The 60,948-nt window shown below is 38.7% G+C and overlaps 1 protein-coding gene across 1 annotated transcript; it reads left to right on the forward strand.

The window, feature by feature from the left end:
* Positions 1-34,075: 34,075 nt before the first annotated feature.
* On the forward strand, positions 34,076-59,864 carry LOC124119161. Its single transcript, XM_046481581.2, has 8 exons — positions 34,076-34,225; positions 36,605-36,701; positions 38,467-38,582; positions 38,791-38,875; positions 39,559-39,683; positions 39,885-39,957; positions 58,863-58,984; positions 59,279-59,864. Exons 1-8 carry the CDS (start codon positions 34,192-34,194, stop codon positions 59,353-59,355), a joined length of 729 nt encoding a protein of 242 aa, XP_046337537.2. The 5' UTR covers positions 34,076-34,191; the 3' UTR covers positions 59,356-59,864.
* The last annotated feature ends 1,084 nt before the right edge of the window (positions 59,865-60,948 follow it).

The following is a 60,948-nucleotide window of genomic DNA, read 5'->3' on the forward strand; positions in this document are numbered from 1 at the left end:
TCTACATGTACAGCATGTCTACATCAAGGTCTCAGATCCCCCATTAACGAGGTGACATATGCAACTGCAGACGTCAGTGCGTTTTGTATGTACATATACATGGATGATGAAAACCTCTCCATCATATGTGTGTTCAGTGCTTAAACAAAGGTCCGAACATATCATGTATTGTACTGACTTCGATATAAGGTGGTGCGTCATGATCATAAAGTGTTTGATAAAATGGATCATACATAATTATTAATTAGTTTTAATGAATTTAATAAATACCATACTATTATTACTACAAAATCTTGATAAAATAAATGTATTCCGTCAAAATGAACAGTCACGGTCTTTCTGCCAGATGAGAATCTCCAAATTATATGCTCCAGTCAAACAGGGGGATTTTGCAAGAATATATTTCATTTATCTCAGGATTTAGTCATATTTATCAAGAATAATATAAAATATCAGCATGTTTTGCTATTGTCGATAAAATGTCAAGTAAATAAATACTACTACTATCGAAGAAGCTATATGTAGTGCGCTGACGTGGTTATAATCAGAGGAATGGTGGAATTGCGTGATCCTGGGGGCCATTAAGTTAATGTACGTCCTCGTCACCTCATCGCTGGTGGGTCAATCAATAAGGAAAGGCTTCTACAACACAAACAATGCCTTTTGTAATGAAAATCGATTATGCGACAGTTTTCGAATAATAGATAAACGAATGCATGCACACACGGGATTTAGGTTGTGTACCAGCAAAGACAAGAACAGTTATGCTCAGCTATTTAATTCTAAACGTCAACGGTCTTGAATATGCGCAGAAACAGATTCCGTTCAAGGAGCGTAAATGGAAAAGTAGTCAGAAAAAAATGAATGGACCACTGAAAATAATTTATTATGGTTATTATTATGCAGTTATAAGAACGTAGAACAAAATAATATTCATCATGACCTCATGACAAGGAAATATTTGTTTTTTTCAAGGAATATTGTAACAAAATGGAGATTTCAATCCATTTCCTCGTAACTGCTTCTTTTGCAGGAAAACAATTTCTATCGTGCCTCGATTGGATGGTGCCCGTATGGTTTAGAGCGTTGTTTATGATTTTGTAGATCAGTGATATGATTTCAATCACCGGTTAGTCTGCTCCTGATCTGAGTAATACAGGCTTCAGCTGCAGGTATATACACGTAGCTGAGATGCTGAGAGGTTGCTGACAGCGGAGTTAAATAATATTGACCCTGACCCACTCAATCTTCGCCACTTTGGTGTTGCTATGCATCGATCACTCACAATGTTTGTTTTGTCCTGATCGATATTCTACTTTGAAGATCATGACAACCCGACCGTAAAACTGTAAGTATAAAGACTGTGCACACAGGATACCTGTGCTGCATTCAATATGACATGGATTGCGAATTACACGAGGACTCCTCACGAGCAAGAACTTATGGATAAAGGAATATTCTTTGATTTTTTAAAATTTTATTTTTAGAAACTTACAACACACTAACCTCAATACCTCAACTTACTCTTCTTATCAGTGGGGTTCATCTACCACAATATAATAATACAATAACGATTGAATAATGAAATGAGACGGTACAGCTATATTATCGAATAATGTGTTTATCGCATCGCATCGAAAGTGCCCTTTCGGCATTCCAGGTGAGAATAGGTCCACATCACACTATGTTGGTAGTAAGAGGCGACTAAATGGATCGGCGTTCATGCTCTGTGTGTGTGAGAGAGAGAGAGAGAGAAAGAGAGAGAGGGTGAGAGAGAGAGAGGAGACAAGGAGGTGGAAAGAGAGAGAGGGAGATAGAGGTAGAGATGGAGAGTGAAGGGGATTGAGAGAGATACAGACAAGGAGGTGGAAAGAGAGAGAGGAGATTGAGGGAGAGAGGGAAACAGAGGGGGGGGGGGGGGGGGAGAGAAAGAGTGGAGATGGAGAAAGCAAGAGATTGAGAAAGAAAATTGAGAGACATAGAGCGAGGGAGAGAGAGGGTAGGTCGAAAGGGCGAGAGGGAAATGGAGAGAGAGAGAGAGAATGGGAAGAGCTAGAGAGACAGAGAGAGAGGAAGAAGGAGATAGATTGAGGGAGAGAGAGGTAGATTGAGAGAGAGATAGAGGCAGGGAGGTGGAAAGAGATAGAGGGAAATGGGGACAGAGAGTGGAAAGAGCTGAAGAGACAGAGAGTAGGAAGAGAGACTAAGGGAGAGAGGGGGAGATTGAGAGAAAGATAGAGACAGGGGGAGGTGGAAAGAGAGGGAAGTGGAAAGAGAGAGAGAGAGTGGATAGAGCTAGAGAGACAGAGATTGGGAGATGGAGAGAAACTGAGGGAGAGAAAGGGAGATTGAGAGCGAGATAGAGACAGGGAGGTGGAAAGAAAGAGAGAGCGAGAGAGAGAGAGAGAGGTGGAAAGAGAGAGTGTGGAAAGCGCTAGAGAAACAGAGCGAGGGAGATTTGAAGAGATTGAGGTAGAGAGAGGGAGATCGAGAAAGAGAGAGAAACAGAGGGAGGTGGAAAAGAGAGAGAGAATGGAGATGGAGAAAGAAAATTGAGAGACATAGAGCGAGGGAGAGAGAGGGTAGGTCGAAAGAGAGAGAGGGAAATGGAGAGAGAGAGAATGGAAAGAGCTAGAGAGATAGAGAGAGGGAGATGGAGAGAGATGGGGGAGAGAGAGGTAGATTGACATAGGGAGATAGAGGCAGGGAGGTGGAAAGAGAGAGAGAGAGGGAAATGGCCATGGAGAGAGAGTGAAAACAGCTAGAGAGACAAAGAGAGGGAGTAGAGAGAGAATGGTGGAGAGAAAGGAAGATTGAGAGAGAGATAGAGACCGGGGGGTGGAAAGAGAGAGGGAAATGGAGAGAGAGTGGAAAGAGCTAGAGAGGCAGAGAGAATGGGATGTAGAGAGATTGACAGAGAGAGGGGGGGGGGGGGGGGGGGGGTTGAGCTAGAGATAGAGACAGGGAGGTGGAAACAGAGTGGGAAAAGGAGAGAGCCCAGTCGACAGAGGCTTATGGACTACTACATGAAATTCATGTACATGTCATCAAACCATACATATACACATACATATACATTCATGTACACATACCTACAATGGTACCTACCTACATACAATGGTACATGTATATACAATGACACACACACGCACATACAGTAAACTACGGTTATAACGAACCCAAAGGGACCACTAATTTTAGTTCGCTATAACCGTAGTTGGTTATAAGCAGATATACAGCATATATACAACAAATGGCCGGGACTAAAAAATAAGTTCGTTATATCGGTCAGTTCATTATAAGCGTGTTCGTTATAACCGTAGTTTACTGTACATAATTAATTTAGCATTGATTAGATAATTTCGAACTTATTCCTTTGCACATTTACTCACATTTTCGTTTATGTATTGTTTTAATACCAGTTAGTAACATACACCCCTCTCCGCACACCGCCACTATACGTATCCCACCGGTGTTGATCTTTGCTAATAATACCAACAAGAAGATTATATTGTTCAGACTAACTACATTACAGCTCGTCGTCATATTGATGGAATATTGCCGGGAGCGGCATCAAACAGTCAAACAACAGATAAAAATAGTTATTATTGGTTTGTCAAATACAAATCATAACGCATTAACTGTTACATAAGCGAGGTGAAATTACACATCTCGTTCAGCCATTTATTTCCTCGAAATACGTGTTAGCTAGTGGTCCAGCTAGTGGTACCCAACAACATGCTACTGAACACACTGCGGTATTGATTCCAAACACCATTATCTCAATAATTCAGTACGTCAACACCCCGTTCTTCACATCGAATCGGAAATAGGCAAATGTAATGGCTTTTATTTAATAAAGTGGACAATTCTCACAAAGCCGATAATTTCCGTAAATGATGCATCTGAAACATTAGAAACATATTTCTAAAGATTGCACAATTATTTCATTGATGATAACCTTTTAAATCTGCACAACTTGGAATTTATGTCCGGTCATTCAGAACGTTTAAGTAAAATGTATAACAAAATATGCAAGTCGTTTCATGGAAATGGAATATATTCTCCATATGAAAATGCATATTGTTATTTCGGTGAATTTTAAAAATTAAATACGCCATGCAAACTTAAGAGAAATACCATTTCATAAATAATTACAAAATCACATGATACACAGAAAGCTAACATATTCCATTTTATGCGGTTTTTAATCATTGGTATTTTCCCTCATTTCCTGTTGATAATGTAAGTACCCTAAACTCCAGCAGATATTCAAAACACTTATTGATAAATAAACCTTGTTACTATGTCATAAATGTTTTACTGAGAACACAGTTAGGTTTAATTATAAAATCTGTAACATATCAATTACATTTCACATCACATATATTTTAAATCGATGGTTTAAAGCCGTGTACGAATTCATTTTTGTTTGCCCAGATATAACAATTCTAATACGGAGAAGATCCCGCAATAACCTCTTGTTTTTTATCTGTAACGTGAACTTAAACTAAACAGTAGGGGTCGTATTTGCAACGAACGTTTAAACAGATTTAAATTGGTTCGTGTCTTCATCAGGGACGCTGTCCACCATAATGTGTTGTGTTCGAATTCCTGAATCAATACCGGTTGTCATGGTGCCAAATATTGACATCGCATATACCCGCAGCAACACTCTAAACACCAAACACTAGCAAATCAATGATCAAATTATTGACAATAACAGTGAAACCAATTTATACCTTGAAGCTTATTGTGCCAAGACGCATATTTCTGTTGAAATATAGCTAACTGTGTCTTCAAAGAGCAACTGAACAATTATTAAGAAGAAAACGATTATAGTTCGTGTCATGATTTTTCAGTAGTTTTATAATGAGTAACGTTTATTTTGGCATTGAATTGAGTTTTGTTTTAAGTGCTAAAATGATTCAGATAGTTCAGTGTGAGTTCGATTTTACGCCGCTTTTAGCAATATTCCAGCAATATCACGGCGGGGGACACCAGAAATGGGCTTCACACATTGTACCCATGTCGGGAATCGAACCCGGGTCTTCGATGTGTTGAGATAGTTGAACTCCAAATTCAAGGCTGTAAGCAACCTAGAATAAGATATGAAGTAACTGCAATACTACTGCCTGATATATATATATATATTGTTTCTTGCAAATAATAAATATAATATCGAGTTTAGGTTGTGACTTTTCACGCCCAGTTAACGCTCTTTCCTTTCTGCACCTCGGGGGACGCACCAGGAAATGCCTGACAATATCCACCTGAAGACCAAGTCGCTTAAATCGACATCAGTTTAAAGGCTCTCAATGAAGCTTTCACAAAGAATATGCTAATGATCAGAGCGGATCACCGCGTTGTCGTAAAATAGAAGCACTAACCTATTATCAATGAAGCGTGATTATTCAATGGCATGGCGTCGGCTATGCGAATCGCAATAAATATCTTCCATAGAACATTTTGATGCATTATTCAGGATCGAAAATTGCAGGCACATTTGTACATGTGATGTTGTAGCAACGGCCCAATCCGGGGTAAACATTGGTTGGTTTATTTGCACCTGTTATAAGGATGCAATAAAAAAAAGCTCAATAGTGCACGCTGTTGTACTGGTTGCTCAGTGCCTCGTGACCGCTGTACAATGGGGACTTACCGCGGTGTGGTGTTCTGTCGCTTAACTCTAGACATTGTAATTGATACCATGCGAGAAACCGAGGCATTGCCTTAAGGTAATCATTAAATGTTAGCCCCGATTATGTTTCTTCTTAAGTCAGCGTCATACCCCTGCTCGTGGGTTTCACAAAAAAGTGAATGCCTTAAATATAATGAAAATCAGAAGATATGTTATTAGCAACACTCTGTTATACAGTCTAAGTATATTGACGAGGGGCATACAGCCCTAGTCAATTTAATGAAATATACAATTTGTTAGGTCTTTGTTGTTTCTGAAAAAAATCGAAGGTAAAAATACAATGTCAAAACACTTTAACGTATTACAATATGTAACCCATTGTTTTAGCAATTCTACCACCTTTTCCAAATATTATTATTTTGGTCTTATCTACATTAACTATTAATCCCCATCTTTAGCGATATAGCAGATCAAGTTCTTTCTATTATCCTCACTGGTGTGTGTGTGTGTGTGTGTGTGTGTGTGTGTGTGTGTGTGTGTGTGTGTGTGTGTGTATGTGTGTGTGTGTGTGTGTGTGTGTGTGTGCGCGTATATACATATACGTGTAAAATATACATAAAATATACACATGATATACAGTGCATTCAGCCATTATTAGGCTTATGAGACACTTCGATTTGTACACGTATAGGAATCATTAAAATACAATAACTTTATTAGTACATTAAAACAACTTTTATAAGAAATACGTCAAGATATTGCTTTCCGTCTTTTTAACGTTAGCATCTAATAAAGTGTTAAAGCTGAAAGATTTTGAAGTTTAATACCATTCATAAGAAATATAAACTTATCTTAATTTATAAAATTATGAAAAAGAGGGTTCTGTACACATGATGCATTAAACATTTTACAACATAAATTATCGTAAACTTTACATTAGGTTAGGAAAGGGCATTCATTTTATGTCGTGTTTAATTAAGATGTATATTGTTGGATAAAATACAGTATTTACAATGGCCCCCGGCAAGTGGTATTGAGGTCATAGTTTTATATCTGCCGGTTTTCGATGTATAAAGTTACATTTCCACATCTGAATTTAGCTAAAATACGGCGATGGTCTCTGTACATAATATATTTAACATAATTGTTAACAGTGGGAGTTACCTTATATTTTCTGTATGTGCGAGGCTTATTTCTATTTATTTTACCCTTATCGTCAGAAAGTGATGGAATCTGTTTTCATTAGGAAGTTTTTTTTCCTTTAATTCTTTTATGTCCACAGAAAGTATACTTATTTTATATAGTATACGTATATTCCGTCATGTGTATATATGCACAGAAACAACTGTAAATTAACACTTTTGCCTATTATTACATTTGTATTACTTACATTTTTCTATTCACAAATAATTATTTACACACTTAGTAATTATTTGTGCTTTAATAGCAAATAGCAGAAACACATGTCAGTTTGGCTGATTACTGTTCAGGAATGGAAGTGTGTCAATTGGATAGCTGTTCGGACCGATAAACAGACGGACCCCGTTATAACACACCTGCCTTATAGGGAGAGATAATCGATAAGAGCGAATAAGAAAAGAGACAATTGTATCCAAGCGATCAGACGTTTTCATCCCGGTGTAACCCGGTGCTCAAAGCACAAGATGGAGCCATTATAATCCATACATCTTTGCCAGCTTTGCCAGTACTCCAATCGGTACGAACTGATATTAAAAAAATAAATTCCTCTCAAATATCACAAACTTAATTTACTGTGCAGACTCATATTTATGGAATTTTGTTTCTGTTCTTATTTCAACTTCAGACCCGTGATTTCGAGAAGATATATCCGCAAACAAATGACACCGTGATTAATCGCATATATCGTATTTAATAGTTTATGCATTTATTTTTCTTCTTTTCATACTACTGACGTTTCGTTTAAGATATTTAATATTATCCGAGTTTTGCCTATTTAGCTTTCCTACCTACTCCGAGACAGATTCTAATCAACGGTAACATTGAGAACACCCATGTTACAAACACGATTAATAAATATTTCAAACAACTGCTAGAGTGAGTATCATCTAAAGCGTCCGCTTGCCTCGTTTGGGTTCCATTCAGCGAAGAAGCCGTATTATTCAAAGCGGCATTCACGCATGTTCGCACGCCTTCGTTTTGACATTTATCCAAGTGTGTCAACCTCGCACTCTTTCTAAGAAGGCACGGTAATACTGCATACAGCTCTTTCGGAGAACACACAATGCAGTGGGCGGCCATAACGTACCCTCAAAACAGCTCGAGGTTATTGCAATCATGACATTACCCCACGAGTGGCCCAGTAATTCGCTGAGCGGAGTTACGTCCCTTATGCATGTCAGAATCCTATTTGAGTTCAAATCAACCACGATCATGATGCTTTGGTTGTGAGTACCATACCCGTGCCTATTGGTTTCACCAAAGTTTAAACGACCATCCGACATTAAGCTGACACGCAGTGTTAATACGGTTTAACGTGGTTTTAACATGACTCTCGTACTTTCTTGCTCAGTGTAGAATCAAGCACTTCCATCGCAAAGAAGATTAATGTGTTTCGCTGGATTTTCTTGTCCAGACTCGATTACCCACTGAACCAGTATAAACACGTATGTTTTGACGATAAACAAGAGTCACGCTTTCTCTTCCTAATGGTGCCACTCCTGACATCAATGAGGCTGTACATGTTTAAATTTGCTTATACAATGACCGCCTTTGTTGGAGTTTGTTATTTATCCATTCTTGTTTAGATAATACTGAAACTATATAAGTAATTTTCCTTTAAATAGATGGTATAAACACTACACTAGGATGCCTCCTTACTGCTCGGTTCCGTTCACATAATAAATCAATAATGCCCACAAACACAGGTTGTCTAAATAACCAAATATCCATTTAGCGTGGAATGGTATGTAAACGGTATCACTGATACAACTGTGCCTTCGAAAATTGACAGAATATGTTTGGTAAGTACTAAATTCCGTCACGTGTTTTGTGAAGATACCATGTCGGTAGCTGTCACCTTTCCTTTCATTGTGGTATGATACTCAACAGGTATTTGTACCCTACAGTGGATCTTTGGAATCAAATTAGGATGCAATATGTTTAGTTGTGGCCCTAAGCTACCCACGAGGTTAATTACGATCAGTTCCCAAAACCAATTGTCTTCAACAACAACAACAACAACAACAACAACAACAACAACAACCAATCAACCTTGTACCTGAAGCTCAACTGAAAGTGAACAAGGGAACAAGGACAGTCCATCTTTAGATGGCAATTAATCAACTCGTTATTGGGTTTGGCCTTAATTGATTACGTGTATGTTTGTAGGGACATGCAAAGACAAGTAACAGGAGTGTAGAAATCCTTAAATGAATTGGCAGTAATTGATAACTATGATTTGTTTATTTTGTTTTGTTTAACGCCCCACTCAGCAGTATCCCGGCCATATAACGCCTGCCTGTAAATAAATGAGTCTGGTGAGGATAAGGTTCATATAATAAGCATGAGGCCATGCCCTTTGGGTCCGATGACATGCATTAATCCAAGTCACAGAGCATGATCACCCGATCCATTAAGCCGCCTCTTTCGATCGGCATAGGTTGCTATTCTCGCACGGATATGGTGTTAACTGTCAACAAGTCAAAAACAGTGAACAAACTACCAGATGTAAGTCAGAACACATTTTGTATACTAGAAGCTTGGTATCAAATATAGATACGTTCCATCGCAGAGGACAGATTTGACATATGCTTCACACATATATATTTCACCAATTTACAACAAAAATGAATCCTTAACAAATAAAACATGATCAAAACATCACACGATCACTGATTCTATGTAGATTTAATGACAATCATTGATCGCTTAAGTACCATGGTTGATAAATCAACAACATGAAACAACAATTGTAAATTTGTAGTTTTGTTGACATGTTCATGCTTTGCTTTCACGACGTGGCATATGGAAATAGAATTATATATCCCTTTTTATCGTTTTTAAATGTTTTAATGTGATGTTTTTCTCAGTTATTCAGTAGCCACTGAGACAGAGGATCCAGGACAAGGATGGTCACACACAAATGCTACATCTCGTTTTCGGATCGGCGGGATAAGCGAGTTTTGGAACCAAGCTGATGTGCATCCATGCTGAAATTATCGATCACTTGTTTGTCAGCTTCATGCGGCGCTCACACACTTGCTGGCCATCCTCCTTTACCTGGCAGGTCGATTCACCTGTGTAGAAAGTCTTTCACCAGCCAAATTTCTGCACCCGAATCAATATTCATACCTTATTGATTGCCAGTATCATACAGTGGTCTTTGCGTCATAACTTATTTATACTCAATCGATGAACGTGGGGTTAAATAGATTGTGGATACAATTGGCCCTCGTTGTCCTGGAGACAGGGTGGCTTCAAAACGTGCATTCATAATGCGATGACTTGGATCTTTTTGAATACATGGTTTCTGCATAGGGAAACAAGGGCGTGGGATTAGGTTTAAAGAGAAACACTGCTTCTGTTACATGATGGTTAAGATGCAGTTCAGGGAGAGATTTCTACATCACAATGCCACTTTTTGTAATGGTAATTATGTAGAGAAACGCTGCTCTTCCTCTCCGAGGTTTACCTCCCATCCAGCATGTATCCTAAAATCATTGAAAACAGGATATCATTAAAACATTTTTTATCATCATGGCATTCTGACGCAGAGGATATCACATGGAGCTCTGATTGTCTGTGTTAATGTATTGTTAGTGACAGAGAATCACTTTGTGAATAGCAATTGTCTGGTTGAAAGTCATATTCACAACGATGTTGAATAACCGAAACTGCTAAATTGTTAGCACCACGATATATACTGAAGGTACAAAATAAGGGAACTCGCTTTGAAATAACAGAAAGATGTGTACGTATGTGCTGTATTGGATATACAATGCTTATTTACCTGGTGTGTCAGTCAAACGCAGGTATTCAAGTCAAACATCCCTTGACCTTTACATATATTTCCTTATTTGCCTCCATCAGTATATAACCCATTTAACAACATTAATGAGATTGTGATTCATACTTATATCATATTGTCAGAGTGTGTAATATTAACGTAAATACCAGTATCAAGGAATGTGTATACTTTTCCTGTTTAAATTATGCCCTATAACTATAGAGTAATATAGCTCTTAGGCTGAAATTTCATCAGTGGGGATTCACTGACAACTAGATCCCTATAAGTGAACTTTGTTCATGACGAATTTAAGTAAATACTATGAACGGTTATGATGGGACTCATTAGGGATGTCGCTACATAAATATGATACGAATACCAGGTGTTTTTAATGGATCTGTAACCAAACAATAATGAATCTTCACATTGGCTTTATTCCCTGCTCTACATGTGTAATTTGGAAACGCAGAGCAAATGTGAATTCAGCACAATGCGTCTTTTTTGGTGTAGGTTGGCAGGTACGTGTTCATGTGGCAGGATCGTGTACACGTTGGTGATGGAACGTTTACGTCCGCTTCCGATGATGCTAGGCTATATGTGTGTGTGTGCGTGCGTGCGTGTATATCTGGAGAGACGAGAACTGCCAACAATTAGCACTGTGTGCGCGTTAATCAAGGCACAAGTGGTTCACCCTAGTGGCAGTTGTCAAACTGGTGCCAAAAGTGTGGAGTGTATACTTAGTTACAGGAACTTCTGCACGAATAAAACCAAATTGATGGGAAAAAATGTTTCAAATCTCAGCCATCTAGCCGGCGCCGTTCTAATTAGACCGCGTAATCACCAGATGCCAATTAGCGTCAGCTATCCACCAAACTGGGCTTCTGATTGGATTATGCTTACTATAACATTTCACCTTGGAATTTCCGTCTGCGTGTGTAACTGGGTATGTAGAGTTATGTAGTGTAGTATACAGAAAATACGTGTACAATGAAGCTTTGTTCATACACCCAAAACAGCCACGACCGTTATTTTTCAGGCTAATTGCATATAATACAAAAATAATTATCACTTCTCCTTTGTCGTCCCTTATCCATGTCGTTATGTGATATGTACGTGGCAGCGCAGCAAGAGAGGAATTGCACACACACACACACACACACACACACACACACACACACACACACACACACACACACACACACACACACACACACACAGACAGACAGACAGACAGACACACACACACACACACACACACACACACACACACACACACACACACACACACACATGATGTGACGATGTAAATAGTTCGTCTCTAAAGTTCCATCTGTTCTAACTATTATTAACTTCTTTCCGTAATTAATTTAATGGCTGGATATTAAGAATCAAGGATATGGTGTAATGTTGCATCTTAACCATCATGTAACGCTCACTTCCATTAAATGGCATTAAGCAAAGCAATCTTTTCCATAACTGTTCAACATGTTTCTGCATATTTTTCCAAGTTCCTGTCCGAAGTACTGTCGGAAATGCTAGAAAACTGCTTTTTGCCTGTTAAAAAGGGATATAATTTTTCACAGACTTTTGATATTGAAATATCGAATAACTACCGATCGCCCTACCTGTGGTTTGAAGTATTTCAGTCACAAGGAGTCCTATCGACAAGTTTACAGGAGACAAATTCGAAGGAAAACATGAAGTTCACATTTATTCTAAGTCCAATGATGGCGGTCGGAAACGGACTATAGAAATATGCGCACGTGACTCCGTTACAATGATAATAATGTAGTCTTCATAAAACATCTACTCAACACACAAAAATCATTTTGAGGAAATTCTAGATGTGCATCTTCTAAAATTACAAAATGACGCTGCGTTTTGTTTGTTAACATTGCTCCCATGATGCATGTTACATTACACTTGCATAGCCATAACCAAGGTACACAATATGGAATCCGTATTTGGAAATGCATACAAGTTCTTTACACTTTAGAGAGATAGAGGGAAACGATTTATTTATTTAGATAGGGTGAATTACCGAACTGCCCAAGCTATGGTGTTTTCAATTCATACTATCAAGTCTACGGTATGATAAGAAAACAAAACAGGTATAGGGGTGGTCTCAAAAACAAAACTGGGGCGTAAAAGGATTTAGACAGCTTTGATACAGGGTGATTAGGCGTAAAGTGTACAAGCTTTATGAGCGGAAGGTAACCCTGACTTGTTGTAGAATTTGGGAGGAATTAAAGATACAAATTAATGTTTCCCGGACTGCACTATTGCTCTCCAAGGGATTGCGATACACTGCGCGTGGCGATGACCGAGCACTTTTCAGGGGAAAATATTCCATCCTGTCTATGAGGTCACATTATCTCCGTAACATTCATACCTATAACAGTCAGGACGTCCAGATAATTTACCTTGGTGAATCATTCCACTGACTATATGGTGCTATTGGCAGATGGACAAAAAACACCCATGGTACCATCAGGTAAAGGTAATCGTGTCATTGTTTTGCACGCTGCAATTCATGATATGGGGCTTATTGGTGGATGTTTTCGAGGCGGAAAAGAAAACTGGTGATTTTCATAAGGAAATTATAGGAGGTGATGTGTTTATAGACTGTTTGGCTATTGCCCATTTTAAACAACGTCAGTGTGATTGTCATGGATAACGCCAGTTAATATAACGTCCGGATACTGTCGCCCAAACCATGAGTAGTCTGAAGGCGACCATACAGGAATATATGACATTGGCCGACTTCAAACCATATGAAACGAAAGTTCAACTCATGGAGAAAATTCGGCTGAATAAGAAATCAGTAAAGTACTAGACATATGTGCTGGCGGCAAAACACGGTTACGTTGTCTTACGTACGACAGTCAGACATTGTGAGCTCAACCCTGTTGTGTCTATCTTGGCTAAATGTACAGGGTTCGTGGCAAGACATAACACAACATTCAAAAGTACAGATTCATATACGTCATCAGCGGAGATAAAAGCTACCTCAAGAAACCATCTGTAGAACAACAAATACTTCTGGATACCAAAACCGCAACCTTCCATGGCCAATACTCATCCCGTTTCATAGCTCTTAACTAGTCCATCATGTTTCCAAGCAAATATTATGCAGTAAATATCCTAAATTGCTACCTCATCAACGCATATCAATTAAGTACAATAACAGCAATATTTTGAGACAACCCCAAACTCGGTGACATTTGCACCTGGGAGAATGCACGGGACTGTATGAGGACATCACCTCGGGACAGGTGTTAGGTAATTACCTCAGGTTATAGGCCATTTCATACATGCATGACAACACACGCATTTTTTCTAAGTTCATCATCATTTTACCTGTAAAAGTATATTTTAAGGGTAATCACAGTGTCAGGTAGGACAGGCTAGATTAGGGCAATTTGCGTTATTTTGATATATGCTCTTTTTTAAGTCCTGTGACTCGTATTTATTAAATGAAGCCAGAAAAGCAGTTTTCTAGCATTTCCGACAGTACTTTAGGTATCCCATAGCATTCACATAATTTTGTGTACATATAAAAGCGATAAAATCCATAATCATAAGAAATCTCTATTAAAAGCCATTGTACAATTCCGACCTTATCACTATCACCAGGTGTTCTCTTAAAGGTTAGCACCTGTCCCAAACACATGCATAGGCAAGGCAAGTCGTCAAGTTGGGATTTGATCACTGGACGATTTCACGACTTACTTGGGCTGATGAAACAATTCTCGCCTGTGCCACGAGCGATACGTTCTGCTCTGATGCGCTTAAGCATAGATACAGACAGACCAGTGGCAATGCTAGCTTTTTGAGAATGCTTGAGTTGTATTAATACATCATTTTGTCATGAAATTATGACATTATAAGACAATTCTCGAGCCTGAGTATGTACGCTTTGGCCATGCTTACCCAGCGTTTACATGTTCATTGGTTTGTAATTACCGTCTATCCAACGACTTTTAGGGAATTCTGGTATCTACTTGTCATAGCGACCTCTTATGTCTTATGAGCAACACATGTGTCCACGGGAGCAAAGTCAATTTTATCGTCATGACCTACACGTGCACTACATGCGTACACCCTCTCTACTGGTAACAAACCAAATATTTTTGCACAGATTCTGTGCGCTATTCTCAAACCCGTTTTGTGAGTTGGTTCAACTTATCCTGGATTACCAGTAAATCGTGCGCGTGTGGTTACAATGGATGACATATCTGCACTCAATAGTATCCCAAGACACAAAGGTCTATTCTCATACTATTTCTGATTGTGGTGGCAACGATAGATTTTCCAGGTTCCAGGTGACACATTTTGCATACTGTGGTGTAAAATAACATGCATTCACTTCACGGGGACCCTACTGGTGTCGTATGTAAATTATAGTGCCGTGGTACGAAGCCCAACTGAATTCCCTGCTCAAATCACTCTAGAGTAATGCATAGTGCCGAGGTTGGACATAAGCAGGAGCATTATAATTGATTGAGGACATAAATGTTGTGCAATCCATAATGTTATGCGATAAATTATTTACAAATAAGAGTTATATAAGCGATTATTCTAAATTGTGGGTAGTTTAAGTGTAAATCACAAACGTTTAAATTGCAAAAAATGACATAATCGACTTGAATAATATGGAGTTAGACAAAGAATAAACAAATTTCGCCATGTGATTTAAAGATATTTGCATAACGTTTTGGAAATTTCAGCAGTTTGCTTTAATGCCGAAAATATTAGCGGTAGGGCAGGACATGTTTACCCTTTTCGCCAACACCTGGTGTCATCACTGATTTTCAGTGGACCATTCATATAACTTTCACAGCTACTTGCCCTTTGCGCCAAATGGAATCTGTTTCGGCGGATAATCTAGACGGATTATTCCCTTGCATGGACAATTTATATTATATTGACTAGTCTTCAACGTCATCCTTTCAACTTAGAAGAACGTATTTTCGAGTACATTTGATAAATACTACGGAGAAAAGTGGGTTAAAGAAAGAAGTCTAGCCACCCTACAGATTAAGTCGGCCAGCGCATGGACAGTATGTAACTACGAATGCACATTGACTACGACCAATACATGAGAATTCGCGAACTCGAAAACATGACAAAGGGCCATTCCTATTTTTCGCGTTCTCGTTGTTTATTTTTTTAGAAGCTAATTTGACAGGTCGACATGGCGAGAGTGAAGGTTTTGTACGAAGTCCTTTCTCCTTTTTTGAACTTGAACCTGCTAAAAATACGAGGACACGTAATCAAATGATACGACCATTTTGGTCAGGCGACAATGTCCGTCACACTATTTCATAACATACAACTAAGTTTGTGAGTTTGGTTTATAAGCTGCGTTAAACAGTGTTTCAGTTATATCAAGGCGTGTCAGTTTGATGTTGGAGGAAAGCCCGAAGCAAAGCAGGTCTCAGATGTTTCCCACTTTGGTGAAACCCACGAGCACGAGTATGGTGCTGACAAACTAGAAACATAATCGGATTGGACATGGGATAATTCACAAATAAAAAAGCAAAAAAGAAAAAACCCACCAACGATTATTTCTATACTTACAGAATAATTATTTAGATAACCGATTTAACTTCCAAGTTATCAATGTACCCTCTCTATACCTATATGCGTAAAACGGATTTATCATGCTCTCACTGACGTTGATTGCTTTGTGAATACTTTGCCATTTTCACAATGACTACGTGCATGAATTGCCTTGATCTCTGTTCGTATAAGATGCCGGAGATTATAATATTTTTAAAACTTTAATTGATTTTATTCTCAATAAAGAAAAAAATATCAATTATCAAGATATGGTTGAAGTCAGTTTATATCACCATCTGGTTTTACTTTTATTATTTTCTTAATATTGCTTTTTATTCTTTACATTGCTGCCGGTAGAACACAGGACATGCTTATTAATCACTGTTTTCATGAACACATGTAGTCAGTCTACGATGATAGTACCGAACCTCCAACTAATTGATACAGAATGTATTTTGGTGTTTCTTCTTTGTGAATATATAACACGTAACACATCCAAAGTCTTGAGAAATGCAAATAGGGGAAAGTCTTCAAAATGTCAAGACTTTTGCCCTCTTTTGATGGAGCTTCGTTTCCCTATAGTAGAGTTATTATTTCAACATGGTGTACAATGTTATGATACCAATGGAAAGCTAAGACCTAAATGCTAATGGCTTGCCCTCATTTCGCCTACACCTCATTTCGCCTACAATAATTCAAATGCTTAATTGCCTCACCCCTATTATATGAATGGGCATTGTCCATCTCAGGTTGTTAACTAATCCAAGCTCTTGTTATTATTGCATTGGTATATATGTACCTGACCTATCACTTGATGAAAAAGTAGCAAAGACAGACAAAGGGACGAAAGAATTGAAAGACTAAAGACACAGCTTCTTAGTGGAAGAAAAACTGTAATGCAATTTCTTGATGCCGTTGGATATGTACTAAAGCTACAGTAATCATGAGTCATTATTATTATTACTGCATAATGTAAATATCAGCTATTAAACAATGTATAAAGCTTCAAGATTGTCTTGTCTGTTTAACCTTCTTTTGGGTCAGTTCATTATTTTAGAGTCAACACAGCACTTGACTTATGTGCAGTCAGCTGTAAATTTGTTTTGATAAGGGTGTAGGCGAAATGAGGTGCAGACGAAATGAGGACAGGCCATGCTAATTACAGTTGTGTTTAAAATATATTTTATTCCGCATAATTAAGGTTACAAGTAATTCGTTCCGAATCACAAGGTAAACAAACTTCGTCGGCTTCACATCGTAAGGATTTCCCCCCTTTTTCTGCACGGCAGCCCATTCGCGCCATACGTTTTCAACGTTATATTGTACCTGTCAGTCATTTTAATCGCAAAATTCACTATGTTCCCCTAATTAGATTTTTCTAGACGTTAAGTATGTCTTATGATGTTTTTATGAAACCGTATATGAAGTATAAGGGGATTGAACGTTTATATAGAAGTTAATCTAATCCAAAATAGAGCCTTAAATTCTTTCTTGGTGTTAGTAAACGTACCTCTTATATAGCCACTGATGGAGACATGGGTCTCTCCTCCAGGTTTGTCAACTTACATGTAAATGTTTTTAGAATGTACATCAAGATTTACAACAGTACTTGATTAAGACAAAGTTTACTGTGTCTAAGTCTTATAAACGTTCATGGAACACTAAAGTTGTTAAAACTGCCTGTAATCTTAATATTTATGATGTTTTAACTGCTCCAATGTCCCGACAGAAGACAATTGCCGTTATTAAAAAACGTTCTCATAAAAAAAGATGAACTGAGATGGAGAACAGAGCTTTGGAACGATAAACATAACGTTAATGGCAATAAACTAAGAACTTACAGGCAATTTCTTGATCGTAACGTTGTTGCTCCTTACGTTTTAAGTATTAAATACAGGGACCACCGTCGCATTTTAGCTAGTTTTAGATCTGGATCTTTATCCCTTGCTATCGAAACTGGACGTTTTACATGTCCATCCACCCCTTCAGAAAATAAAATCTGCCCGCACTGTTTTAAACATGTTCATCAAGATGAGTTTCCCTTTTTAATGTTATGTCCTTTATATGATGATTTTAGAAGTAGTTTACTTAGAGAATGTATCTTTTTAAACTCGTTATTTGAAAATATTAGCGTCGATGACGCATTCATTTATATTTTGAAATGTAAAGAAATTCAGCCTTTGTTAACCGGTACACTTTTAAAGATGTTTAAACGTAAGCAATCATTTAGCTAGGCAATTAGCATTCAGTGTGTGTAAATTTTATTCACTTTGTCAATGTACTTTATAGTATATAATGTATATAATGTTTTATTGTGTCTCATAAGCCTAATGGCTGGGTGTTACCTTTTAATATGCCAAAGAACATGTATATATATCTCTTTTGTAACACGTGACACGTTAATAAAATAACTCTCTCTTTAAGTTAAATATATTCTGCACAATGAACGGAATACCTGCTCTTACAACACAAACACAGCAATAAGCGGACCTTCCAGCTCAGGCATACCTGAGGTCAGCGGAGCTCCAGCTCAACCACAGGACATTTCCTACGAGCGGCACATCCTGCTCGAGGTCGTCCCTACACCAGCACTCGGAATACCAAGCTGACAGTGTAATGGTAACACATATATAGTAATGAATGACAATGGATAGACAAAGAGGCAATGACGTTGCCAATGGGTGGCATCAGTTGATGCATCATCTTGTCCCGCTAAGATTCCGATTGATGCGCCCATATGAGTACAGTGGGAACCTGTAATCTGGTGCATGTATACACTGTACGTACCACGTCACGGGTGGCCCAGTCGTCTAAGGCGCCGCGATTCGCTTTGCAGAGTTGCGTCCCTTGGGCAGCCAGAAACCTATGATTTCCGGGTTCTCCCCAATTATGTTTCTAGGTTTGTCAGCACCATACCCGTAATCGTGGGTTTCACCGAAGTGGTAATCGTCTGAGACCTGCATCACTTCGGGCTTTCCTCCTACACTAAGCTGACACGCTTTTATATAACTGGAATACTGTTAAAAGCGGCGTTAAACCAAACTCACTCACACCTAAAACGGCGTATGACTCGGAAACGAAAGAAGTACAATGTTTAGAATGTTAAGTGTGTCAAATATAACATAACGTATAATATATACTGCTCAAAGTTTGTTACGGATCAAATCATGATTGAAATATCCCGGTACACTATGATTGGGTAACCCACATAGGACCTCAATTTCATGATGAACCGACAGAGGCATGCAGTCATGGGCACAATGTGATTGGATGTATCATGACAGAAATCGTTGCACATCTTTATCAGAGAGCACAACAACATTTGCAACAACTGAAAGCACTTAAATGCCCCCCCTCCCCACTCAACGTCAAAGACATCGTTCGACGACCGAAGAGTTAGGTAGATGCCTCGGCATGCTTGAAACTGGGTCAACACAACGTCACGTTGCAAACGTCTTTGGTGTCAGCCAAAGTGTGGTCAGCAGGCCATAGAAGGGTACCAAATGTTTGGATCAGCTACCCAGCGACTTGACCCAGCGATCAACCACACAACGGGAAGACAGGTTTCCCCTGATTGCAGCAATACGTAATCACTTGTGACTGCCGCCACACTTAGAAATAGCGTTAGCGTTTCTACTCAGAGGTGCGCAATCGAGGCTGGTCTCCGGTCACGGAGGGCATGCATTCGCATCCCACTGGCCCCACATCACAGACAGACACGTGTGCATTGCGCTGAAGATCACGCAAATTGGATAGACCAGGAATGGGATCAAGTATTTTTATCTGAATCGAGATACTGTCTAGACTTCACAGATCGTAGGATTTCAGGATCCATGTCCTACAGCGGGGCACGATGACAGGTGTGCGCTACAGGAATGACATCCTGGACGTGTACGTGAGACCGTATGCTGGTGCAATCGGACCGGACTTCATCCTCACGCACGACCTTATCGTGCCAGAGTCGTTGATATCTACATTGTACTTAGATCAGGGAACCATTGTCCGCGCGGAGTGGGAAACTCGGCCACCAGGCCTCAACCCTGTCGAACACATGTGTAACGAGCTGTAGATCGCCCTCTCACGGCAACTTAACAGGAACTCGGCAATGCTCTTACTGAAGGATGGAACAATATTCCCTATGGAACCATCTTGACAGTTCTTGGGGGCATGAGCAGAAGGTGTCAGTTTTGGTCAGATACTCTCATTTTGACGGATGATCTGACTGATTATTGGTCACATGTTGTTTGTTGGCTTTGTGTTGCACATGGCAACAGACGTTTGTTCATTAAACATTGTTATATGGCAGTGTATTTTATAGTTAAATAATGACTGTAACTGTATTACATTGTTTCTGTTGAGATTCGTTAGAAGCTTTTTGAATTGTATTTGGACAATGATTAGTTGTCAGGAATGTAGTACTATTTAATGTAATCTATATTTAGATGCTACTGTGATGTGTAAACTTCCTGATTAGCATGGATAGATGCCAAGCATTATAATTGAGAAACATGTGGGACATTCTGTGATGTGATGGCACTGTGTGGAAAGTTCTGGAAGCTAGTTCGACTTTATAAGCGGAGCGGGCGTGTGTCTGTCTCATCTTACATTTCATTACATAAAGACCAGCTTTCGTGTGAAGATCACTTATCACCCCGAATTCTCAGCCTTGACCCATCTCGGAAGTTTGACCACTGTCGATGCTGGATGAATATATTATTATCGCTGACTTTTGCTATGATCACTTTTTTCTATTTAAGTTTGTATTCTGACCATTGACATCATATTACATTTTGTCACTGAATATTTTAATACCACTCTATTGCATACTGCCATTTTAATTGCTGTGCAGTAATTTGTATTGATTTGCAGACCCAGTTAATTTTGTAATAAGAATGTAACTTTTATACCATTTGTTGTTTGTTTGTTGGTTTCACACTTTCGTACATATTTCTGGGTTGACATATTGTTTCAATTTGGAAATCGACACGTAACAACATGTCATCACGCAATATTGTCTTTGGCTATTTTAACAGATGCACAACATTTGACGCATTACCCCATTAGCTATCAGCTAATATTGAGTTATATATATATATATATACCCTCAATCTTCATACTGATGAAAGTTAAACGAGAGTGAAGATTACATGTGTTGGCTTATGATATCATATTAATGAACACGGTTCTGACGTTGGTAGTTAGGTATAATGCATACTAGATATATAGTTACTACACTGCAGATTATATAGTAAGAAGACAACTCGTGTTCCCAAGACAACAGTCAGATGCATATGAGACTATTATATATTTATACTCAGTGTAAAAATCTATCACTGTTTTCTGTGATATCATAGACAGACATGGTATGTTGTGGTTGACAGCTCTTGTTAAATTCCTGTAACCACACAATACTATTTTCTGATGAAATTCCTTTGTGTAATTGTACACAGAGCTTCTAATGTTATGATAATTAGGATACGTGAGCCGACATTTCTATTAAGAAACAACTTTCTCAAGCAAGTGATGAATTATACATACTCTATTGAATATCCGCTCTAAGGCCAGCTTGTTCTTCGGCAGAAGTCTGACATTAAGAATCATTATAGCTAAAATGGATAGAATTATAATTAAACCACCTGCATTTTATCAGAAATGAGATGGCCACTGTAACTTGATAATGCCCTCATATTGCTTGATGACGGGCCATTATCACGCCCGTTGTTAGGTGACTTAGGGAAAGGGATAGGGAAATTCGTCTTTTTTTGAGAGGCGTTTTAGAAGTTGGTGTGATGAACAAGGACTAGTTCTTATGGATAAACATCATCTTTATTACATTTAAGACGACACTTCTGTGTAGAAACACCCTTTTCAAGCAAGTGATAAAATTATACATAATTTGTTCCAGATTATTTCTTACGTTTTACCTTTCTTATATTCTGCTGAGAGGAAATTCGAGAAGTATCGCCAATATTAATAGTGACAGATTGTATCCAGTGTATTAATTCGTATATACAGTTTCACCAATCGATGTTTAGTGATACACTTGGTACATTTGGTAATACTTTACTAAAAGTGTTGATCGGAAAAAGAGGAACTATGCCGCTGCAACATATGGTTGAGTTTGCATTTCTCCAGGTTTGCTTTGTGATATCGCAAAACGAAAACTCTTTTACTAACACCAGTAAGCCATGTTCAGTAAAGTTTGAGTACAACTTACTTTAGTACCCATCTCTATACAGTATTTCCTCATGTGGCACAAATATTAACAAAACGTATTCTGAATGAAAATCTACTTTTACTGCTAAAACATACTGCACAGGCCTTTTTGAAGACCTGTCAGACTAAAACGTCATCTATGGCATTGAAACAAAATTATCAACACGAATCAGCCAGCACTGATCGTGTTTTAACAGAAATGTTTCCAATTGTGTCCACCATTATTTCAATTCTGAACATTACTCCATCCTTGCATGAAAGTTAGGATATTAGAGAAAAATATACCTTCCATCTAATAGCCTTAAATGCAGTCGGTCGATCTCACAGTATGTACAAAGAAAATCATGGGATTCAACTGCTGTACACAGCAATACCTTACGGATATAATAACAAAATAAAAGACATTGGCAGTCTTGCTAACTAACGAACTGCATGTTCACAAAAAAGGATGAACGCCAAATGATGAAGATAAAGATTTTAAACCTTTGGGACAGCACCAAGTAAGAACAGGACTACATACTCGTTGAGAGAAATTGATAGGTCTATAAACAGTAAGAACCCACAGTATCTACAAGCGAGTATAGTTCTTGATATTGGTTTGAAATTATTTGCCAAACCAGAAAGACTCCACTAAATCAGAAAAAAGACTGCATCTTCCTGAATCAGATATTTGCAAACAAGGGAATTGATGCTTAAAACTGAATAAGAGGAAATAAACCCATTTTGTCCCAGCCAACTGTCATCCAACGTCTGACTGACCTACATTGGATGTTTGTAGCTGTTCCCACTGACAATGCTTATACACATGCTTATGACATACGACGTAGTCGGAATCGTACAACAGACACTCCGTTTGGGAGAGATTCCTTATTATTATGGAAATGGTTTTAACGCTTTTATTTATATTTAATGAACACGTTGAGATCTTGATATATCTGACGCTTAAAACAATTGCTATGTCTTATCCAACCATTCTTTACATCTGGAATTGTTTGATTGTACGCTCCAGACATTCAGCTTGCGCGGGATACAGTATGTTATCAGTGTAAGATGACAATCGTGTATTAAGTATAGTCTTAAAGGAACTCAAAATTGTGATAGGTCTGTAAGAGTTCGGGCAAATTCATATATACAAGATGATATATCCAAAGCATATACAAGTTTGGAATGATGAGATATACAAAATATACAAGTTTGTATATATGACATATATAAAAATATACAATTTTGTATATATGATGTATCCAAAATTGGTTTTCTTTGTATATATTGGTAAAGGGAGATAATTGTTATGTATTCGTGTATAATTATTGTATATGTGCAAAATAAAGTGTTTTAAGTTGAACACTGCGTTTCTTTGTATATGTTGTTAAAGGGGGATAATTGCTACGTATTGTTCTATAATTGTTTTGCAAGTGAAAAATGCCGATCAATATTATTAGCAAGTTACAAATAAAACTGATATAGTGGCGTGTAACATTATTGGAATGTTTAATTAGTACTCCTCACTGTTAGCTGGAGTCCGTTCTCTCCTGACCCGTGAAGATTCCGGGGGAGAATAGGTCTTGAGCAACCCATGCTTGCCGTAAAAGGTGACTATGATTGTCGTAAAAGGCGACTCACGGGATCGGGTGGTCAGGCTCGCTGACTTGGTGGATGCATGTCATCGATCCAAATTGCATGGATCGATGCTCATGATATTAATCACTGGATTGTCTGGTCCAGACTCGATTATTTACAGACCGCCGTCATATAGCTGGAATATTGCTGAGTGCGGCGTTAAACAACAAACCAACCAACCAACCGTACTCTCCTTGCAATGATATTGACGGGTAAGCGATTGAGGCATCAGGTAATTTTTTCCTGGCGCGTTGCTTGTTATGTGGGTAGACTTTTGGTCAAATGCACAGAGCGGATTAGCAGTCGGAGGTGATTGCATTGGCGGTGACTTCTTTATTATAATCACTTAAAAGTGTTGAAATCGATTTGTGCTGAGCTTGGATTGGTTTGTACGGGATGCCGCGATGTGATTTGTAACATGCTCTCTTGCGCATAGCAGACAGAGTGGATTGCACAGAGGATGAAAGCTATATTATTATTATTATTACTTAAAAAATTTGAATTTGGTTTTACGTTTTAATTGTCCGGTATACATTGTTATAATAAGTGTACAATTTTGATTGCTTTAAACCTGTTTCATTAAACAACTATAAGATTTGATGTTGTCATATTGTGAATCAATTTATTTAATATTCACTTAATGACTCTGTTGTGTACTAGTCGTGTAAGTAAATTACATATTTGTGAACAATTGACAGTATTGTATTATTTGATCTCCCGCGGCTTTGAAGTATACTGAGTCAAATTAAAAACTTCACATTTTTAAAAGTAATCCCATATATGATATACAACGGACAAATGTATCAGAAGGTAATTTTTAATCATTAATGTCCAAAGAAGGATTTTAATTAACGGTGGTAACCATAATTTGATCCAAGCACCTACGGTATTCGGTAATAACATCAACAGTTTAAATCATAAGTCCCAAGCACGAGAATCTGATGGCACACAAGTTCAGTAGTGTGTATGGCCACCATGTGCGTTGACAACTGCCACACAACGCCTCCGCATGGACCTTGTGATGCTTGTGAACACATGATTGGGAATACGACGCCATTGTTGCTGCAAAATGGTGCCAAGATCTTGCAAATTCCGTGGTTGGTTCTGGAGAGGGCGCAGACTTCTGCCAAGAGCATTTCAGACGTGTTCGATGGGATTGAGGACGGGTGCCAGAACCTGGTCGCGGTAGGCAGCAGCGTTGAGGTTGCCACGGATGACAAGAAGCCTGGAACGTGCATTGCCACAGAAAGCACCCCACACCATGACACTTCCGCCTCGAAATCTGTCAACATCCTGTACACAACACTGGGCGTAACGTTTATGACGGCGCCTCCGAACCCTCGCCCTGCCATCAGCAAATCGAAGTTTAAATCGGGATTTATCACTGAAGACGACTTGATTCCAATTCCGACTTGAGTCCATCGTAAGTGTCACTGTGCCCACAATTGACGTTGAGGTCTGTGTAATTGAGTCAGAATCCGCCCGCAGTATGGCCGTCGTGCTTGAAGGTTCTCAGTTCTCAGACGGTTTTGAACAGTTTGCGCACTCAGTCTACCCCAAAACAGTTCATTTCTGGTTGATGTAGCCGTCAAAAATCGGTTACGGAGGTGACGTCACACGTGGTCGACCTGGCCGAGGGCGATCAGTGGGTGTACCCGTTTGCTGTAGACGCGTCTGTAAATCATAAACAGTCCGTCGACTATAACCCATCGTGCTTGCGACTTCAGCTACGGACGTTCCCGTCTGCAACATGCCGATGGCACGTTCACGTTGCACATTTGAAAGGCGTGGCATGACAAATGGCCGTAAAGACTTTTGTTTTCTTGTGTTTTTCTTTTTTTGTTAATGACTGCTAACAAGTATGGCCACGTGACCAGTTGCACGTGAAAAACCACTTTTGCCCCTATAGTGCTGTGCACATGATTTTGATCGATTCACCTGCACAAAAACGGGTGTTATCTGAAGACAATACGTGGCCATTACTGTTTAAATACACAATAAGGGCCCACAATGATAACTGGTCAAAATGTTAAAATGTTAGGATTGTGAAGTTTTCAATTTGGTTCAGTATATATGCACGGACAGACAGACTTTTCTTAAGCATGATATTTGATCTCACTCTATTCGGATTGACTGAAATAATAACCAGACGTTCAACCATTCTAAAACCTCAATGGTTTTCGTCATATTTACATTGTATTATGCCTGTTTTGACATTCCATATATGTTCTACTTAATAGGTGATTAATGAAGTATTTCATTGAGTTGAAGAGGGTATACTATGTGTACTTAGTAGACGCTAACGTATTTAGTAATGAAGTACTATATTTATCTGAAAAGTTCACACTGAAAGGAAAATTAATTCATGAAGGTGGTGGAACGTGGTCATGTGCACAGCGCACAGGTCACAAATCAGGTGAAGTTAAGACACGTCGGTCGCGGAGAGTCCTTGGATGGCTGACCGCCTTCGTCAGCTGACTTCTGAGAGTTTCTTTGGTTTCGGTCCTGCCCTGCACTGAAGCCCATGTAGCCCATGTGGTGTCTCCCCTGGCAAGTGACCAAGTCACCTAACAGTGAAAATGGATATCCGGCTAGGATAAGATGAAAATGTGAATGTTAACCTTCTAGCGCCTACCAAGGCATCTTGGGTTGTATATTCACCGGGGAGATGGAAATGAAAATCGAGTGTACACTTGTCCAATGACAGGGCTAATAATGTTATCGCTTTTAGCATGCAGCGAGAGTATGGGGGCTAGCGCACTATAAGTTCCAGACATTATTATAATAATACATAGAACATTTGTCTTTTCTTGTCAAATACCTACACTACTGTTGGAAATAGTTGTGTTGTCATGTCACGAGATGAGATAAAAATTGAGCCAACTGTCCTCTCTTTACTCCGATTATAATAAATACAACTTAAGTTACATATAGCATATGATATGTAAAATATAGGCTATATACTTGGGGTGCATGATATGCTTCGAATAATGATAACCTGGCTTAATATAACAAATCACTAACTCATAAAGACAGCATAGTGTAAACAGTGTTTTGACTCAAACCCAGGCCTTCAGCATGACGAATCAACGCTTTGTTCACTAGCTTACCACCCATCCATATGGTGTATATAACTTCCTGTGGTTTCAGGTGCTAACGTGCAGTGACATTGAATTCGTGACGTCATACATTGAAACCGCTTCACGCAAGAATGCAGTGACGCCATAGTTTAATTTATATAGGACACTTAACAAGTAATACTAAGTTTTGAAAGGAGTGAAAGGTTGTGGTATCTGTGGTATCTTAAACATACTTAACATAATTAAACATAGACTTACGACTGATGTTACACCTCGATCGCTTTATGGAACGGGACCCTGCACCACAAAGTCTACAAACACGTTACAATACCCTATGAGACATTTTGTTGCAAGATACACCGGCGAAACAATCCCAAGTGACGTCACCCTAGCAACAGGGTTGCTGGGGTCATCGAGGGTGCAAACGCTCCTCTCAGCGACCCATCATCTCTTCACGCAATGTCATCGAAAAAGCCCAGGGATGTTGGAAGTTTTCAGTATTTATCAGTCAAACTAGTTCCCGCAGTACATTAGGACGCGCTTTGGTATAAAACACTGTCATATCAACTTATAATTTTTTAACGATGGTATCTGCAACGGGAGAGTAAAAGGAGGTGCATCAGTCTCGAGTATCCGCGAAACAGATTCTTTTGCATTGCAGCAGGCAAAACAGCAGTGAAAAATATATGAATGGATTACTGAAAATCAGTGCTTACACCAGGAGGTCAAGAAAAGTGTAAGCATATCCTGCGAATGTCCTGCACCCTCCGCTCAACGATGACTTCAACCAGAAATAACCCGCATAGTGGAAGGCATTTATTGCGCTTTACAGATAGTTTTGCATAATTATACAGATACGCTATTATAACCGTACCAATGAGAAGTATGACAATGCATCTTTACACATAAAAGTGACCGTATCGCTAGATCTTCATAATCTTCGATATATGCAGGAGGAGGCGTATAACCATTGTAAACAAAGGATAAATACTAAAGGAATAGTTGTTGTTTTATCTATTAAGGTTTTTACAAACAACAAACAGAAAACTATGAAATTGTGTGAGCAGTGGGTGCTGCCGGTAGGGCAGAATATGCTCACCGTTGTCACGAGAACCTGGTGTTATCACTGATCATCAGTGATCCATTCCTATCATTTTCACCTCTATTTTGCCTTTTACGCCCAGTGGAATTTGTTTCGGGGGATACTCGACCCTGTTTATTCCCTTGCGTTGACATTATATATTTCAATGATCATATCATGATATTTGTACATTAAAAGACGTTTCCTGAACTGAACTATACTGTGTAATTATAAGATGTGAAGAAGTGGCTTGTGGCAGAGGTACTAAGTTGAGGTAGGAGAAAGGGCCTTGTAAAATGGTACATAAGTATATCTAATGGTGTTCTTCTCAGCGTTGTATTACGTACAAAAGGACAAGAGCCTCGAGACACGACGGGATACATGAGAATGATTTTGATTTTACTTTTCATATTTCCTATGTCAACAGGTACAAAATGATTACATTAAAACTTATAACCACTGTGCTACAGATATTGTGATAAACGTTAAATAAAATATTGAACCAAATATGAAGGAAGCTGAATTCTGTGCTTGTGTGAACGAAACATTGCCTTATTCCATGCTTCTCTATTAAGATAATATGTTTATATATCTAATTAGTATTTTAGGAACACTTTTGAATTGGGCAGATCGGTTAGATCGGTTTCCCCCGACAATTCACTGTATGTAGACTAGGCTAAAACAACCAATCTGAAAAATATCATTACAGACTGCAAGCTGCCCAAATCATTTCTTCATAATTGTTATCCCAACTTTGACAAGAATAAATTTCACTATGTATCGAATACTGTGAGTTAAACTTCCTCACATCATCATTTAAATATATTACAATCAACTTTCTGTATCCAAAGGCTATAACCACTGTTATTGTAAAAAGATATCAATCATGTTAACAACCCACAGCAGTACATAGAGATATTACCAGTATGTAATTCATTCAACAATGTCATATCTGTTGGGTTTATCATTTTAAGATTCTAAAATAACAATAAATATCAAGGGTATAAAGTTAACCTTATATCAGTAAGATTAGTTATTCACAAATTAATTTGACAATTGACCTCATTTTCTTCAATTTGTTCGCGTTAAGAGCTGATGCTTATGGTTTAACGCAGATTAAAGTATTTCGAGGCGCCATGATCATCATGATGTTTGTTTGTTGTTTAACGCGATTACAATTTCCTAACTAATGATTAAGTTATTTTATATGATGCATGATATGTCAATGAGCTGATGTTTCAATATTGACCTCATTTTCTTCAATTTGTTAGCGTTAAGAGCTGATGCTTATGGTTTAACGCAGATTAAAGTATTTCGAGGCGCCATGATCATCATGATGTTTGTTTGTTGTTTAACGCGATTACAATTTCCTAATTAATTATTAAGCTAATTTATATGATGCATGATATGTCAATGAGCTGATGTTTTAATATTGACCTCATTTTTCTTCAAATTGTTAACATTAAGAGCTGATGCTTATGGTTTAACGCAGATTAAAGTATTTCGAGGCGTCATGATCATCAGGATGTTTGTTTGTTGTTAAACGCCGCAAGCAACAATATTCCAGCTATATTACGGCGGTCTGTAAATAATCGAGTCTGGACCAGACAATCTAGTGATTAACACAATGAGCATCGATCCATGCAATCGACATACGATGACATGTATCAACCAAGTCAGCGAGCCTGACCACGTGCACCCGATCCCGTTAGTCGCCTCTTTCGACAAGCATAGTTGCATTCATAGCATTCATGTTCCTAATCCTCATCTTGTGACGAAGAGAACCGTGAGTAATCATCAGAACAAAATCTATGTCGCTGAATATTTTCAGGCCACATAATTATTTATTGCTGAGCCCACATGCGCGTATTGCGTGCATACGCTCATGGTGATATTTTCTGTTGCCCTTCCGCAATGGAATCCTGCACTGACGATGTGAGTATGTTCCTTTACTTGCTGTTCACATATATTATTACGAGGGCCGTTCAATAAGTTTTTCAACTTGGGCATTTGTGTTTACACATACAATGTCAACTTGTGGCGGGTGTGACACTAGTCACAACATCAGGTTGAGACGTGTCATAACAAGTTCCAGACACAACAATAAGTTAGATGTGATAGCTTCATTCACCTAAGGATGGTCACAATCATGGATTCTCTCAAACATGAAAAAGGCGCTGTAATAAAGTTCCTTACCAAGGAGGGATGCAAAGAAAAAGAAATTCATGATCGCATGTGTAAAGTGATGGGTAAGGATGCTCCTGACTATTCCACAGTTTGCCGTTGGTCTCAACAGTTTGAAAGGGGTAGGGAGTCCACAGACGATGTCCCAAGGTCAGGCAGTCCTTCAGATGCCACCCAACCGGAAACCACAGAAAGAAGAATTTTCTGACCGACGAGTGAAAGTATCTAAACTTTCTAGGGAATTCAAAATATCAGTTGAAACTGTTGTAACCATTATTCATGAGCATCTTGGTATGTCCAAGGTATCCGCAAGATGGGTACCTAGAAACATCAGAGCTCAAGATCGCCATCAGAGAACTGAAAGTTGTCGATACCTCCTGGATCTCTATACTGCTGATGAAGCCGGATTTCTTTCTCGTCTAGGTGATCAAACCTGGATCCACCATTGGGACCCAGAAACTAAATTGGAAACCAATGCAATGGAAGCACCCCAATTCTCCCTCTCCGAGGAAGTTTCGCACTCAACTGTCGGCTGGCAAGGTGATGGCCACTATATTCTGGGATGCAAGAGGCATATTACTGATTGATTACATGTCACCAAAAACTACAATCAATGGACAATATTATGCTAATGTAGTGAAAGAAATGCGAAAACACTTTTGTATGACAACGCTCCGGTTCACATGTCCAGAATTGCTGAGGCCGCCATATGTGAATGTGGATTCGAACAGCTAAATCACCCCCCTATATTGGGGGTAATAGGTGAGAAGAGGTGAAATTGGGTTTAACGTCGCGTACAAGATTATTGGACTTATACAACGACGTGCATGCATGCGCGTGCGTGCGTGCGTGCGTGCGTGCATGCGTGCGTGTGTAGCTGTTTGTACTACTCTTTACTAGTGCCGATTTTATAGTGCCAGCCCGATGAGATACCACGCCTCAGTTTAACATGAATGCCCGGCTTTTGTTTTGTTTTGTTTTTAAAACAGCACGCATCAATGTATTTTTGTGGCAGACACTTTCAATCTTTTTAAAATTGTGATCCCAATTGTCTGAGAATACCCTTGAAGAATGGTGGGTTCATGATATAGTCAGAATCATACAATGGACTCTCCTGTTAGGAACGATTTCTTATGATTTTCGAAAATGGATGTTTTTAGTCGTTTTTATTGTACTTTGGAATCTCTCAATGTTTGCCCTTGTATGTATGAGACGGAGGAGTTATAGTCATCTTTCATTGTTCTTTTAGTTTTCACTTGGTACATGGATGTAATATGCATTGTGTATTAACTATTTCCACTGTTAAATGCATTGTTGATTTTTCTTAAGTAAATTTAGGCTCGGTACTTAGTGGCTATTTATAAAAAACATATTCAAAAACAACCACACATAAAATGCATGCGAAAACAATAAACTACAATCATATCTTTGTTTTAATTAAGGATTTCATAAACAGTTGGCCAGAAGGCAAATGTGTAATATCAAGGTATGTTTGTTCTCGCAATGAAAATGTTCCTGAATGAAAATCTCACAAATATAGACGAAGTGATTTCATCAAGGATTGATGGCTAAGTTTGGTGAAATTGTACTGTGTTTATTGTAAACGCATTATTCAGCATTGTTGATAGTCAGGGGATATGCTCGGTGAATCCCAAAATAATCGATGTAATCATTTGGAATGCTTGAAACTGTCGTAATGTTATACCCTCTGGAAGACAGGGGGTCGCCCAGGACATAGATCGCCAGCTGACAGGACGGATGACTTTGGGCCACACATCTTCCGTATGGTGTTTTTTGACACAATAACAGCACCAGAAGCGACTAAGAGGATCGGGTGGTCAGGCTTGCTGATTTGATTAATGCATGTCATCAAATCCCAATTGCTTAGATCGATTCAAACTGTAAATCCCTGGATTGTCTGGTTCAGACATGATTTGTACAGACGGCCTTAATATAGCGGGAATATTGGTGCGTGATGCGTTAACCAACAACAAAAACAAACAGTTACAACATTCCGTTAGTCCGCCGAATATAGTTCAACTCTGTACGTTGTACACCTTTTGGGGGGACAACAACTTACTGATCTGACCAACTGTGTTGGTATTCATTTGACCCTCGCTGTTGACGACAAGCCTCTTCGCGTGGTATTCAGTGTGAGATTTCCCATCTTCATATAATATGTGTCATTGTAGTTGTACTGCATTCCTAATTCTGTTACAGCGACACAATAGCTAATCAATAAACGACACTCTCTGATTTTTCTCAAAGCTTCTCTGTATCTCAACAGAGGACCACGTTGCTCGCGTCTAAAGTTGAATGAAGGTGGTTCATGTGAGGTGGAATCGTGAATGCATAACAACAGCGATCGATATAGCATTTACATCTGTATCAAACTTTTAAAGTCAAACGGAACAAATGATTAAAATTATCGAACGTGAACACCAGAGAATAACCCATTTCGATTATTCGATTCCGTTGCGACGAAAGGTTCACCGTCAAGCATATAATGGACAATGTCAAGGGATTCACATTATAAAAGCGTAAACTCTGAAAGATCTCTTTTCCCGTCTCATTCTCAGACACTTGAAAGAAATTGGTCTGTATGATAAATTTTGAATATGTATGTGAATAATTGATTGCTTGTTGTTATATTTGATGTGATGATTTTACCAACTGACATTTTTGAAGGCTCTGTCTAGGTGGTTAAAGTACATTAAAATGATTGTCGCCCTGTGTGACACGTAACTAGTGTCATAATCGATGTTAGTGTCACCAACCAGCGTTTTAAGCCAACTCATTTTTTTAATGTTGGCTAGTATTGATCACACCCACCAGTACCTAAAGTGATGACGTAAATCCTGCTGGGGTATCGTGCAGGAAGCAGATGCACCGTAAGTACCCATGGTTCCCAGCGAGATGGCCCTGGTTACTAGTAGCCGTAGCCCGTGTTTCAAACTGTATAAAAGCCCAAATGCGTTTGATGAAATTTGTTTTTAAATAAAACTTTCCACTGATGACTCACTTGTGACAATACCAACTTGGTCTCATCACCATGTGGCTGAAATAATGCCCATGCAACGTTACATTTGAACTCACTCACCCCACTGGGCGGAACAGGCAAAATAGAGATGAACATTATTTCTACCATGAATTTGAAATTTACTCGATTCTGATTGGTCAATCACAGGCTATTAAATCACAATAAACCCCCCCTGATTGAAACAGCTGGTTTAACGGCCGCATCATATTTAAATAATTATATCTACAATTACAGGTTACAAAATGCACAGATGTGGTTACTACAATATTCATAGGATGTGTGGCAATACATTTCATGCAGAAAACACGATATAAATCTACAAAGTGAATGTATTTACGTTTTGGAGACAACAGAGAGCTTAGAATTTTAGCGCTTCTCTATATACGACTGTGACGTCATATCTTTTGCGTCACAATGAGCGATATGACGTCATAATGGTGACGTGCGATGTAGCGCGAAAGCCTTGCAAAGCTTGCTTTGTTTTTTCAGGGATGCCCACCACATTTTAGCTTACAAAGTTGCCGTGCTTACATGCTTTCAATGCCTGTCATATCTTTGAGTGAAGCATTACGGTGTAAACAAACTGCTTGAGTATATACAGTGATTCCGTAATTCAGATCGATAACCCACTCAAAACACTGGACTCAACCCATGCCATGTGACACAACATTTCGGTGCTATGGAGACGGGCGTTACAAATAGGGGGACGCACTGATCTCATTCGCAGTGTATCCCCGTCCAGACGCAGAAACGGTTCTCAGGCAAACATCATCAGTCATGTTTGAATTTGGTGTGATAGCTCTTCTTCTAGGTAGGTCGTTTATTCGCTCAAATTGATAATAATTATGCTCGACAATTGAAATTAATGTTTTGATTTATGAATATTAAAAGTAACACTATTCAGACTAATTCAAGTCTTAATAGCAACGACAGACGGTATATATATTACCTGGAAATTTACGATCTTACTTTTTTGGTCATGGTTATTATTAATTCCGCCGATGTATTTTCTTATTAACATATTAATCAAAGGGTGGATATCTACACTGCGATCATCCAAGAACCATTTGATGCCGATGTTGAAGTAAAGATATTCCGATGACATATGGTTTAAACAGAACGGGTAGGCTGCCGAAACGCCGGTTGTCATCATATTCATGTATACTGGAACTCAGATGAATACATATTGGGAAACGTTATTTCTTTCTTGTACATTACAAACTACAGATATGTATTTTAGTCGAAATTTTTGTTCGTTAGATACATTGGCACAATTGTTCGTAAGCGGCGACTAACGGATCGGGTGGTCAGGCTCGCTGACTTGGTTGATGCATGCCATTGATCCCAATTGCGTAGATGGATGCTCATGATGTCAATCACTGGATTGTCTGGTCCAGACTCGATTATTTACAGACCACCGTCATACAGCTGGAAGATTGCTGAGTGCGGCGTTAAACAACAAACAAACAAACTTTAAACAAATCACTGTGTAGTCATTGTAGCTGGTCATCAACTTATGCCTTACTGCCACATTATCATATTATTTGACTCTAACTGTCTTTGGAGGCATGGGTGTCCCAGTCGTCTAAGGCGCCGCGATTCGCTGCGCAGAGTTGCGTCCCTTGGGCTTGCCAGAAACCTATGATTGTGGGTTCGAATCCCGGTTCACCCCGATTATGTTTCTAGGTTTGTCAGCACCATACCCATGCTCGTGGGTTTTACCGAAGTGGTAACCGTCTGAGACCTGCATCACTTCGAGCTTTCCTCCCACATTAAGCTGACACGCCGAGATGTAACTAGAATACTGTTCAAAGCGGCGTTAAACCCAACTCACTCGCTCACTCACTAGCTGTCTTTGTACTCTTGCTAGATTTCAAGATATGGAAATATTATAACAATTTAGTATCTACAAAATTAGTGCAAACTTTGATCACAGGTGGGTTATTTCAATTACTAAGCTATTAAAGTAGCATATGTATTTGCATATCACCATTAAACGAATATATGCACACGTCTTGTGTGAAGTGGACATCAAGCCTGCAGCTTATCAGAACAGGACAAGCCTATAAATAAGGCCTTCCTTCAGCTCTTATGACATGAACAGATTTTATTATACTACTGGCAGTGAGCGACGTAAATCCCCTCACGTCAAGAGATGAGATAAACAGTGTACTCAACAACCGTCGTTAAATGTGCGATTTATTATATAGTGATCTTAAAGTAAGTATTCGAACCGTAACCCTTTTACGACCAACCCACTTCTATCAGGATTCATACAGGAGATATCTACATAGTCCTAAATCTATCAAAGGAAAGAGACAAAGGCTCGCAGGGACCATTCTTTTCCCCCAATGTATGATATTACGATGCAGATGCATGCTCGGATAAAAGTGTTTATTTACCATTTAATTGTGATATGTCTAGGTCTGAGTAAGTTTTGTATTCACATTCGCTGGTGATTCACCGTGATCATGCTTGTACATGATTTTACACGTTTACATTTATTGTTTATTATAACGAAATAAGTTTGAAAGCATACAAAATGCAACGTTATAAGATTTAACATAGTGATAACATTCTATTATGTAGTACATTGTTATTTAGTGTCTTTACATGACTTTGCACTGTATATCCCCTAGGTTTTTGTTCTCTGCTAGATAAATGCTAATTAACAGATAGATGCGATCGCGTAGAAAAATATGTGTTTTAATCAATACATCGATTTAGAAGTGCTTGTTGAATAGCATGAATAACATTAACAATGTTCATCGTAACAGACCATAGTCCATAAAGATGTCCTTCAATATACACCTATACATAAGCGGTTTTATGATTACAAACTGTTCTTTGAGATGGAGACTTCAACAATGATAATTCAGCAGAAAGACAACATAAAACTAAACCGTTCTATGTTGATGAAATTAGTTTGAATTGACCGGACGGGAAAACGTGTCCATTGAGAAATATCCTCTCCGAAATAAGTAACATAAAAATCGCCTGTGATTTTTCAAATTAGATGATATTACATTGTATGCGCTTGTACCGTGTATGCATTCGTACACATTGATGTATGTCAAGGGAAGCATACATTTGCGTACGCAATAAACCTTCTGGGATTTGTATTGATGTCACCAAACACACAAACATTGTCATGACTTAATGCATTCAATTGCATTTTTGGTGTTTTCAGTCTGCCTTCCCGAAACTGTTGCGGACACATGTACCGCTTGTAAAACTGCGTACGGTACAGCCAAGGGTAATGCTACAGACAATGCAGCTAAATGCGCGTAAGTCAACTTTAACAAAATGAGGCTACTGCATAAAATTTCAAATATACATCACGTATGGATTATTCTGGCGATGAATCTGCTTCATATTCAATTGAGAGTTTTCGAACGTAGATCTCTTTCCTTTTAAATCTCGAGAAAGTGAGAGAGAAAAAGGCGAATTCTTTCGTACTAATGATAGTGATGAGGGATGTGGCATCGTGTGAGTCTAATATTTGCAATAGAGGTTGAATTGTCGAATTCAGTGATCACTGCCGATTATTTCTCGTACGTTCGCTTTCCATTATTATCTCTGCAATACATCACTGTGGCGGAGTGATCATGGTCTGATGTAGCTTTGATACCACTTGTGGACGAATCAGAATGTAGGATCGTAAAGTGTGATGGTAGAGTCGTGGTATTGAAGTAGCATATTGTTGGGACAGGGGTCATATAAGTGATATAGGAGGCACTTATATTTTAGAGAATCATTTCACAGATGACATTAGTTCAAAGAACAAGGTGATCAGTTGTATTCGTGAGTTAGGTCATCAACCGATAAACTATAGTACGTTAAACTATTTCGTTTTGCAATGGTTTAATTTCGGAGGAGATCAGGGTTACAATGTTAAGTCATCCAAGTTTAAACAACACCATAAGACCAAAAATTAATTCAGTGTACAACAATGAAATCACATATAAAGAATAGTATATACTGTCGATATACATTTTCCGTTTTCATTTACTATTGTCACGGCCACTGTCAAAGTTATATCAGATATCATATTTACTGAAAAAGCAGCCCCTTCAACAAAATGCATATTAATTTCTTAGTGACATCTGTTTTTGTCTAAGTATCGATCTCTGATCATTGGCACTACAATAAGAGAGAGATTGAATACTGTTGGGATGTATTGGCGTGGTCCAAATAGTGTTGTGATGTAGTGGTGTGGTCCAAATATTGTTGTGATGTTGTTTGTTGTTTAACGCCGCACTCAGCAATATTCCAGCTATATGACGTCGGCTGTAAATAATAGAGTCTGGACCAGACAATCCAGTGATTGATATCATGAGCATCGATCCACGTAATTTAGATGCGATGACATGCATCAACCACGTCAGCGAGCCTGACCACCAGATCCCGTTAGTCGACTCTTACGACAAGCTTAGTCGCCTTTTACGGCAAGAATGGGTTGCTGAAGACGTATTGGTGTAGTCAAAATAGTGTTGTGATGTAGTGGTGTGGTGCTGGCACGGTTCATTTTATTGAGATGGCTTTTCATAGTACTGTCAGGCTCCACTGCCAAGATGATATCAAGATGTCGAAGGGATGTAGATTGTGTGGCCGTATTTCCCTAGCGGGCAATTATTATTCGTATCTTTGCTGGTTTTCATCATTATGTGACGCAAGTGATTCATCGCGATGTAGTGATGTCATAATAAGGTATTGTCGTGTGTTCGGTTTTGTGTCGCCATGGTGTTCAGTTTGATATGATAGTATTATGCTCAGAATCGGACTGTCACCACATCTGCAATATTTCAACCACACTGTGAATAGGATATGTGATATGTTTTTGGTTTTCTAAAAAGGACAGTACCATAGCCGACATCTCATATTTACATTTAAAGTATTTGACGTGTAACTTAAAGTCATTTATAAGAAGACGACACATGCGAAAGAATGAAACACCAATTGCATGTTTAGATTTAAAAATACATCTCTATTTATACTGTTTCATTGGAATAAATAGATTGTTCAAATGTCAATATTATGTGTCTTACACAGAGCGATAGTGACATATTTGCACTGTCTGGAGGGGTCTAGGAAAGATGAAGCCGGTTGTCCTCTACCAAAAGCTGATTCCGATGCCATAGAGACTGATTACGCCGCAGCAGCTTGTAGTGGGTATACAGTTGATATATATGTGAAAATATACCAAAATAATACATGTAAAAAACAGCGTGCATCACGCAGACATGTAATGTACAAGTTTCAAATGGTACCATCAGAGTAGGGTGAAGAAGGGAAGAGATGGTTGATGATTGAGTGCTTGAGATTGCCAGATCATGAAATGTTCATGAGGAGTGTGTGTTCTTTTGTGTTTTATAGATGCATCATTCACTGATACCTGCATATGTCAGAAAGACTTCTGGGCGACCGACGTAGGAACTAATGATGCTGCAGCTGTTTGCAGGTAATGTATACATGTTGTTGGATCATCCTCCTTATACAGCAATACTTGTTGAAAGTCACTTTTCAACTAAGATATTACAATACATCTATCAAAGTCTACGAGTGCGTAGTAAATTACTTAGTAAATCCGATATGTCCAGAAATAATTAGTTGTTTTGAAACTTTCGCATCTAGATTAGGAGTCTCTACATTTCATTTTTGTCTGTTTGTTTCTACTAGAAATGCATATACATTTAAATTGTCAAATTGGCTTGACATGATGAGTATATTACTGATAGATCCTTTTGTATTGAACGTCGCGCTGAGGCTGAAAGCCTTTGCGACGTAAAACTTCATATTTCCATTCCATTCCTTTTCTATTCCTTTTGTATTTTATACTACTACTGCTGCCACTGTGGTTATTGCCACTGTAATTACAATACCTCTATTACATGTCAATCATCATTTTAGTTATCCAATAATTATATATTGCGCTGTACAGCTGTAAATGATATTCTTTATCTGTATGTGTATTTAGGTCAATGTCCTTTCATACAATACAGATTGATTGATACTTAAATATCTGTGATAAGATATATGTGGTAAAGGAAGTAACAGAAATGAGTGAGTTCACCTTTGTCTTTTGTAACGTCCATTTTCCCTCCATCTACAGTGGTTATCAAGTTGACATTGATATATCCACAGCGCCACCACGGCTTACATCGTGTGCTTGAAGGGGAAGACAAATGCGGCCTGTGATGGTTCCAACACTGTAGTAGCTCTGGCTACTGGCGTAGGGACCAGGATAACAAATCTGGGAAGCTCCTGTAGTATGTTACTCTTTCACCACACGTTTGATTCATTAGTCATGTAATCACCTACTACACCAATAGAACGGCATTAAAGTGAACATACATGAATGCCTACCAGAGTAATAGCAACGTAAAGTTACTTCATTGGAATCGCACAACAGTGTTATCATGATTACTCATCAATAATAGTTTCAATATCAGCTTGTTATCTATTGTCAGCTGTCACCAGCGCCTGCCAGTGTGAAATTAATGCCGCTAAAGCAGACATCTCCACTGATGCCAAGAAGTGCACGTGAGTTAAGCTATACTTTTTTCATTGTCAGAACTCGAGGTTATTAAATCAATAGTTTCTTGCAGCAGTGTTTACTTCGAGGTACATAAGTGTAATTTCAGACACAGTATGTTTTGTTTGTTGTCACATGAATGATCCAGTTTTGTTTGTATGTTTGTTTTTAACGCCGCACCAGACAATAGTCCAGCTATATGACGGCGGTCTGTAAATAATCGAGTGTTTGACATCGGTCTACGCAATTGGGATACGATGACAGGCATCAACCACTTCAGCGAGCCTGACCACGAGATCCCGTTAGTCGCCTCTTACGACACTCATGGGTTGGTCCCATTCTAAGTCGGATCTAATTCTAAGGCGTGGACAATTACAATTGAGTGTCATCGCCCCCGACGCTATGGAATATTCCTCATAGTGTCAACCACTGGTTTTATTTTGGCTCGTGTATTTAATGGCCGCTGCTCGCGGACTTAAACAACCAAATAAAAAATTTAAAACATCGAAATAACTCTCCCCGCACATGTGTCCCTGTATGATGAATATACCAATCAAACTAATACATAAAACAACTCACTTATTATTCACGAAATCGGGTTGAGACAGTTTTAGTAATACACGCTTCTAATACATCCTAGTAGTATAGATAATGGGGGTTCTGCGGCAACCCAACTGGAGTCAGATTTATATAGCTATACCACTACTACAGAGGGAATTTGTTATGCAAAAAACGATAATGCGCACAAATAATCGTCATGAGACTAAGCTAAATTGTAATGAAAAGGGCTCTAGCTCACCAGTACCTGAACCATTTTCGAACCCTATCAATGCTTCTATAATATACATTTTTATATGGTGTGATCCAACGATAGCAAAGAATCTATTTTTAATCTCTAACCAGTTCTTTGGTTTTGGCACGAAATAATTGACGCGCTTGTTGTCTCCCCTGTTCTATGAACTTTTTTATCTCATCTTCGCTAATACCACTTGTCTTACGAGAATTGGAACGAATCTCCTGCTTCATTGCGTTGTATTTGGTTAGTTCTGACAACACTAAACGAACTTCCTCCTCGGATATCTTACAATCGGCCAGTGCTGTTGAAATACGATCCTCAGTGCTGTTCAACTTTGCTTCGGCGAGTATCCGAATATTATCATTTTTTAATAAATGCTTTCTTTTGCAACTTTTATGCTATTCCTGCCAGTCCTGAGACTCCGGCGGCTACTTCCATGCCAAGTACGATCGGCGTGGCGATTATAGTTGATAGTAAACCAACACCGAGTCCCATGCCAGCTGTTACAAGCGCAGTGTCAACTCCGTCAAGAGCATTCACGGCTCTGCGATACTTTTATACAATCCAAGTCTCAACTCCCTCACCTTCTCTATTTGATGTTTTATTTCACTTATTTGATGTAATCGAAATCCATCAACAGTATCCATCTTTTCAGATGCTACATCGAGCGCCGGATATAAACCCATAATGTATATTATTATATCATATAATAGTCTTTAATTGGTTTTGCTTCAATGTTTTGAGAGTATACATCAGTCTTATTAAATGTATATTATACGGCATAAATGTATTAGTAAGAGAAATGCTATCGCTTTTATTAACTTGGACCCCCTCAAGGGTTGCAACGGGTGATGCTCCCATATAAGTATTACTGCAACGTTGACGTTGGTGTTTCTTGAGCCATTTAATTGATAGCCCTGGTAATAAGGCATCTACTGGTGCATCTCCAAACAAGACTTCAATAATAATTGTAGAAAGATCAGGGCCCACTTGCACAGAACAATCTTAGTTACAATCGATCTTAGGCGGCTAAAATCAACTTTACAATCACCCTACAATTGTCCTATTCCACTTGCACAAACCGATCTTAACGCGATTGTAAGACGGCTTGGATTTAAGATCGCGATCTTAACTAAGATTGAAATCTTCAATGGTGGAGGTACAAATATCTTAAACTAGACTTCTGTCTATGGTTGTCTGCAAACGCGCAAATCTTGCTGCGCATACAACGTGTAGAACCGGTTACGACATACAACACGTACCTCCCTCCACGCACCTTGCACAGTTGAAAGGTCTCAACTATTTGAAGGAAACTATAATTAGAATGTTGGCATATAGATTTAGTGACATTCTTATTATGAAAGTAAAAAAAGAAAATAATAATAGATCTCTATGTCCAAATAACATAACAGGTAAATGTATGATCGTCATCTATTTGGGGGAGCTTTCCGTAAAATCCTAAATACATGTATATCCTTCATGTTTTAGTTTTGCCGCTATTACAAAGGATGTTATGACAACCTTTTCAAAACACAGTAAGACGGGAGATTTCAAGAATGCATGTACGGGAAATAAGAATAATGTTTCAAGAAAGAAGTTGTTTAATATATATTCATTTGGTATTAATTATATTTTTTAAAAAGTGTGAATTTTACTTTTGCTATTTATGGGATATTTTACACAAATTTCAAATGTCTCATCATGTGTATTTGCTTGTTTGATGAATATTTGTATTAGTTTCTTATAAATTCAGATATTACAACCGCTCGTGACTGGATATTGGATATAAACGTATGATTTTGCACTTCAACTTGTGTTTACTTGTAGATTATTTAATGATAAACTAAAGACAAAATAACTGACACGAATGTGACCCAAAAGATATACAAGGGGAGCTCGGCGGTTCTACAACATTAATACACTAACTGGGCAAGGAAGATTCTACGATACTTATACAAAGGGAAACCACTCCCATCTAGAATATAAACTATGATTAGCTGCCCTTGATTTATCTTAAAGGTCACGGACGTTACAAATCGCTTGCAGACGACTTAGGTTTTATCCTTCCCTTGATAAGGTATGTTGTTTTAGACTTCTTTCAGCATTGACACGGGTGGGAATAGTACTTTTAACTATCGACTCGAAAGTTATGTGGTTCACTATCGCAATTAACGATATTTTTGACGTTAAATCTGTGGTGCGGTCTTCGTGTTGTTGAAGTGTCGATTCGAATCATAAAATCTAACAAAATAAATAGGCAGTGTTTGATCGTAAAGCAGATTATTAATGTGAAACTGGCCCTGTCTTGCACGCCATTTTGTCAGGAACTACAACGATCTTAGCTACTTAAGATTGGTCTGGACCAATTGTAAGTTTCGATTGTAGCTTACAATGATCTTAACCTACAATCGCTTTGTGCAAGTGGATGACAATTGTAGCGTAAGCCTAAGATCGCGATCTTAAGGATTTACAATAATTGTAGCGCTAAGATCGCTTTGTGCAAGTGGACCCTGGTATAGCATTCAAGTTCTGTTTTATATAATTGAATTCAGTAACCAAATTTAAACTGACATTTATTACTGCCGGACGACTCAATAACATATGACCTGGGTTTTCTAGCAGGGGAGCGACTAACACACTTTTTCGTTTTGATGGGATATAAGCCCCGAGTACGATCCTTCTATTTATTATCTTAGTTAATTGGTGTCCCTTACCCATCAACACATATGGTGGGGTAATGACGATATTCAATAGCCACTCGATTTTTTCTTCGACCATAGTCCATTTATTATCATCGTTGCGAGTAAGATTGTATGAAGTGTTTATATTGAGTCTACTAACGTCAACATCACTTAAATCTCCTAGATTACCTGTGAATACAACTTCTTTCCGCTTGTATACATTATCTTGTAAGTGTAAAGCATATAACTTACCATCGGTACCGGGTTTGCCGAATCCTTCTGTGTCCCCAAGATCGGAAAGCGCAATTGTATTACATTGTCTAAGGATATGTGTTCCAGGGCCTGATGAATCAACCATTATTTATAATATGGAGAGTTACACTCAAGTATCCTACATGTACAGGTTGATGTTTTACATCTAATACAGAATTTTTGAGGTCTGAAATAATACACCACTTTAATGTTTTATATTGTCATGTTGAGAAAGATTTCCATTCTACCGCTATTGTATTTTTCATCTTTGACTGGAAAAGCTCTCAGCAGAGTTGAAGGACTTTCGAGTTAAATATTATCCATTGTACTGATCTGATCAAGATGGATGCACAGCTCTTTATAGGGAACTAAATCGGGTAATTTTACTCCCTGCAATGTTTCGTTGGGTGATAATATTATTACTCCTCCTCTACTTAGTCCACGTGTTTCTGCTATGCCCGAGCAAGAAGTACTTCATCTTCTTCAGCGTTAAAAATCAGCATCCCATTCGACTCATTTCGTGTGAGACTAACTCCATTAGGCTTAAAATTGTCATCATTGAGTGAGCATACGCTGTAATACCCATCAGGTATAATGTGTTGTTTTCTATTTATTATTATCTGAATATTTCTTCTCCCAGTACTTATATTGGTCCACCGCGGGTAATACGTTACATCGCAGATAGTGACTTCAAGTTGACCAGCCGAGTTATCGATAGTATGAAGCAGTTGAATAGACTGACCATTTGTTATTCCCGGGGGTGTTACATACATATTAAATATACAAAGATACTTTATCATAACTTAAATATAAAATTGACTTACATTACTAATCAGTTGATTTTAGTAAGTGCCTCTGGTGCTAATTTTATTGTTAAATTCCCTGATATCTTTGAAAAATACAGGGTCACGGCAACTAGTGATAAAATTGTGCATGATTGGTTCCACAATCCAATGCAATTTTGGCAGAACCAGTTAAACTTTGCCGTATGGTGTTCCACAACAGGATGTGGTGTATCTCTTTATGCCCCAGGATTTGAACTTAATAAGTCTGTTTTATTATTTCACGTGTACTATCAGATTAGACATATTCTTAAAGAAATTAGTGCCCCATTACCGCAGGATCGAGCATGGAATGCATCAAATAATCCATATGATAAGAGGGCCTTCGAACGTATTTGTAACGAATTTAATGTTTCTACGAGTGAAGATTGGCGTATCAAAGGAATTAACCATGGTTTAGGAGCTCCTTACCCAGGTAAAATAACCGTCAAAGAAGAAAGCGGTGATTTATTTAAAGAAGTTATTAAAGGTCCGTTTAAAGCGTTTAAAACGTTGCATACGAGCAAACTTTACATAAGAATGTATGATTTTTAAAAAACCCAACATCATTGGTATAAAGACTGGGAACTTTCGAATAATGATTGGAGAGGTGATATTATGAGTTTTAAGAGTGGTTTAATTTATATCATTACAAAATTTGTACAACTGAACGATCGCAGACACGAACGGGAATAATTCGTTCTGGGACGGCGCTCGATGCGCAAAAACAGTTTGTCGCAAACGTTAGATGATGCTGTTAATTAACCAGTTGACATACCATCTTCTATAAAGCATTATCAAGGTGTATTACAGTACGCTCAATCCAAAGAAGACTACGTTTATGCGCCGGGACTATACATGTCTCCGAGTAATATGGAACTTCTGATCGGTCAAGTGATAGGCTATAATAATAATATTGTTATTGCTTCCAATCGACAAAAAAACAGGTATAAATTCAGATATTAATACCGAATTAAAAACGCAAACAAACACAGGTGAGACGGGAATAGTAAAACCAGACACCACATGTTTCACAACCGCAACCGCAACCGCAACCGCAACCGCAACCGCAACCGCAACCGCAACCGCAACAACCTCCAACACATATTGCCGCTAAAAATCAACAACATATCGATGAAAAAACAGCGCTTAAAGTAGGTGGAATCGCGGCTGGTTTACTCATGATTTGGATAAATAGTTCTTAATGAACTGATTTGGATAAATAGTCTTTATTTTTAGGATAATGCTTTAGCAGAAGTAGATGCTGCACCATTGCAAGAAAAGACACAAAGACTTAAGGTTGGATGTAAGGCCACAGGTTTATATACAGAAAAGTACAAGGACTGGAGAACACTCCAGGGATGGGAAACACTAAATTTAAACACGGTTGACAGTCAACCCGAATGTGCCTGTACAGAACAGCAAATGCGGGTACAAACCATACGGAGCAATATGATGGGACCCCAGGGAAAAGCGCTTAGGGAGTCTGCTGTAGGCTCTACAACCAGCATTATACAATAGGGCCTAGAGGGTATGCCCCAGATGCCCCCCAAAACCAAAATCACTACTCCCAGCCAAAAAGTGTTCCACGACGCATACAAACCAATTGTCGTGGGATGTAATGTGTAGAATGTGCTAGTCCAGGATCTTCACCTGTTGTGCACATACAAACCCCTGTGACTTGTTCCATGCATGTTTATGCCAGGTGAGGTGAGGTGAGGTGAGGTGAAATTGGGTTTAACGTCGCGTCCAAGATTATTGCACTTATATAGCGACGTGCATGTACGTGTATGTGTGTGTGTGGCTGCTTGTACTAGTCCGGACTGATGCCGATTTATAGTGCTAGCTCACTGAGATACCATGCCACAGTTTAACATGAATACCCCACTCAGAAACAGTATACTGACTCCGAGCCGACCAGTCCTTGTTTTAGCCCCTTAATGCCGAGCGCCAGACAGGGTAACAACAAGTACAATCTTTTAACGTCTTTTTGTATGACGCGGCCCGGGATCGAACCCTGGACCTTCCGCTCTCCGGGCGGACGCTCTACCACAAGACCACGGAGGCGGTCGTTTATGCCAGGACAGCTCTTGCCTCGCATATACTGAATTGTCCAAAACTTGCCACAACTACAATATAAAGGAAAACAAGCAGCAGTACATGTTCCTGATACATACAAATACTTGAATTTAGATTAATTATCAACTGAGGAAATGTTATACAGATATATACGTTTGAAATGAGGAGTAATGGGTGGGATGGCTGGGAAAAAACGTGTTACCGGTGTGGTTGTTTCGATGAAAAGAGGATGAAGCAACTTAATTCAGCTGCAACATGGGCTACTTCCCTTTGTTTAGAGCATGTGCAGAACAATTCCTGAATAATACACTGATAAGGTGCCTTGCACTATTAAACCAGGAAGAGTAGCTTCCCTTGCACTATTAAACCAGGAAGAGAAGCTTCCCTTTGACCGTGGAACACAAATGCAGGGGGAGAAAGCCCCTTGCATATTGGAATAATGTAAGATTACCAAAATAATGCATTTTATTAATTAATAATAAAATTAATTATTTTAGGATAATGCTTTAGCAGAATTAAATGCTGAACCATTGCAAGAAAAAACAGAAAGACTTGAGTTGGATGTAAGGCCACAGGTTCATATACAGAAAAGTACAAGGACTGGAGAACACTCCTGGGCTGGGAAACGCTAAACACGGCTGACTGTCAAACCGAAGGTGCCCGGACAGAACAGCAAACGCGGCTCCGAGGTTACAAGTCATACTGAGCCAAATGATGGGACCCCCCAGGGAAATGTGCATAGGGAGTCTGCTGTAGGCTCTACAACCACCATTAGTCAATAGGGCCTAGAGGGTATGCCTCAAATACCCCCAAAACACCAAAATCACTACTCCCAGCCAAAAAGTGTTCCGCCACTAGATGTGTCTATATACATCTCCTCCAATACTTGTACTGTGATTACTGTTATCATTGTGTATGGTGTAGGAGATTAATTAGCCAAAAATACCTTACTTTTTACTTCAGTATCTGCCATGAATTGCTGAAAAGCCTCTTGTAAAGTGTTCACAAACAATGCATTTCCTGTTTCGGAAAGATGTACGCCATCATGGCGGAAAAATCCTGTTTCAGACATGGTAAGCTTGTTATAAATACAGCGGCCACCCCAATGCAACACTGCTTTGAACCCAGCTCGGTTCAGTCGACGTCGAGCCCTCTCTATCGCCTTTGGATTGACAACTCCATGCCAGTATAACCGTGGTAGCACTTCTGACCAAACAAGAACTGTCCTTGGCAGCAATTGAGTCAGGTAGTAGATGCCATCATTAACATGCCAAACAAGGGAACCAATATTCTGGTCAACAAGATCATTTGATCCCAAATGCAAGAGTATTAGACTTGGGGAAGGTATACGGCCTAATTGTGTCTGGACGACTTGCAAGAGTTCTGACCACTTCATGCCCCGCTTTCCAAACCAGTGAAATCGTAACCCTAGATTGTTTCCCAGTTTCAACCTCAATGATTGACGATGAGCCAAATAAATGAATGAGGAGCCTATTATCCATACATCTGGAATAATAATAATTATTTATAAATATCAAATTGACTGAAGTTATTGACTGTGCATCCAAAGTTTAGAGTCTAATGTAAGTTGAGTATGCCTTAGACTTCCATCGACCCCACAACTGTATTGTCTCCGATGACACGCCCATGTTGGCAACATGAAGTGGCTGCTCCAATGCGGAACGAGTGTGATTTGAACTAACATGGGTCGAGTCCCATATATCTGATGCATTTGGAAACCATAGCTGCAAACTGGTCTCTTGTTAAAGGTAGACAGTTCCCATGGCAAAACGGAAAAACCAAACGCCCTGGACGAAGTACAAGGTATTGCTTCATTGCTTTTAGTGGGCATATTTCACTTGCATTACTTTGGATGTTGAGCGAGCAACTCCTTGCTAACTGATCTGTCTTTGACGAACTCACGGTTACTTCTAAAAATGTCTGAAATCCTAAGACATCTGAGATCGTTCCAAATGAAGATGGTCAGTGTAAACCATCTCGCCAACTCTCATGAAACCGAAAAAGGCCAGAAAAAATGCAGTTGTAAACAAAATAGCTTCATATGGAGAACGGCAAAGAGCATTAAGAGCTTGAGCCATCTTAATCAATATGGAATAGGTTATTGGAGATCTGCCGTCCCTCTGACCCCTGAGTCATTAGGAGCCTTCCAACATCTTTCGGTCGATAAAATTGCTTGTGGTATCTCGCAATCCTGTGAGTTTATGTTGGCAGCTTATCGCTGATAGGTGCTGACACTGTCAAGTGGGCCAAACCTTTCAGGGACAAAAATGCAATATATGTTGTCAGTTGTCCTGACGGTGCAGGCCAAAGATAAGGAAAGTTGAACTGTTGTCGAAAGCGTGAAAAACTGGTCAGTGCTCTCTGGTAAACCTTCCTCGTATTGTGTGACATAGCCGCCACTACTAATCGGATTACTTCTCTTCCACAATCTTCCAAACTGTGTCTGGTATAACAGTTGTCGCCAAATCTGCATCTGAAGCCAGCTGCCGGAATTTCTCTAACTGAAAGCGTGAAAGTGCATCAGCAAGAACATTCTTTTCCCCCTCAATGTACTCGCCCCTAATTGTGATATTCGACTCTAAACAACACAAGACAAAGTGCCTAACCAAAGACATGACTGGATCTGATCTTGAGGTCATCTTGTTAATAATATCGACTACTGCCTTGTTGTCAGAATGGAATGTGACCCTTTTTCCGAGTAACTCTGAAACCCATATTACAATTGCAACTATGATGGGAAAATACTCAAGGAAGGTAATATTAGTCATAAAGCCCTGCTGTACCCAATGATTCGGCCAAGCTCCACAGGTCCATGGTCCGGCAAAATAAATACAAAAACCTTTGCCTTGTCCACCAGCACTGTCAGTATAAAAACTCGAGATCAGCATTCGAAAACTTTGATCTCATTATGGAAACTACACTGAACTCCTTCAAAATCTCTGCCAAACTCTTTGGTCACTCTTCATGTGCTTTGTCAAACTAATGTGGTGGTGAGGCTTCCTACCACATGTTGCATTAATCATTTGTCGGAGGAAACATCTGCCTGATGGAACTGCGTTGCACAGGAAATTAAGTAAACCAAGTAATGACTGTATCTCCTTTAATCTAACCTTTGAACGTGCCAAAATATGATCTATAGCATCTAACGAATGAGATAGCTTATCTTCGGCACACACACACACATGTTGATTCATCAATAAAATCATTTACGCTCTGACCTTCTGGAAAGATAGGTGGTGTATTAATCTCTAATCCCCTGGAGCGCTCTTAGGGACCAATCAAGCGGTGTACCTTAACATGTGGTAAAGGGGGTAGTCAAATGGGCCTGCTATTCTACCGAAGTCCAACTCTTTTTGGATTTTTAAATGTGACACAAGATGATTATTTTTTAACAGATTTGAGCTTTCTTGCCATAACATAGAACCTACCACTGTACCATCATATCCTAGCTTGAAGCCATATTTGAAACCATTAATGAGAAACTGAGCCTGATCCGGAAAATGCTTGGCCATTCTTTCCATTACCTGTGTCTTGACTGGTGTTCGACCGAGCTTGTATAACTCTGGAAGGAGTGCTGGCTGATGTACATCTGGATGGGCATCGCTTCCACATGCGGAACAGCTGTGTCGGCACTTGCACTTTTGTCTAAAACACTTGCTCTGATTGAAGTTGTTACATGTGTTGCTTGCCGGTTGATGTAATTTGCCCTGAAATGTGCTGACGTGTCGCTATTTGTATACCAGAAAACCCCAGAACTGACCTGTTGATGGTAAGGTGTCTGTACAAACAACATCCACAATTCCACATTCAAGTTTCCCCATGGTAGAGACTGGTCACGAGCCTGGCGAAGACGATATTGTTCATCATAGGTTCTCCATCCCAAACCAGTATGACTAGACACTGCTAAACGGTCAGTATTCGTGCCATCTGTACTGATGAATACTGCCAAAGTTGTCATATAATCCACCAAATCTCTGTCTGGCTCAAGCAAGAGTGCGAAAATTGATGAACTCACCATTTCATAGTTTGTTTTTAATGCTGACAGGAACATTACAACCCAGGTGATCATACACACTTTGTGTTGTTGTAGGTGGTGGCATATTTAATAATAAAATTAATTATTGGATAAGTACAACAGCCAGGCAATTGCTTCGATCAGTGCCCACAAGTTTTGACTAAGCCAAGTGGTGGTGTTAGCTAATAAATTCAAGAGCCAGGAAACAATACTCCCTATTATACCGGGAAGTGCAGACGCATCTTTCCCAGCGAGATTTCCCTGTGCTTCTCTTAATGCTTTTAGATGCTTTTTTAACCCCCCTATTTTACACCACCCCTATCACCAGGAGGTGTGCCACCTCCTGTACCGCTGACATCGGTTAACGTGAGAGTCAAAGTCGATATAATAAATCCCAATGCGGTTAAAATACTGACAATGGTTATCCCCTGTTCTCTGAACAATGTTTTAATTTTATCGACCAGTGTAGTATCATCGTTGAGGACTTGATTGATAGTTTCTCGAATTCGACTTATTTGTGAACGAAATGCCTTTCTATTACTGGAAGCCGCTTCGAGGCGGGCCGATCTTTCATCTTCTAAGTTACGCAATCTTTCAGGAACTCAGCATCTACTGAATTCATCGCCTGCCTGTTCAAGATTTGTTTTCTCATAAGCTATATGCTTGTCGAGTTCAGATAGCTTGGCTATATTATTAATGAGTTCTCCTCGTACTGTTTGCATTGCCTTGTCAAGACCTTGTTATACCCTAATACTGAGCCCCGAGTATGGTGATACCTGTAACATGGAATTATCATAGTAGGTATCCAAGATTTCTCCCTAGTCCGTCTGAGGCCAGCTTCGAGCTTTCTTCCAAATTATCTTTATCTATGACACCGAGTTCAGCACGCACAGTCTGAAGAACCTTAGTAGTCTTTGCAGAAAGTTTTTCTTGTGAGTAGTCTACAAAACCTAATTCATTACGAACAGTGTTGATGCCGTGTTTACTAGCTATCGTAGACAAAGCTATGGGCTTACGAGTATGAGGATTCTTAAGGTCAATATCGGGAGAGCCACGCAGTCGCAATATTCCTTTTCTATCTATCTATCATAAACTTTGAATGGTCACGACCTATTCAGCTAACATATTTTTTGGCTGAATTTAAGGCATCGTAATAATCATTTACTGTTGATTGCAAAAGTTCATCGTTAAGATTCATAAAGCTGGTTTCATCAGTACCCTCTTCGATTGTACTCGGGTTATCAAAGTTATCTGGATTGAAATCATCAATTTTTATATTAAACATAAGGTTACATAATTTCAATATAACAATGTCTTTGCAATACAGACGCAAGTTAAACCAACAAAGTAGACTTCGGGATTCATTAGGGGTCAAAGCACGCTCAACTTAATATACAGAATGGAAGATTCGTGCAAGCAATCTATAAATAATCTTTTACCTAAAGAATGGCACTGCGCTATCATCTTCGGGCACAGGGGCTGTGGAAAAACAGCTTTTATTCTAGATATTTTACAAAGTCATTATCGGGACGTTTTCGACCATATTATTATTCTGTGCCTGACTATAAGTGTTAATAAAACATACCTATCGAGAGATTGGGTAATGAATGATCCCGAGGTGTACAAAGTTGATCCGGTTGATTTACGAGTATGTCACAAAAAATTAAAGGAGAATCAACACTTTTCATAATAGACGACTGCAGTGCGAGTAAAGAGCTTACCAAAAAGAAAGATATGCTTTCATATTTAGCATTCTCCGGTCGGCATACTCAGCATAGCGTTTGGGTACTTACTCAAAAATACAACTCTGTCCTGAAAGATCTCAGAGAGCAGACCAAATGGGGAGGCCTGTTTCATTGCAAAGACCGAGATTCTTTTGAGGAATGTCTATGCGAAAATGACGTTATTTGTACTAAGCTCGAGAAAACTGATAGAAGAAATGAAGCACTGTTAACCCGATCAACCAGCTGCTTATGCAATTGCTTAGCAAAAATAAAGCATAAATAGCAACTGCTAAGCAAAAATATAGCAAAAATATAGCAACTGCTGAGCCAAAAATAAAGCCAAAAAGCAACTGCCGAGCAAAAATATAGCAAAAATATAGCAACTGCTGAGCCAAAAATACAGCAAAAATATAGCAACTGCTGAGCCAAAAATATAGCAAAATAGCAACTGCTGAGCAAAAATACAGCAAAAATATAGCAACTGCTGAGCAAAAAATAACGCAAAAATATAGCAAATAAAGCAAAAAATTAGCAAAAATACAATAAATTGAACATTAGCAGTTATTATGTAATAATGTGGTTTGAAATCCTCATTCTTTTGCAACAGTTTATTATTTCAGGCTGTATTGGATATGCCATATTCCATTATGTTAAACTTAAATATCTCCTTAGGTATTACATTATGGAATGAGACAAAATTATCGAACAAAGAGCCTGATCAACATGCAGAAGTAGTTACAGATAAATATTTAGATAAACATAGAGAAAGACTTGCGGCTTTGGTAGCCGGAGGAAGATGTTCCCAATATTTTGGGGAAAATTATACCACTGAAAAAATTGATAACATGACCAACAAAGGAATTAAAAAACTGTACGCACATTACGAGTCTAGACTGGGAGCTACCATGACTAAAACAATAGATTACTATACACAGTTGTAGCTGGTACGTTTCTTCCTATCTGGGCAGAACATCGCATGTATTTATGCAAATCTCTCGAGAAAGACCCTTTCATCGAACACGCTATAAGCGCAGTAAGCTGTGAGTTTTATCATAGATACGGCTTTAATGACGGCTAGGTATTGTCAATTTAAACATAAGTGCCCACTTACTAATAATGGAGACTCAAGTGATACCACAAGCGATTGTGGAAACCCTGATTGCATCACAAGCGATTGTGGAAACACCACAAGTGAACGAGGAAACACAGGCGATTGCACAATCACAACAACAAGCCAGAGTGACTAAGAATCCTCAAAAAGTTGCAGTTGGTAGGAAGGGTGCGCTAGCGAGGGAGGCTAAACTAATAAACAATTCAATTATTGAAAATAGCACAATTGAAACTTGGGCTCCCTATACACAAGGGGTTGTTGCTATGGCGGTGGTATGGTTGTTTTATAAGACCGGAGAAGAGAAAACGTCACCATCGATTGCATAATCACAAGTTCAATTAGAGTTAAGCCCTCATGTAATGTTATAAAAGCATGACTACTCCAGTTACAGACGGTAAAATGTTAGTTAACGCAACGTATCATTCAGTGATGGTCAGCGGCTTGGCCATTGGCTATGCCCGTATAGCTAAAATGATTACTAAAGCCACACCACCCAAGCTAGATTTTAATGGTTATGATATCGGTATGATGATACTTGATATAGCATTGGCAATGGCAACAAAAGATATGCTCATCAAACAAGGGCTTATCCCAGAAGACATTATGAAGTAATTAAACATTCGAATATTTTATATTATTGAACATTTGAATATGGCAACAATTGCGATGATGGTCGGTGGAGCTATTGTTAATGCTTTAGCTTTTTCGGGGAGTAATTTTTTTATTTTCTACTCTGAGGGAAGAGGGAAGTTGAAGAGGAGTGTAAACGACATAGTAAAGCATTAGAACAACTCGAAACAGCCAAGTTACAATGGGCCAGAAATAGGATGTTAAAATAAGATTTTATTAATGATGAACTGCGTAAAGAGGGGCATTCAATTCAAACGTTTAAGGATGTTGAATCTGCTATGCACGAATACTTCCTTGTTTATGGAAGGAAACTTGACTCAATACCGAGACCAACAATAAGTCAGTTTTATACACCGTCAGAGGCTCAGAAAGACCGAGAGATAGTATTTATAATGTTGGGATTGACTGGTGTGTCTATATTTAGCTATGCTATTATGCATAAGCCATGACCTATTGCGTATCAACACACTATGTCAGGCTGAGTCTTATCAGCTATTGATAACCCTGACTACTCAGCTATTAATAACCCTGACTGCTTAGCTATAAATAGCGAGGACAGCTATGACTCATCAGTGGAGATGTGATTTGCATTAAGACAAATGATATGATAAATGTATAACCATGAATCTGTGCAGATTTACACTCATTGGGAAGCCAATTCAATGCAGCCAACGTTGTGTTGGTATATACTGCGGAGTCCATTCTTATTACATCAGGCAAGGAAATATGAATTACATTTGTTCTGTATGTAGGATAGGGGTCAAAGGTCGTTATTGTTTTTGTAAGAAACACGGCGCTGATAGGGTCAGGAACCATATTTTTTACGCTATGAAGAGAGATTACATCAACAGGAGGAATAGGTAGGGGAGAATACGTGTTTAGATATATGAAAAACAACCATTTAGAGATTTAACTCATTTTGCATATACCATTAAATCACAATTGTTTTTGTCAGAGAGTTGAAGGCTTTGTCAAAACAACGTGGTCTACATGGATATTCTGATATTATGAGAAAAAGCTGAATTGATTGATTTACTCGATTTTGAATACAACAAACCCCAGACTGTCAGAGAACTTAAAGCTCAGGCGAAAAAAAGTGGGATGAGAGGTGGTTATTCTCGAATGAGAAAATCTGAATTGATCACTCTACTGAATGTTGATAAAATCAACCAGATGATAAAAATAATCAATCAGTTGAGTTAAAATTTGTACCCACAGCTGGCATTCTTAAGTATCTAAGAGGTTGGAAGATGGATATTAATTCCACCATGGATGTTAATGATGTTAAGTCCATCATATCGAGCAAATTTAAATAGTATAAAATACCAGCTAGCGGTTAAAATGTCATTGAGTAAAAGTAACGCAGACAATAGCACAGAAATATCATTATATCATTATATGAGTTTAAGCAGACTATTATACGATCAAACAAAACATAAGGGAAAGAAATATTTCGGCGAAAGATGCCTGCATGGGTAAAGCAGACAAGATCTATTAGAAGCGCATAAAGAAGAGTGCAGAGGTGTTGGACAGACTGCTGTCAGGATTGATATGCCTAAAGAGGGAAAAAATATACTAAAATTTGAACACTACTGTAATCAAATGCCAGTACTGTACATAATTTACACTGACTTCGAAGCACTTATCAAACCTATAGAAAATACTGAATAAAGCAATCAAGATAGTTTTACATACAAAACTCAAGAACATATTCCTTGTGGGTTTGGATATATAGTTGTAAGGTATGATGGGAAAACAAACCCGCCCGTGATTTACAGAGGTCCCGATGCAGCGGGAAAGTTCATAGAATATCTACAAAATGAAGAGAGAATAATTAGGGAACATCTATCGTGTAAGAAACCCATATGTATGACGAGGGATGATTTGAGGGCCTATAAGAAGTCAATGAGTTGTCAATATGAGTTTGCAATAACTCCCTGAATGGGGATTCTGTAAGAGATCATTGCCACGTCACGGGTAATTATTGGGGAGCGGTGCATAACGAGTGTAACTTGAAACTTAAAATGAATTCTCAAACAGTACCCATCCCCGTTGTGTTTCATAACCTTAGGGGATATGATTCTCGTCTCAATATGCAAGCTATCTCAAAGACCGACGGCGGCTTAACGCGCATTCCTAATAATATTGAAAAATACATATCATTCTCTTTGACTAAAATTATACATTATATGGACAAGGATGGGAAAGCCAGAATAAAGCAATGTAATGGACTTAGATTCATAGACTCCTTACAGTTTCTCTTATCTTCCCTGGACAATTAAGCTTATGAGAACAATCCCGATGACTTTGCAATAACAAATCAATATTCCACATCGTCAGAACAGCATTTGTTGCTAAGAAAAGGTGTATATCCTTACGAATATATGGATGATTGGTCTAGATTCGAAGACACTAAATTACCACCCCTTGAATCATTCTATAGTAATAAAATAACCGGTGCCGATTATGAACATGCTCTAACGGTGTGGGATAAACTAGGTTGTAAGAATTTAGGTGATTATCACGATCTGTACTTAAAAAACTCGCCGATATATTCGAGATATTTAGAAAGACATGTTTAAAACAATACGGCTTGGATCCGGCATGGTACTATTCCAGTCCCGGACTATCGTGGGATGCATTGTTGAAGAAGACTGATGTAAAAACTAAAATTACTCACCTATTACAAGATGCACTTGTTTATTGAGAAAGGATTAAGAGATGGTATATGGTATATATAGAAAGGTATTCTAAGGCTAATAATAAATTAGTGGAAAGATATGATTGGAGTAAACCCGACACACATATATTATATCTCGACGCCAACAATTTGTACGGATGGGCTATGAGTCAACCTTTACCCACGGGTGGTTTTGAGTGGGTCGATGTGAATGATATCGATGTGAATGATATTCATGAGGTCGATGCGAATAAAGGGTACGTACTAGAAGTTGACTTGAAATATCCAACAGAGTTACATAAAGACAATAACAGTTATCCGCTAGCTCCCCAAAGATTAATGGCTAATAAAGATTGGATGTCGGAATATCAACACACCTTGATAGGAGTTAGGTTAGCTAACGTAGAAAAACTCGTACCAAATTTGATGGATAAGACAAAATATATAGTTCACTACAGAAATCTCCAGTTATATCTATCGTTAGGTATGAAACTAAAGAAAATACACAGAGTTCTAAAGTTTGATCAAAGCCCTTTGATGGAGCCCTATATATGGCTGAACACAGATTTAAGAAAGATGGCTACCAGTGATTTCGAAAAGAACCTATGTAAGCTCATGAATAACTCAGTATTTTGTAAAACTATGGAGAATCTATGGAAGCGTGTTGATGTTAAATTAGTCAGATCTAATGAGGAAGAAAGACTCAGGAAACTTATAGCCAGTCCGGCTTTTAACAGAAGCAAGATATTTGATAAAGACTTAGCTCCACTACATATGAATAAGAGTAATATAAAATTCTACAGACCAGTGTACGTTGGTATGAGTATTTTTAACTTGTCAAAACACTTAATGTATGACTTTTATTACAACGATCTTAAGAAGCAATACGGCGATAGATGCGAGATGTAATATACCGACACAGATTCTTTGTTGATGGAAATACAAACCAAGGATGTGTAAAAAGATATGGTTGAAAAAATAGATATGTACGACACTAGCGATTACCCAAAAGATAATCCACAGCACAGCATAGTAAATAAAAAGGTGTTAAGTAAGATGAAGGATGAATGTGCTGGGATCCCTATAGTGGAGTATGTCGGATTAAGACCTAAGATGTATTCTATAAAGAAGTCAGATAATGGGGAGATAAGAAAAGCTAAGGGTGTTAAGAAGTATGTGGTAAAAAAGCATATTAAACACGAACAGTATAAAGAATCATTATTCAATGGTAGAACATTCAAACACGAGATGAACACTTTAAGAAGTGTCAATCATAGGATATATGGATTAAGAATGAACAAGACATCATTATCCCCCTTAGATACAAAGAGATGGATTGATAATGATGGTGTAACTACCTACGCTTATGGTTATGGTGGTAATACTGTATCGTTGGGAACTATGAGCAACTCTTCACGTACAAATCCCCTGCCGGGTCCATCTTTAAGATAATAAAGAATAGGCTCTCCTTCTTTCGTAACCAATAGACTAATGTTAAATATCTTAAGGGACCAAATCGGATCGGTTGCGTGACGTTCACCTCCTTCGAGTTCACCGGGCTGGTATAAATATCTTACGCTTACTCTATCCGGAAGTTTTTGTTCTTTGCCTCTCCTCGGTGCTGAAGATTCGGAAGTCATAGATTTCATTTTAATCACATCAGATGGTTTCTTCCCGATTAATCTCGTTACTTCATTATTCAGCGATGATACAACATCTGATAATCATATCACCCATTCGGTTGATCTTAATCGTTTCGATTTCATTTCAATCCCATACTGATATCCAAACAAACGTTCTGCTAATGTCCGGTTAAATCTTTCAACGATAGATTGACTACGGTGGGCCTCTTTTTCACCATGACTGATTGCGACATCGTGCTTTGTTGACAGTTTAGTTACTGATCCAATAAACTCGCGACCAGGATCTACTTGAAATAACTTAGGCCATTTTAGTGGTTCCGCGTTTATATATGCTGCCATACGACTCTGTCGACGTTTCAGTTTTCCTCGTTCACTCTGACATTTCCATACCTGAAAGATTGGAGTGGTTATTATTTGAAGTGAGGAGAATAATATGTTTTCAAACACTTATGTCTTAAAGTGTCCTGACTACACTGAAAACCTGCCTCTCTGCTATCAACACCACTACCGAGGCAGGGTGTACTGCCACAACCCAGGAAGATCTTCTGACTGACACCAACACCAAGATAACCGCAGCCACATGTAAGTGTTGTTCCTAATTCCATGCATTTCTAGGAGTGTGTACATCACTTCTTTAACCCTACACTAGACCCGAATTATGTCCGGGTTCAGCCATCTTGCTCGTGCGATATTTCGTGTGATACACACCAAAATCACAAGTATCACTTTTGTATTAATATGAAACTAATTAAGATTATGTCCTTTGAGTTAGTTTAGAAGCATATAACGTACACAGTACTCGTTACATATTTCATTAATGAATCTCAGCATATGTTTTATTTTCAAGAAATGATGTTTTGGTATTTTTCGTTGCAGGTGGGGCTGTTGCGGATCACGCGACCTTTGCGATGACGTCACTGATCGTTTCAGTTCTTGTAAACATGTTCCTGTAACCGCCCGCAATGCTGGCACTTTGAGACTCCTGTTAGTTCTGAGCTCTTCTACATGTAGATGTGACATATTGTGGAAGGACGGCAATGAGTGTCTTATTTGAATTTTCTATTTGTCGTCACTTTTGATTTTTATTACCAACATAAGTTTTCCTATATTCGGGTTAAATTGTCAATGAAAACGGGTTGACTTATTTGATTATCGACATGAAGCTATTTTCAATGAGGCTTTTGAAAAAAGGAAATGCTTGTATGACCGCAAAGTATGACGTGGGCCATACATAATTCATGTAACCACTGACGAACAATATGTGGTCATACTAATCCTGTGATATATCTGAAAGGACATCTTTGGTTCCGGTTTTGATAAAGTCTACAGCTCTGCTGCTGTTCCGATCGTAAAAATATGTGGGATACTCACATGACTCAACCCACGTGTTCCGCACCCTTATGACGTGTTGAGTTAATCATTGTTGATTGTTCCGCTGAAATAAACGGTACTGTTCACGAAATCTACTTGTTATGTTTGTTTTTCAAGACCTACAATTGTTATCACAATGCCATACTCTCTTTTACGCCATACTTATTTCATAATCTTCGTCGCTTTTTCTTTAAGTAATGAACCATTGTTCACATCGGTCATGACGGTGAACGAAGTATGATGAGTTGAAGCGAAATATGATCATGTGATCAGTCAGTGTAAGGTTTAAAAGGTTAAATATATTATCTTGTGAGATCAACACGTTGTCAGAAATAGCATCGGGACGGTACTGTAGGTATATGAGAACATGCTAATGCCTCTTATATATTTCCTCTTCGGACAATTCTTCAAAGAGTGTTCATATTAGGTTTATAAAAGCATATACTAATGAAGTGAACCTACTTAGAGGGGTAATACTGTTATTTTGTGTCCTGAGTCCTGCTGACCTTGCAGTGTAAACATCCTTAGAAATAGTGTCTACTTACAATGTTCCCGTTTCTTGTCATTGAAGTCACATTTGCTTATTCAAGAATTCAAAGTGATACGATTTTATATGGTTTTGGTTGGTTGGTTGGTTGTTTTACGCCACACTCAGACATATTCCACCTATATGATCCAGTGATAAAATATTGATATCATGAGCATCGATCTACGCAATTGAGATCATTTTTCAAAACATGTCAGCGAGCCTGACCACCCGATCCCTTTAGCCGCCTCTTACAACATAGTCGCCTCCTACGGCAAGCCTGGGTTGCTGAAGACATATTCTACTTCGGATGTTCACGGGTCTTATGTGGTTCTGAAAGAATAGATAGTTGTAATCAGCATTCCGGTAGAAGTACAAAGTATACACGTTTTGCTAAGTTGAATATTGCCTTAGTGGTTCTCCGAGACGCCAACATTCGACGTGTAGTCTCGCTTAAACTCTAAGTTTTTCAGTTACTAGATGCCGTGTCAGTTTGACATGAGCGGAAACCCGAATGCAGGATCCAGACGTTTACCATTTTTGTTAGTGTATATAACACTATTCCAGTTATATCACGGCCTGTCAGCTTAATGTGGGAGGAAAGCCCGAAGTGATGCAGGTCTTAGACGTTTACCACTTCTATGAAACC

The sequence above is a fragment of the Haliotis rufescens genome, unplaced genomic scaffold, assembly GCF_023055435.1.
Source record: "Haliotis rufescens isolate VD_foot unplaced genomic scaffold, xgHalRufe1.0.p SCAF_6, whole genome shotgun sequence".
NCBI classification, from domain to species: domain Eukaryota; kingdom Metazoa; phylum Mollusca; class Gastropoda; order Lepetellida; family Haliotidae; genus Haliotis; species Haliotis rufescens.

Bases quoted from the DNA above. Each gene is read 5' to 3' on its own strand.
- LOC124119161 (XM_046481581.2), top strand. From the start codon at position 34,192: ATGTTTGAATTTGGTGTGATAGCTCTTCTTCTAG. The intron at 38,583-38,790 runs GTGGGTATACAG...TGTGTTTTATAG, and splicing joins TTACGCCGCAGCAGCTTGTA to ATGCATCATTCACTGATACC. The intron at 38,876-39,558 runs GTAATGTATACA...ATATATCCACAG, and splicing joins GATGCTGCAGCTGTTTGCAG to CGCCACCACGGCTTACATCG.